The sequence below is a fragment of the Eubalaena glacialis genome, chromosome 9 (assembly GCF_028564815.1).
Source record: "Eubalaena glacialis isolate mEubGla1 chromosome 9, mEubGla1.1.hap2.+ XY, whole genome shotgun sequence".
Taxonomy (NCBI): domain Eukaryota; kingdom Metazoa; phylum Chordata; class Mammalia; order Artiodactyla; family Balaenidae; genus Eubalaena; species Eubalaena glacialis.
In genome coordinates, this window is record NC_083724.1 from 110,275,273 (window position 1) to 110,346,925 (window position 71,653).

The 71,653-nt window shown below is 45.3% G+C and overlaps 2 protein-coding genes across 2 annotated transcripts; both read right to left on the reverse strand.

Annotated features, from left to right (window-relative positions):
• Positions 1–19,792: 19,792 nt before the first annotated feature.
• Positions 19,793–22,194, reverse strand: NKX3-1 (NK3 homeobox 1). The gene is made up of 2 exons (XM_061199416.1): positions 21,815–22,194; positions 19,793–20,597 (listed from the first exon to the last, which is right to left on the reverse strand). Exons 1-2 carry the CDS (start codon positions 22,131–22,133, stop codon positions 20,197–20,199), a joined length of 720 nt encoding a protein of 239 aa, XP_061055399.1. The 5' UTR covers positions 22,134–22,194; the 3' UTR covers positions 19,793–20,196.
• Positions 22,195–44,834: 22,640 nt separating this feature from the next.
• NKX2-6 (NK2 homeobox 6) lies at positions 44,835–48,525 on the reverse strand. The gene is made up of 2 exons (XM_061199417.1): positions 48,252–48,525; positions 44,835–45,469 (listed from the first exon to the last, which is right to left on the reverse strand). The coding sequence occupies exons 1-2, from the start codon at positions 48,523–48,525 to the stop codon at positions 44,835–44,837; spliced, it is 909 nt and encodes a 302-aa protein (XP_061055400.1).
• Positions 48,526–71,653: the final 23,128 nt, after the last annotated feature.

Genomic DNA, 71,653 nt, shown 5'->3' on the forward strand with positions numbered 1-71,653 from the left:
GACAGTCTCTTCTGAAGGTAAGAGGTGACTTAGAAGGCCTATATTAAGTCTTGTGGTTGATTATGTTTCTGAAGTGCTCTCAAGAGAACAGTCGTCTAAAAGAAAAGACAAGCGGGTGGGAACTGTAGGCCTAAGAGGGACCATATTAACTTCTGTAGTCCTTTTCCCACCCAGGTCCAGCCAGCTGGCTGCCCCATCAGGCTGACTTTGCAGTAAGCAGTTGGGAGGATGTTTTGTTAATGGAGTTCAACCTAAAGCCTGACCACAATTTCTCACAAGGGTGAAAGAACTCCAAAGAACACCCATAATTTCCAATAGCCAAGTCCTCAGCAAATTAATGTTGTTTACCTTGGTTGCTTTTCTCACTAAATGTTGCACTATTGTTGTTTTCAAAAGTGCTAACATGAACAATCCTGGCCTCCTTGAACCCGGAAAAGGGATGGTGTTATTGAGAAGACATGATTGTTTAGACAGGGGTCGGCAGACTTTTTCTGGAATGGGCTAGACAGTAAATATTAATATTTTAGGCTTTGTGAGCCATACGGTGTCTTGCAACTAGTCAAATAACTCAACTTGCAGTGAGAAAGCAACGAGTGTGGCTTTGTTCCAGTAAAACCTTATTATTTGAACTTCACATACATTTTATATGTAATTAAATTGTGTTCTTCTTTTGATATTTTTCAGCCACTTAAAACTGGAAAAACCATTCTTAACTCAAAGACCATATACATACAGGTGGTGAGCTGGATTTGCTCTGTGGTCTATGTAGGTTGCCGACTCCTGGTCTAGGGTAATGGAAGTCAATATTTTTGAGTAAGAAAACACTTTAAAAGTCAACTGTATTGAGGTATACTTTGTATACAATAGAAAATACCCATTAAAAATTTTAGTAGACTAATTTTCAGAGCAGTTTTAAGTTCATAGCAAAATTACATGTAGAGTACAGAGATTCCTTATATACCCCTGTCCCCATTCATACACAGCCTTCCCCACTATCAACATCCCCTACCAGAGTGGTGCATTTGTTACAATTGATGAAGCTACACTGACACATCACTATCACCCGAAGTCCATAATTTATATTAGGGTCGACTCTTGGTGTTGGACATTCTATGGGTCTGGGCAAATGTATTAATGACATGTATCTACCATTGCAGCAGCACACAGAGTAATTTCATTGCCCTAAATATCCTCTGTGCTCCACTTATTCGTCCCTCCCTCCCCACTAAATGTACCAATTTAAAATGCACAGTTCAATGAGTATTGATAATTAATACACTCATGTAATCACTGCCATAATCAAGATATAGAACATCTCTATCACCTTATAAAGTTCCCTTGTGCTCCTTCCTAGTCAGTTGGCCCACCACCTCTAGCCTCAGACAAGAAATGGTCTGACTTTTGTCATTTAGTTGATTAGACCTTCTCTTTCCTAGGAGTTGATATAAATAGGATTATATAGCATGTACTCTTTGGTGTCTGGCTTCTTTCGCTCAGCTTGACGTTTTTGAGATTCATCCATGTTGTTACATGAATCAACAGCAATTCTTTCCTTCTTAAGGCTGAATACCCTCCATTGTGTGGCTATACACATTTATTTATCCATATATCTATTGATGGACTTCCGGGTTTTTCCTCTTTTCTTTCTTATTATGAATAAAGCTGCTATGAACTTTCATACACGAGTCTTTGGGTGAACATATGTTTTCATATGTCTTGAGTAAATGTCTAAAAGTGGAATTGCTGCATCATATGATACATGTGTATTTGACTTTATAAGAAGTCGCCAAATTTTCCAAAGTGATTGTACCATTTTACATTCTCACCAACAGTATAAGAGAGTTCTGGTTATTCCACACCCTCACCAACAGCAGTGGGTATGCAGTGGTGTCTTATTGTGGTTTTAATTTGCATTTATCTGATGAATAGTCATGTAGAGAATCTTTTCACGAGTTTATTGACCATTTGCATATCATCTTTGTGAACTGTCTGTTCACATTTTGGCCCATTTTTAGTTGGGTTGTCTTAAGTTATGAACTCTATATATTTTGGATATAAGCCCTTTGTCAGACATATGTACTGCAAATATTATCTCCCAGGGTGTAGCTTGCCTTTTCATTTCTTAAAAGAGTCTTTTGATAAGCAGATGTTTTAAACTTGATAAAGTTCTATTTATCAATTATTTTATGGCTCATAAAGAAAAAAATCCCTTTCAATATTTAAAAACTTCATGGATCCTCATATGATGGTGGGTATATTTTAAGATCTACCAGTTGAGAAAATACATAATACAAAGGCTACTCAAATTTTTCTCTTTTTTAACAGCTTTATTGAGATATTCACATTCTATATAGTTTGCCAATTTAAAGTATAAAATTCAATGGCTTTTAGTATATTCACAGATATGTGTAAACATCACCACAGTCAACTTTAGAACATTTTCATCATCTCAAAAAGAAACCCCATACCTTTTGGCTATAACCCTTTCATCTCTCCATTCTTTTCCCCCAGGCCTGGGCAACCACTAATCTACTTTCTGTCTCTACAGGTTTCCTTATTCTCAACATTTAACATGGATGGAATAATATAATAGATATTTTGTGACTGGTTTCTTTCAATTAGCAGAATGTTTTTAAGGTTCATCCATGTTACAGCATGTATCAGTACTTCTTTTCTTATGGTCGTATAATAATATTACATTGATGGACATTCCACATTTTGTTTTTACATTCATCAGCTGATGGACATTTGGGTTTTTTCCACATTTTGGCTATTATTAATAATGCTGCTCTAAACATTTGTGAACAAGTTTTTGTGTGGGCATATGTTTTCATTTCTCTTGGGTATATACCTAGGAGTGGAATTGTTGGGTCACACAGTAATGTTATGTTTAATCACTTGAGGAACTGTCAGACTGCTATAGAAAGTGTCTGCACCATTTTACTTTCCCACCAGCAGTGAGCGAGGGTTCTGATTTTTCCACATTTTTGCCAACATTTGTTATTATCTGGCTCTGATTTTAGCCAAATGAAGAGGTATCTCACTGTGGTTTTGATTTGTATTTCCCTGATGACTAATGATGTCAAGCATCTCTTTGTGTGCTTATTGGCCATTTGTATGCCTTCCTTGGAAAAATGTCTATTTAGTTCTTTTGCCTATTTAAAAAATTGGGTTTTTGTCTTTTTATTATTGAGTTGTAAGAGTTCTTTAATAGTCTAGATAAAAGTCTCTTATATATGGTTTGCAAATATTTTCTCCCATTATGCAAGTTGTCTTTTCATCTTCTTGATGGTGTCCTTTGAAGCATAAAAGCTTTTATTTTGATGAGGTCCAACATATCTACCTTTTTCTTAATTTCTTGTGCATTTTTGGTGTCATATCTAAGAATTCCATACCAAATTCAAGGTCATGAAGATTTACCCCTATGTTTTCTTTTAAGAATTTTTTAGTTTTAGTTTTTACATAAGTTTTTTGCTCCATTTTGCATTAATTTTGTTTATGATGTGAGGTAAGGGTCTGATTTCATTCTTTTGCACGTGGCTATTCTGTTGCCCCAGCACCAATTGTTGAAAAGACTATTCTTTGCCCATTGAATGGTCTTGGCACCCTTGTCGAAAATCAGTGGAATAGAGAAATATGGTTGATTTCTGGACCCTCAATTCTGTTCCATTGGTCTGTATGTCTATTTTCATGCCAGTACCATACTGTCTTGATTACGTTTCTTTGTAGTGAGTTTTGAAATTGGGAAGTGTTAGTCTTCCTACTTTGTTCTATTTTTCAAGACTGTTTTGGCTATTGACGGTCTCTTGCAATTTGATACGAATTTTAGAATCAGCCTTCCATTTTCTGCCATTTTCTACAAAGAAGTCAGATGGGACTCTGATAGGGATTCCATTAAATCTGTAGATTAACTTGGGAAGCATTGCCATCTTAACAGTGTTAAGTCTTCTGATCTGTGAACATGGGATGTTTCTCCATTTATTTAGATCTTCTTTAATTTCTTTCAAAAATGTTTTATAGTTTTCAGAGTATAAATTTGCACTTCCTTTGTTAAATGTATTCCTCAGTATTTTAATTCTTTTTGATGCTATTGTAATGGAATTGTTTTTGAAATTTTATTTTTGGATTGTTCATTGTAAGTATGTAGAAATATAATTGATTTTTGTACATTGATCTTGTATCCTGCAACATTGTTGAACTTGTTTATTAGTTCTAATAGTTTTTAGTTGATTCTTTAGAGTTTTCTATATATAAGATAATATCATTTGCCAATAGAGATAGTTGTAACTTCTTCTTTCCCAATCTGGATGACTTTGATCTCTTCTTATTACCTAATTGTCCTGTGTGGAACCCCCAATGCAGTATTGAATAGAAGTGGTGAGAACAGGTATCTTTGTCTTGTTCCTGATCTTAGGGGAAAAGCATTCAATCTTTCACCATAAATATGGTTTTAGCTGTGTGGTTTTTTGCTCATGCCTTTTATCAGGTTAAGGAAGTTCCCTTCTGTTCCTAGTTGTTCAGTGTTTTTATCATGAAAAGGTGTTGATTTTTAAAAAATGTCTTTTCTGCATCTATTAAGATGATCATGTGATATTTTTTCACTCAAATTTTTAATAAATTTGTGTTATTAATTACAATGGCATCTACATGCTCAAGAAACATTATTTCCTCAGTGTGCAGACTGGTTGGTTCACAGTGGTGGATTCTTGGTTGGCTTGAAATGGTGCTGTAAATCTCAGGTGTCTGTAAGCACAGGTTCAGAACCATTGGTCTAATAACCAGATGTCTACCTAATAATGTGGAGTGTTCATTGTTTTACTTTGTGCTACATGTCAGTTTACATAGTGTGATAGAGTTCTAGAGTTAGAAGAGACTTCATTGCTTGAGTTGTCTTCTATCCAATGCAGGAATCTCCTCTACTGTATCCCCAACACGTGGTCATCAGCTTGGAATACACTCTTGGGAATGAAAGCAGGCCTTCTAGAAAAGGAGCAGGGGCGTTCTGTCCTAAAGTTTTGGTATCATTTTCACAAAGACACAGGCTGGGTTTTCTGTATGTAGTTATTTACTATACTAAGAATCAGAAACTCAGAATTTCAGTCTTGGCCTCGACCCTGATTGGCTGTGTAAGTCTAGCTGAGTCTCAGCTCCACTAAGCCTCAGTTTCCTTCTCTGTTAAATGGCAATAATGATGATGATGATGATGATAACAGCAATAACATCTTATTAAGTATATAATCCTAGCTTCTTCATAGATATTGGGGAGCTGAAAAAAAATAATTTATATGAAGACAATTAAAAATATAAAATTATCTTATAGATTCTAATTATTAATATCAGACTACCTTGGTGTTATTTGAAACCAAAAGAACAGGAATTAATGTCTTTAAAAGGTAAGCACTCTGTATTAGTTCCTTAAGAATTCAGAAAAGCAGAGCTCAGGGATTTGGTTTCTATTGGTGTAGATGAAAAGTTCCGTAGGTACTTGGGTTGGAGTTGAAAGCTGACTAAGCCAGGTGAACAGGTGTTGGTTGAAGAGCTTAGGCATAAGGGAGTAGTATGGAGCAGAATCCAGCACCCCAAACTCCACTCCAAGACAGAGCTCATCTCTGAAATTCCTAGGATGCCTCCTCCACTCCCAGTATGTGGCAACATCACTACAAAGAAACCATCAACACAAAACATTCACAGTGGCAACATTACTTTGGCTGCTGCATTTCAAGTCTGGAAGGAAGATTATAAATAACAATGACACTAACAGAGAGTGGTTTTGAAGACCAGTTTTGTAGCTAGTTACTTTAGAGATTATTTCTCTCTGTACTGACCTTCCCAAGAAGAAGCTGACAAAGAGTGGAGGAGGCTCCCTCTCCTCTTAGAGCCTGAGGCTTTGTGTTTCTTTTGTTCTCAATCTGAGGACTTCTGTGTTGGCATTTGCTCTGAAGGAAAAGTAAGAGTTCTCGGAATATTTGTATTTCAGCAAACAGACCTTATGCCTCCAAATTTGTTTCTCCAACCTCCCTTTCCTGTCTATACAAAAACAAAACAAGCAAATAAACAAAACCCCTCAAATCCAAGTACACATGGGCTCCTATCCAATTTAGACCTTGGGCATCTGTATGAGGAGCCATGGAAATAGTTGAGCTAAAATTTCTCAGACAGAATCAGCATCATTGCCAGAACTCACTTTGTTTCGCCCCTTTCAGGTACTGTGTTCTGAATGGAATAGCAGAGGAAACCAGATGTGAACCACTGAAAACCACTCTTCTTTCCCAGTGCTCCTAGGAAGTCTCCTGTCCTGGGAAATTACTTCTTTGGGGAGAAGAGGGCAGCAGAGAGCCCTTCCCCTTGACCACCTGCAGCAGTTGCTGGATTGGTCCTCTCAGCTGGAAGCCTTGCTCCCCCAGAGAGCTGAGGTTAGCAGTTGTGTTTGTTACTCTGTTGCTGTCCAGCGAAGCTGGAGAACAGTCCAGCATTATAAGGACCTGCGTGCGTGGGAGCTGAGAGCTCTTGACAGGCACTGCACTCTTTAAAAGAGGGCACAAGTGTATTGAAAGCAGAGCACATCTCTGCCAAGGTGCTTTGCCAGGGATGACAGACTGCATTGTCTGCACTTTGCTATTTCACTCTGATGGGGTGGTTGGCCTCTCTGAGTCAATGGGAGGTGTTGGGGCCTTGTAAATGTAACATTTCCTGGGAGCCCATCGCTCCCACCTTTTTTTTTTTTCTCCCACTTTCTATTTCTGTTTTGTCTTGGTTTAGGGACCAAACTGGAGATGATTGTTTAATTTTCTTTCCCAAACTCTCAGGGTCCCATAAGGACTCTTCTAAGAGTACATATATCCAGAGTATTTCCAGAATCCCCCTGGTTCTGCCTGGTTAGCACAGCTGGTTGGAATCATGCAGTAACAAGGGCAAAGTGTGAGTCCTTTTCCTTGCGGGCCACTTAGCTTTGTGCTGTTTCATGGCCACGGGCTGCACCGCTAACTCCAATCTGGTAAAATATCATGGATAAATGAAAGCAGATTAAATGCCTAACATAGTACACAACCCATAGGAGGTATTTAATCTATGTTTGCTCAATGAGTGAAAGCAAATCCATCAGAGAATCATAGAATGGCAACAATAAAAAATGATTTTAGAGACGTATCTGCTGCATCCCTTTACCATATTATTTATCAGAGAAAAACACAGTTCAGAGTCTCCTTGGATTATTTACAGTTACTATTTAACTTTTCTCAGTCAGAGGGCCAGCCAGGATTGCATCTGATTTGTCTTTTTGTCCTTCCCAGCTCCCAGGCCCAGCCTGGCAGTTAATGGAACTTAAGTTGTAATACTCAGCAACCCTCATGGCTAAGAACGGCCCTTCCCAAATGGTTTCACTGCGCAAACACCACACTGGACACAAAGGCTATTAAGATTACAGGGTATTGCGTAGAGAAGGCTGTAATCTAAGAAAGAATTCACCCAGAGCAGTCCCTCCTCCCCCAGGAATAAAGCCCATAGCAAGCCAAGTGGCAGTATTGGAGCTCAGAGAAAGCCTGGCCTTGGAGCTGCTGCTTGAGAAGGTCCCTGCAGGTGGAGGTCTTAGGGCCTCCAGGGCAACATAAGAGCAGTGACCTTTCCAAGGAGTTAGTGATCAGAGGGCAGAACTGAAGATCAACCTTTCCGACTCTGTCCCATACAGAGGAATCATAATTGATGTGTAGAAGGGCACCACCTTGGGTGGCTTGTGAGGGAAAGGCCACCTGATTTAATGGAAGCATCTACTTTATAGAACAGCACAAACTAGGCAGAGAATTTTTCCAGGTAAAGATGCTTTGGACTGCTCTCATGAATAGGTAGAAACACTTGATGGTCTAACTTGCAGGGCAATGGTCTTTGGTCAATCAGATAAATACCTAGGAGCGTCATTGCTGGGTCATATAGCAAGACTATATTTAGCTTTGTAAGAAACTGTCTTCCAAAGTAACTGTACCATTTTGCATTCCTGCCAGCAATAAATGAGAGTTCATATTGCTTCAAATCCTTGACAGCACTTGGTATTGTCAGGTTTTTTTTTAATTTAGCAATTCTGATAGGTGTGCAATGGTATCCCATTGTTGTTTTAATTTGCAATTTTCTAATGACAAGTGATGTGTACCATCTTTTTATGTGTTTATTTGCCATCTATGTATTGTGTTTCAAACTTCTTTGACTCTGGAGGCCTAGCTCAGAGCCTTAAATAATCATAGGTTCTAAATTAATCATTCGCTGTTTGTCTACCCCAGGGTACAGCTAAAGCCATGTTAAGACTGCTTGAAAAGATTCTTTTTTTTTTTTTAAGTTGCCTTAACTTTTCCTTCTGAAACTTTTTCAACATTATACATTTGTATGTAATGCAAATGGATTATTATTATTACTAGGCACCAGAATTCTTCTTAGAGAAAAAAAGTGCCATTTTTTTGGAAAAATATATGATGGCATGAGACAAGGCAATGAAAGTGGTGACAATGTTCCCTGATTGAAACAAAGAGAGCATTCTCTCTCTGTTCTCAAGGGGGAGGATCCAGAAAGAGGGAAGGAAAGAGAAAGAAAGGAGGAATTAGCAGGTGAAAGGAGGCTGAGGTCCACATTCAATGAAGCAACCAGTAGAAATCCCACAATTTAAGATTAGGGATTTCTGATGTTAAATTTGAAAATCTTCATGTTGCTGTGGTATAACACCCACTTTTGTCCCTCACCACCTCAACACATTTTCAGTAAAGTTGACCACACTTACGAATGCTTTGTGTGAAAGCTTTGTATTGTTTTAGGAATTCAAGAATTTGAGTTTGATTTCTGCAGTGAAGAACAGAGATAGCACCTGTGGAAGCTGAGAATGAAATGAACCCACCTAGGATTTAGCAACCATCTTGCTGAAGGTTAGGATTTTGATGGGGCATGAATGGAGATTTAAGCTAAGCTTATGTGGCTCTCAAGGGGCCAGGAGATCCTAGCTAAGCTAGCATCTGCATTATAGATATTACAGTAAGGACTCCTTTATAATTCTCAAATTACAATAGAATTTTTTTCTTTGACTCCATCAACCATCATATAAAGGAAATCTTTTCTTTAGATTGTGCAAATTTAACTCAACCTACATTGAGCTGGACATTGTGACAAATTACTGAGAATCTGCTTGTATGACATTTTACATTTTATTTTTTTTAATTGACTTTTTATTGTATAAATCAAGATTCATCCACACACACCTCCCCCCCTCCCATAAGTAAATGGAATCAAAGGGTTTAGTGGGTGGAGACACAATCTGAGCTTCTGTAACTTCCTGGGGACCTTCTCTATCCCTTCTTTTTCCACTGTGTATATCCACTTGGGTGCTACGAGGAGACCAGGAATCCCAGGGTCGTGGGGTGCTGGGGAAGGAGGGGGCATCTGGTGGAGGCCCAGCCCAAGGCCTCAACATATTTTGAGAGCTCATTACTTACCATGGGCTGCGCTGGCTGGGTGTATTAATTTAACCCTAGGAAGTAGGTATTCTCATGTGTGTTTGCACCTGGGGAAGTCAAGGCTTAGAGATTTAAATATTGTGCTCAGTTTGTACTGTTAAAAAGTAGAGTATTCAGGATTCAAATTCAAGTGATCTGACCCCAAATCTGTATGACATCTTATATGCAAGCTTAATTTTTACATTTTAATTCATTCAAACATATGGTAATGGGAAGGGTCTGAGAGCTTCAAAACGGAAGAGAAGTCATTGAACATAGATTGATAGAGCTGGAAGAACAGTTAGAGACTACTTTACAGATGAGGAAACGAAGGTAAAGGGAAGTGAATAACTTTCCTTAGGCCACACAACCTTTGAACAGTAGATTTACTGTATCAATTTGAAGAGAAAGTCTTATTTTCCTTGTTAGGGGAATTTCTACAATGGGCCATCTCCCTACAGAACTCAAAGATCTAACTTGGCCATGGAAGAGAACTTGGCCAACTCAAAAATGTCTATGTCTTTAGATCCTTTCCTTTATTTCATAAAATAATACTGGAGAAAAAAATGGTCTACATGATCACAAAACACTGAACTTCAGCTTTTTCAGAAGTACCCGCCCCCCTGCCCTGAGTCCAAATTTTGGAGGACTTCAGTGAATGAGATGCTGGCAGACAGTAGGTGGTTAGGTAGGCTTTTTCCCACTTACTGTGTCTCCCAGGACTGAAGATAGTCAACTGAAAAGCAATCAATATATATTTCACTTTTGTTTTCTGTATAAATAGTTGTCTTATCTGAAATGACATTTTCCAAGAGCTAATAGCCATAAATTTTTGCAACTGGATATGTTTAGAAATGCCTCTTAGCTATTTTTGTTGATTTATTTTCTTTGTCTGTATTTGTGCAATCCAGCTTTGGGCATGGAAGCAAGCAGCCCTGGTCACTAGACCTCCACCTCTAATGATATAAACTCAGGGAACATAGTCTCTCTCCTGTGGGAAAGACCCCATATGGAATCCCACGGAGTTATAGCTCAGCCCAGGAGAAATTACTACATGTTGGAGAATCATCTTCAGTTCCTTTTGTGGTAACTTTAGTCTGCATTTCCTCCTGCCTGTTTTGAAATCTATCTATATCTATCTATCTATCTATCTATCTATCTATCTATCTATCTATCTATCTATCTATCTATTTGCAACTCCAATGTCCAATAATACAGTGGTTATATATTATGGCATTTTAAAAGACCACAAAAATGAGAAGGCAAATACTATTTGCTATGTTGCTTCATGGAAAAGCATATATATGTTAAGTGACCACTGCGTATATTTAATTATAGTATGCAAATTTTATTTATACATTTAGATAAAATTTAGACATTTTCTCTAAAAGAGGAAAGTGAACTGACAATTCTTGATGACCTAATATATGCTGAGTTTATCGCATTTAATGCATAGAATAACCCTGTAAAAAGGCATTATTACCTTCATTTAAAGATGAAGAATCTGAGTCTCAACAAGGTCAAATAACTTGCCAAAGGTCATACAGCTAATATAAAGGTATAACCAGTGTTCCAGTTCATTCCTAAAGCTAGGAGCTATGCTATTTTTACTCTCTCATGTTGCATTTAGAGAAACCTAACAATTAATGATTTAGGTAAAGAGCTTAGAGTTATGACATTTTTTAGTTAAAAATAAAAATAAATATGAAGATATTTTTGTCCTCCATATTCACTGAGTTACTAATTTCTGAGTGAAGGAAGTATGAGTGGTACAATGGAGAGAACTTATCATCCATTTGTCCTTTCACTATTACCTCTTTCTGGACATCCATTTCCCAGGCAACAATATACATGCTCCGAGGTCTAAAGTCAAACGGCTTCTATGAAAAGAATGCAATAGTTTAAGCCCTGAACGTAAGACAGAGAAATAAAGCAATCAGTATGGGCAGGGCTAAACTTAGATGAAATTTAGAAATAGAAATTTATTTTTTTTTCTTTTTAAACCTCCAGCATTCTTTCCCCTCTCTCTTACAGTGACCCATTTTCGGTATCACAAGCTGTCTCTATTGAAATTAATAAACTTATTCAAGACCTCTGTGTGGTTCCCTGGGGACAGTTTGTTTTCTGAAGCTCCTGTAGATCCCTACAGCTGCCCTAATGAGTAAGGGGTGTGCACCATAAGTTTTGTATAATAGGTCGAATATAGGAAGCATGAAGAAGGTTCTGGAGCTAACTTTTGCCTTCTTTAAGTTTGGTTTGGTATGAAATTTGAATTATTAAACAAGCGTAAGTAAAACATTTTTTAAAATAAACATTAATATTGGGTGATAAATGATTCATCAAGTTTAATTCACTTCTTTTCCCAGGACTATTTATATTTTAGCCAGAGATGGGAATCTTATGGTTCAAGAACGGAATTTCAGATATCAATCAGCAGGTATCAATCAATCTATAGGTCTCCATTGCCCCTGAAATCGTAAAATCGTTTGTTTCCCTTATGAGTCAGACATGGGACCTGGAGAGCTGAATAGATTCAGTTCACCACCATAAGGATTAATTTCTCCATTCGACAGAGGAGTAGCTGAAAGTCAGAAGAGTTGTGGAGATTTGCCCTCACCTCACAGTTAGTAGGTGGTAAACAGGTTAGAATCCAATACTTCTCCTTAGAATTGTAGAACTAGAGGGCTGGCAAAGATCTTAAGTTGCAACAGGCATGTCCATCCTCCTTACGACCTCCTCACCAAATAGTTGTCACGTCCCCAGTGACAGGGAACCCACATCAGCCCAGTGATTTCTTAGACATCGCTGATCTGAGCACTGGGTCACCATGATGACTCCACCTATAGGACAACACAGGAAAAGTCTAATGCCTCCCTTCTCTTCTCTGACACTTCTGATTCAAATCCCTGCATCATTCCAATTAAGCTTCTCTGAACTTGCTACAGTTTACCTCAAAATGTGGTTCTCAGAACCAAACCTAGTACTCCAGGTGAGGTCTGGACTTAGTTATTCCTTCCTTCATTCATTCAGCTGAAATATATTTGATCAGTGTCAGACTGCACTCAGCTCAGTGCAGAGTAAGGAGGACGCTCAGTCCTCTTGCTCAGGACAAGATACATTTTTTGTTACGGTGCAAGATCAAATTCGTTCTGGTTTTTAGGGGTTTATGGTCAGCGAGCTCTCTTAAGTTCTTTCCCATGGACTCCTATTGTAGTGTGTGCCTCGAGTTCTACCAAGCTGTTTCTCTGTGTGGGAAGCTTGCCCTATTTGTGCGAAAACCCATCCTGTCACTCTGGGGGGGTGGGGGGAGGAGGGGGGTGCCTACACAGGCTTTTATAAAACCCATTTGGGTTGTAATGAGAACACCTTTCCTCAGATTCCGGTCCAGCTTTTATTTTTACCTGATGCCCAAGTTGACGTGCCCCCAGTTTATCTCTGTAATAAAACCTAATCTCTAGGACAGGGAGCCATCTCTGCACTCAGGGGTCAATCAGGAGCCAAGGAAAGGGTGGTGAGCTCACATGTACATGGAGATGCTTCCGCAGGCTGTGGGAAACTACCTATCCAGTCCCTTCCCCATGGCTTCCCACTGTGTTATCCCTCCTTCCGTGCCTTTGCTCTTCACGTGCACTTGAACTGGCTCCCCGGGGAAAAAGGCAACCACCCAGTAATAGGGCACATGATTTCAGTCAAGGTCTAAACAGCATTTCTGGAGTCGGGATTCTGGAAATAGGAGGCTGTAGAACTTTGACATCTGTACCATCATATCTTGCTGTGTCTTGCCTCACTCATGCCATCCCTCCTCATCCTGTTCTTTTCCCCTTCTCTATTGAGAGAGCTCCTTTCAGTGGAATTTCTTGATGTTATTTACACATTTATGGAGTGTCTTGTCTACCCATTAATAAGATAAGCAAGATTTAAAACCCAGAGAAATCATTTGGGTGAGTCACACTGAGGACCCTGGGACGTTTGTCCTAAGCTTCCATCGTCAATTCACCCTGTCGGTTTGTACATTTCACGAAGGGAGGAGCAGGAGAAAAGTCTGCAGCCTCCATCAGTGTCTCCCTTCTTCAACTCAGAAGCCTCTCATGCTCGTATCTCCGTTTTGTTGGTTCTTGTCACAGGAAGGAGATGTGGTCCTTCTAACTCGAGCTCTGCTAAAGCTAAATCAGCATCTCCTCGCATGCCTTTGCTGTGGCAATCCTCAGTACCCGCTCTGCACTTCACTCTGCAAGGCAAAGAACCTGCACCTCTGATGAGTCAGATCTTCCTTGAAGGGGGGAAAAATCGTCAAGGATCTCAGTATAAACAAGCTCTCAGCACGGAGTGAGGGAGAGAGATTCCAAACTTTTCCATGAGAGAGCGACATCTCCTCCCCATCCTCCAAGTCTGTGTTGTGAATATTCCCCACATTCTTCTCCATAAAAGCTAACTCGTTTCTACCACTCTTGTTTTCACATGTTGTTTAGGTCAAGTTTAAGCTGTTCTAGCTTTGAGCTGGAGTTCTGATGCCAACTCTTTGCAACCAACAAGGACCTACTGTACAGCACAGGGAACTCTGTTCAATATTCTGTAACAACCTAAATGGGAAAAGAATTTGAAATGAATAGATACATGTATATGTTTAACTGAATCACTTTGCTCTACACCTGAAACTAACACAACATGGTTAATCAACTAGACTCCAATATAAAATAAAAAGTTAAAAAAAAAACCTGTGCTGTCACAGGCATATCCCCTCCCTCAGCCCATGAACCACCCTCCACCTTATCCATCTCTGCACAACTTTTTTTAAAAAAAGTTTAGTATTACCAGTTTGGCAGGAGGAAGTGTAAATGTTATGTCGGTGTTAAGACAGGACTTAATCCTGAGAGATGAGTTGTCAGGGAAGCGAGACACTAATTGACACGTGTTAAATGACACCTGCTGTTCCCAATGGTGCACAAACAAGGTAGTTCCAGGACAGGTGAAAACTGCTCCACAGGAGTGGAGGGTGGAATTTTCTTTCCTGTCTTCCAGGGCAGAGTGTACGGTCAGTCTGATGGGCCTGGGTCAGGGATGGGTAATAAGTGAAATGCTTCTGGAGTACCAGGTTAGCCAGACACCCAGGAAATTTGGGTCCTTTCAGTTTTGAGCGAGGGATTAACTGGAATGAGCTGGGCTTTCCCGGATTACAGAGGGCCTTTTGATGATGTCAGAAATTCCAAGAGGAGGAGGCTGGAGAAGAAAGTAAGAAAAGCTGAACATCTGTTCTCTGTAAAAATAATAAGCAAGCAAAACAAAACAAAACGAACAAAACTGACCCAAACCCACCCCTAACTCCTCCCTTCCTGGCAGGCTTCTCCAGGTAGCTCTCTCTTGTCCTGGCATCTGTAAGGCTGAGGAAGCAAACCAGTTGAAAAGGGGCGAAGCAAGTGGTTTGTAGCGTTGGACATTATATTTCAAAAAATACTAATGCCTGAGCCCTTTTCCAGAGATTATAGTGCAACTGATGTTAAGCAGGGCTGGAGCTCCCATGTTTTGGTAAAGTCTCCCAGGATTTTCTAATGTGCAGCCGATGCTGATGACCACGGGACCGAAGAGCATCCTGCAAATGCAATGGAGCCTGTGGGGCCACCTGGTATTTGAGATCAAATGCTGCTGGAGGGACTTCCCTGGCGGTCCAGTGGTTAGGACTCCGCGCTTCCAATGCAGGGGCACGGGTTCGATCCCTGGTCGGGGAACTACGATCCCGCATGCCGCGTGGTGTGGGCAGAAAAGAAATAAAGTTTAATTTTAAAAAATTATTAAAAAACTGCTGCTGGAATTCCACCTTCAAGAGAGCAAAGTCAGCATTTTCTCCCACATACCGCCATGGATTTCTAGGCTTAAAAACAATCTTTGAGTATCCTTCAGTCATTCCAAGGAGAAATGGGACTTTCCTCTGTGTGTCACCCCTTCCTTTCTGCCCCATCGCCTCCCTGTTGAGGGTTGTGCCCATCACTGGATCAGCTGCAAACAGGAGGAGACTGTCCAGTTAGAAGAGGCTGCACAGGGGACCCATCCTAAATTTCCACCCTAGATCTCTCCTAAACCCCATATCAGGCCCAGAGCAAGTTCAGGAAATAAGTCCAGCCATGTCTGGAGCCTTTGTAGAGGTCAGAGGAGGACACACCACGGAGACTGAGGTTCTGCCTTCCCTTGCTGACTTTTGACGTGCTAGTCTGTCTGGGAAAGTTTGCACGAAGGCCAAGTCTATGGCTAAACTCGGAGCGCTTCATGTTCCAGGACTGTCATTCCTGCCCCTTTTCTTGGGCAGTAAATAACTCTTGGCTTTGACAAACAAGCCCTGGTGACACATTGGTGATGGCTGGCTGTGGGCAGAGCAGAGTCTGGGTGTCTCTGCACAGAACCTGGTACCCTAAGCCTAGTCTGACCCTCTTGACTCAGATTTCCTCATTACAAGGAATGGTGGTGACCGTGGCCCTGAGAGTGACCAAGGCCAGGGTCTGATGTCTTTTAGTGAATTCCGTGGTGCTCCACCGAGGCCCCACACCGGGGAGACGCAGCCCCACAGCTGCTGGGAATATTGACGGTAATGACTTATAGCTTGTCCCTCAGTGGCCAGAAAGGAACGCATCATCCAAGGTTACTGCCTCTTTCAGGAGGTGGCCGATGCTGGGATACAAGTACCCATCCTTTCCTCGATCTGGGACACATTGGCTTTGGGGCTTCTTAAAGTATCGGGTGAGGACTCAGTCCCACCTGCCTTAGGGATCAGCCTCTCCCGCTCATCAACCGTGTTGTCTTCACTTCCTCTTTGGTGTATTTCCTGAGCTCACCTCAACAAACCTTCCGTGTGCAACTCTCCCTCACAGGGCACCCAAGCTAAGTGACTTTCTCTTTACAGCCACTGGTCCCTCAGAGGTCAGCTTTAAGACACAGGGTACTAACATCACCCCAGGAAAACGACTTGCTTTGTAGTTAGAAGGAAAACTTTTATCAGGTGTACATCTTTGACATTTATTTCCCCTTCTGGCAGCTATGGCCTTCCTAAGGAGGCCTGGGGAGGACCAGTGAGACCTCCAGTGACAAAGCGACGGTGACTCTAGAAATTTGCACCTGAAGTAACTTGAGAGACAGGTTGAAAAGGAATTCTGAATCCCACAGACTCGCTAAGGTGAGATGCTGGAAGAAGACAGGTATGAGATTAGCAGAGACATTCAAGGAAAGTTGGAAAAGCGACAAGGAAGAGGAGGCAGGGGGCTTTCTTTAGAGATGGGAGATTTTTGTTCAATTTCCTGGATTACTTTTAATCGTTAAAAAAGATAATCCACATCTGTTAATTTACTGCAAGAGCTTTTGTAATTTGAGAGCCTTCCAAGGGAGGGGAGGGTGACTGTAGATTTACGCAAAGAGTTAAATCTCATGATGTGAACATGCAACAAGAGGCCCCACCTGTGTGTACAATGTACTTAAAGGATTAGAGCAAACTTTGAAATTATGATATGTTTTACCTAGAGTAAGCACCTTACCCTTTAAGTTTCTATTTCCTGGAAGGAGGTGGGAGGAAAGAAAACCATCAATCCTCTCAGGTAATCAGGTGCATGAGACACTCTGCTTGTGGGATTTAATGAAGGTTTAAGTGCGGGTGGATGAAGGATGTGTTATTGATATATTTTATTTTAAACCTATTTTCAATACTTGTAATTCCAATTCCAAGGTGTTGCTTGCCAGAGGTCCATGTGCCCTGAATGAAGGTGACATTTTCGGGGAGATGCAGGAGCCAGGGGAGCAGTCGTCGTGTGAGGGGCTACTGGGTGTAGGAAGGGGAATTTTAAAAGAAGTGTTGCTGTGGTCCCCACGTTCCCTTCAGGGTCTTCAAGAAATTTAAGTAAATACCTGACATTCTCTAAACCAAAGGTATCCCTGGGCTAAAGCAGGTGATTATTAAAATGACACAGACATTTCTTTCCCCTCCATGTGATTAACCAGTAACGGAGGCCAGAGCATTTATAAAAGAATGACCATCCTCTGCTATCCACTAAGCTACTGCTTTTGATGATTCAGTCTCCATAGCTTAGTAAGGCAGGCGAAGAGTGGGAGAACAGGGTAATCAGAAACACAGAAACTCAATAGCATTCAGTCTTTAGGAAGCAGAAAATCACACACAGATATGTCTTAAAACGACACAGTACTTTATTTAAAAAATACTCAGGTGTTGCAAAAAATACATAGAAATATAAAGTTTGGTCAGTGTACTTTACTAAACTTCAACTCACAGGTTTGTGTGTTACAGATTGGAGCGGAGTTTGTTATGCACGTGGAGAACCCAAACCGATTTATTAAACAGGATAGAAACAGGTTGTCTGGGTGAAGTGGTCTGGCAGGGTGGGGTACCCTCCAGTTTACCCATCAGATACGGATATACTAGCTCTTCAAAGGTTGTTCTACCAGTTTGGATATGGGTGAGTAACTAGTTCCAATGGGGGAAAAGCAAGATGGATTCACCAAACCAAAGAATTCTAAACAAAGACTTATTTTTTGCTTTCTGCAACACAATATACATCACAGTAAAATGTTTAATACTTGCAGGTTTGGGGGTTGAAAGAATTCAACGCAGAGGGAGGGAGAGGAAGGGTACTGACCAGAGAGCGAGCACTGAACGTTTATCTTAAAAGACGTGTGAGAGGGAGAAAAGCAATTTAGGCTGCACTGCCTTCTGTGCACCCCTTTCTTTGTGGGCAACACGTGGCATTTGACAGTATTTCAATGGGGAGCTCAAACCATAGAAAATGGGATGAAATGAGCCAACTTTCTATCAATTTCGGCAGTTTTGCCACCAACAGTAAATTGGACCTTTTTAATAGGAGGAAATTGAAAGGTTTCTCATTGAACAGAATTAAGTAGTGGGATCAAGAGATTTCCAGGCCTCAGGGTACCTCATTAGCAACTGGCTTTTTTTCATTCCGATGTCTCCCCTCTCCCAGGTCACCTGAGATTATAGGATAAAAACAGAAGGGTGGCCAAATTTCTCCTGTGCCCTCTTCTCATTCTCTCTGAAGTCACCAGGTGACTCATTTGGGGGGACCCTTTTTTTTTTTGATAAGCACTAAACACAGCTCCTGAAGCATTTGGACAGTTTCATTGTTTGGTGATGGAAGCCTCAATAATGTGTTTTGAAAACTGTTTCCTTTTTCTTAGCTCCTTCCTGCAAAGTGCCATCAGCCCGGTCAGCTTGCTTAGGGGATGGGGCTTTCTAAGGTCCAGGCCCCTTTTCTCCACGCTCCACCCCTGAGCCTTCAATTTCCACTAGACAGCTCTACGGGCACCTGACCCTTCACTCTGCGCTGTATTCTTCCTTGAGTGTGAAAGCTCGATACCCCTTACCCCCTCTGCCTGCAGGGATCCTAAACGGTTCTCAGACTTTGAGCTGTAACAACAGAGCCACCAGAAAGTCCTATAAAAGCAGCAGTGACCTTCTGGAGCTGTCAAGTCTTTAAATAGGATTTGGGATTTAATGCTGTATATTTTTAAAGGAAAGACATAAGAATTGCTAGTTTTTTTTTAAAATGCATGTCTTTTAGCCAATTCAGAATCTGCTCCCCCCCTACTTTTTTTAAACCCAGGAGAGATAAAACTTTGGGGGAAAAAAAAAAAAAAAAAAGACCAGATCTCGGGCTAAATAAGGAAGGTGTATGTTAGGTGCAATCAGAGTAAACGAAGAACTGCAGTGGGTGACTTGTGGAAAGGGAACAAAAAAATAAAAGAACGGGGAAAAGAAGGAGCTTAACGAATTATGTGATCTGTCATGGTGTAGTATGAATTACAGCCTGAAAACTCCAGGAAACTTCTCATTCTAAATTCTCAGACCCAGAGCAAAAAGGTCAGAAGAGGCTTTTTTACCTTTTGCTAATTAAAAAAAAAAAAAAAAAATGCAATGCCCCCCAGCAGCATTGCAGAGGCTCCTCCTTAGACCACTGTCTTGGACACGCAGAGATTCTTCTGGCCTGGGCGCACCTCCTGCACTAGAGTTCTGTTTATACAGCTTGTCTTAAGACCACAGTGAGTGCTTCTTCTTCTGCTTGGGCCACCCTGCAAATACTTAAGTGGGCATATTATTTAAAAAGGAATAATAAGAAGCTTCTATTTTCATCTCTTCCTACCCACCTCCATGTCCCGTGCTAACCTGCGCTGAGCACGACAGGCTTCTCTGTGGGATTCTCCATTTCCCTCTCTCTTCCAGGGACAGAGAGAAACCTTGGTCATAGTCCAAAGCCAACGAGAGGCTTTTGACCTTCAGTTTAATTCAGTAGGTGACGTCCTCTTATTAGCCATCCTTCCCCGCCCCCCTCCCCCTTCGGGTGTGCTCTTTCAGAGTGGATGCCCAGTTACACAAGAGGGTGGAGTTGGAGGAAACAGAATCCTCGGAAGTGATGTGGACACCCCCTACAAAATCACCCAAAGTGCTAGAAACAGCACTTGGCTTTATCCCTCTCTACTTCAAGCAGGTCTCTAAAAGCAAAAATGACCTACGTTCTGTGTTGGGGGAACTCTTTGGATATTAAATCATTCCCTGTCCCAGATCTTTCATTGGCCCACCAGTGAGGAATCTGGGATTTCCATGCAAACCTCCAACAGTTTTGGTCTCGTGTCTCTTCCTGCTCAGCCTTCCCTGACCCCGGGCCCTTTTGCCTTCCAGAGGGGCCACCTGGGGAAGGCAGTTCTTGATCCCTCGTTGTTGTCGGAGGCGTTACCAGAAAGCTGGGCTCCAGCCTGCCAAGCAGTAAAGGTAGGGGTAGTAAGGGCAGGTGTTATGCATGGAGATGAGGGAGCCCCGCGAGAAGCCCTCCTCTTTCAGAGCTGGCAAGGAAGGATGCTTCTCCAGGTCTCCCAGGTCTGAGGTGAGCTGCTTCCGCTTGGTCTTATAGCGTCTGTTCTGGAACCATATTTTCACTTGGGTCTCCGTGAGCTTGAGATTCTTGGCCAGGTGAGCCCTTTCGGGAGCTGAAAGATACTTCTGGTGACTGAACTTCCTCTCCAACTCAATGACCTGAGTGTGCGAGAAGGCCGCCCGGGAGCGCTTCTGTGGCTGCTTGGGGGCTGGGGGCAGGCTCGGTAAGGCGTCCAACAGATAAGCCTCAAAGTGCCTATCTGGAAACGAGAGGGGAGAAGCAGGGATGGGAAGGAAAACGTTACATGTTAGCACGGAAGAGTACAGAATTCAATCCACCCTTATCTCTTCTGGTGAGTGAACAAACAGCCCACTGTCGGTTTAAATACATTGCACTTTTTTCACAGGACTAAGGAACTCTCTGAGTGGGCAGGGAGTGCATATGTAGATTATGTGTTAGTTTTCTACTAGTCATCAAGTCCCCAAAGTAGGAGCAGTTAGTGCTGGAACTTCCTGCGTATCATCCAGTAGAATGAAATAGGGATTCTGCCTCTGTCCTGAGGAAAAGCGGGAGCAGGGAGGCAGGAAAAACTCTGAGAAATAAGATACCCGGTAAAGCGGGCCCCAAAGGCACCCGGTGTTAACATCCGGGTGGCAAGAGAGGGCTTGTGTGGTAGGAAAGTTCATTCTCTGGCTTTAATCCCCCCCTTTTTTTCTCAACCAGACGTTAGGATGCCTCATAGGAAGGGTGTCTATTGTATGGTGACGGCTGGTACCTAGACTTATCGTGGTGATCACTTTGTAGTGTGTACAAAGATCAAATTACTGTGTTGTACACCTGAAACTAATATAATCTTATGTACCAATTTTACCTCAGTTAAAAAAAAACTGATGGGAAAGAAAAGCAGTCTACTCTAAGCGTTCCGACGTTATAACTCCTGAAGACCAGAGGGGCTCCTAGACTTCCTGTTTTATTGCCCGTGGGGCTGGGAAGCAAAGGGCATCTTTGCTGGTCAAACCCTGATTTATGAATATTAATACGCTATTATCAATAACTCGTTATATGTTAATTATCGTAACTGCCCAGAAGTAACATGGGGCTGGCGCCGATCAAGGGTCGCACTGTGGCTGGGAGCGATGTCGGGGTTTCCTTCTGGGACACTGGAGCACGGTGGGCGCTTCGTGCGCGCTCGCCTTTTGACCCCGGGGCGCGGAGAACCCTTGCCGGGCGAGTCAAGCCCATGTCTAAATACTGCGCCGCCCTGACGCTGGGGTCATGGTTAATCTCCGAGGCGCGCCCGTGGCGGAGGCCGTGAGGTCCCTTCGCCAGTCGCCGCGGGGCCCCGCATCCCTGCTGCCGGAGCTCCGGAGGTCCACCTAGCACCCGCCCTCACGCCCGTTCGGCCAGCGGACCTGCCCGCCCTTCCGGGAGGACCCACCCAGGCTCAGCCCGGCCTCGCCAGCCTCGCCGGCATACCTGGCTCGGTCTCCGCCGGCTGCTCGGCCTCCCCGCGCGCAGCGCGGGGCCGGGCTCTCGGCTGGTCCTCCGGCGCCCCGGCGCCGCCTCTTCCTCCCTCGGGCTCCGGCTCAGGGTCTCGCCTCCGGTCAGGCTGGCGCGGGGGCTGCGGCGGGGGCTGCGGGCTGCCCGCGTGACCTCCGCGCCGATCAGCGCCTTCCCGCAGGATGTCCTGGATGAGGAAGGAGGTGAGCGGCTTGGACTGGGTGGGCGGCGCGGCCCGGGGGCTGCAGCTAGCTGCCCCCCCCTCCCCAGGCCGCGGCTCGGGAGTCCGAAGCATCCCCGAGGTTCGGCTCCGGCGCCCACGCTCAGGCCCCCGCTGCTGCGCCCAGGCTGAGCTAGCCGCTCCGGCACCACTTTCACTTTCCGCGGCCCCGGGAACTTATAGCCTTAGGGGCGCGCCGCGCCGCCTTCCCATTGGCCGCTCGCCCGAACCGCGCGGCTGATTGGCCGCCCGGCGCTCCAGGTGAGGGAAAAGGGGAGTCCCTCGCACAGTCTGGGTCGTGTATTTCATAGAGGATTTCTTCCGAAGTTCCTTCTTCTCCAGGATCCTGGCTCGCCTCTCTCCTCCCTACGTCGTTTTCCCAGGCTGGTAGAGAAAACCAAAGCGGGTCTCTTCTGCCCCAACCCACAATATGTTTAGCTGCTTCTGGGAAATCATGATGCAGAAGAGAAATACTCCGCTTAGCTCTTAGAGATTGTTAAAGTGCCTTTACTCACAAAGAAATAGCTTGGGCAATTACCAACATCCCGCCTTACAGATGAGAATTCTGGGTGCCCGTTGACAAGGAGACAATGGTAGCAAAGCTGGATCTACTAAACCTAAGGCTGTCAAAGAGACATGACAGGTAAGTGCAGTACCTGACCCCAGGCTGGATTCTGTACTGGACGTTATTGGGCAGTTGATGAAAATGGAATAGGACCAATGGCTAAAAGTATTGAATCCGTGTTACATTTAGTGAAATTGGTAAGAGTATTGTGATTGTATAAAAGAATATTCTTCGGAAATAAACACTAAAGTATGTAGGGGCAAAGGCCCATGATGTATGTAACTTACCCTCAACTGGTTCAGAAACAATGACATGGATAGATAGATTCCATATGATAAAGTTGAATGGGTTAAAATATTAATTGGTGAATCTAGAAAAAGGGTATACCAGTGTTCTTTTGAACTATTTTTATTTAAGCAACTTTCCTGTACATCCTACTCTAAGACACCTTTCATTCGACTGGAAACTTTTCAAAAAGACGGTATGTTGTATGTCTGGGGAGAAGGGAGAGGGGGGTAGGTTATTGCGGATAAAGCAACCGCTAAACAGAACCACCCTGTGTAATATGAAGGTCTTTGGCAAGGATGGTTTTCTTCTCTCATTTTTTTCATTAAAAATTTTTGTAACATTTTCTTTTGAAATAGTTATAAATTCCCAGGAATTTGCAAAAACTGTACCCCTAACTTCCCCCAATGGTGACATATTATGTAACTGCAATATAATATAAAACCCAGGAAATTGACATTGATACACACCATTAATTAGACTACAGACCTTATTTTATTGTCACCATTTAAAAGCCTGCATTCATGTGTGTGTGCACGCGTGTGTGTAGCTCAATGCCATTTTATCACAAGAATAGATTCTTATAAAGCCACAATCAAGATACAGAATTGCTGCATCACCGCAAAAGAACTCCTTGTACTATCTCTTTGTATTTGTGTTCCCAAACCCCTTCCCTCCATCATGGACCCCTGGTAACCACTAATTTGTTCTCTATCTCTATAATTTTACTATCTGGAGAATGTTCTATAAATGGAATCAAACGTGGTACAGTATGCAACCTTGTGGAGTTGGGTTGTTTTTTTTTTTTTTTTTTTGCTGAGTATAATGCTTCTGAGACTACTCAGATTGTTGCATATATTAATAGTGAATACTTTTTAAAATTGCTGAGTAGTATTCTACTGTACAGATCTGCCAGAGTTTGTTAACCGTCCACCCACTGACGGACAATTGATCTGTTTCCAGGGTTTTGTTTGTTTGCTTGTTTTGTTTTACTATTTTGAATGAAAGTGCTGTAGACATTCATGTACAGGTTTTTGTGTGAACATGAGTTTTCATTTCTCTGGGATAAATGTCCAGGAATGCAATCGCTGGGCTGTATGGTAATTGCATGTTTAGTTTTGTAAAAAACTGCCAAGCTATCGTGGTTGTAGCATTTTTAGATTTCCACCAGCAATGTATGAGAGTTCCAGTTTCTCCACATCCTCATCAGCATTTGGTGTTATCATTATTTTTTATTTTAACCATTCTAATAGGTGTGTAGTGATAGCTCATTGTGGTTTTAATTTTAATTTGCATTTCCCAAATGGCTAGTGATATTGAACATCTTTTCAGGTACTTCTTTACCATCCATATCTCCTCTTTGGTGAAATATCTGTTCAACTCTTTTTGCTCATGTTATAATTGGATTTGGGGGAGTTGCTGTTGAGTTTTGATAGTTTTTTTTTAATATAAATATTCTATATATGTCTTTGTTGAATATATGGTTTGCAAATATTTTCTCCTAGTCCGTAGCTTGTCTTTCCATCTTTTTAACAGGATATTTCACAGCAGAAAAGTTTTTAATGTTGGTGCATTTTTATTTCACAGATTTTGTTCTTGGTGTCATGCCTAAGAACTCTTTGCTTATTCTTAAGTACTGAAGATGCTCTCCTGTGTTATCTTCTAAAAGTTTTATATTTTACTTTTAAATCTATGATCCATTTGAATTAATTTTTGTATGTGGTGTGACATTTAGGTTGAGTGACCTCTTTTCATTTTTAGAATTTAGAGCTGGGTGGCATTTCAAATCACAGGGGGGAAATGTGAATTATTTAATAACAAGTACTGCCATTTGGAAAAAATAAAGGTCTAGTCTTATAACAAAATAAATCCCAGATGGCTCAAACATTTAAAACGTAAACAGGCACATGAAAAAAAATAGTTTAACCACACTCATCATTAGAGAAATGCAAATCAAAACCACATTTAGATACCTTCTTTCCACCTATCAGATTGACAGAGGTTAGAAAGATGGATGATGTCTAGTGTTGGTAGGGGTGTGAGGAAAAGTTGCCCCCATACTGTTGGAGAGAGAGTAAGTCAGTTTTGTATATTTGGATGGTAACTTGGCAAAATCTGTCAAATTTAAAACTGGGCATATTCTTTGACACAGATATTCCATGCCTAGAGATTTACTCTAGAAATCTACAGATACACAACATACTGACTTGGGAACATATCCTCAATTTGGTCGGAGAGTAATTCAAGTTGCAAAAAAATAAAATGTTATAAAATGAACTCATTGTATTAAAAAAATAGTCACAGGTTATCTATAGAATATTTTACATTTGAACATTTTAACATATAGAAAAATCTGGAAGGATAGAAATATCTCAATAGAGCATTTACCTCTGGTCGGTGAGATGGAGATAGCAGATTGGGAGAAGAGGAGAGTGGAACAGGGTGCATTTCCTTGCACTAATTATAATTTTTAAAATTAAGAACAGAGCCAGAGCTGAGCTTGGGCTCCCTTCTTCCACAACCTCCTCCTCAGATATCAGGTGTCCCTTCAGCATGGGGACACAGCCCCAGCCCTTTCCCTTATGTCACTTCACATGTTGTTCCTTTGGTACTTAGTATTTTGGATGTTTATGTGGATGGGTCCTCTCCTCGAGCAGGGAGTGTGTCATCCTCATATTTACACTATCCCTAGTACAGTTAGTTTTTGACACACAGAAGTCACTCAATAAATATTTGCTGGTGGATGTCCAGCTTTAGGTATTATGTGGCATCTCACTAGCTGGCAGCGTTATCCATAAGGGACCACAGGGTCCCAAGGCACATATCAGTGTAAAGTCTGTCCTCCCCTCTTTGCCATGTCTATCCAGCTTAAACTGGATGAAAATGATAGGAATAGGAAGACACAAGGGGCTGTTGTAGGCTTTTTTAGATGGACTAGAGTTCTGGAGAAGAATAAACACCCCTCTTCCAAGATGCTCCCCTCCAAATGCCTGGAATGCAACACCTGCAAATGGCAAGGGGGAGTTAAGTTGTAGATGGAATTCAAGTTGCTAACCAGCTGACCTTGAGATGGGAAGATTATTCTGGATTATCCAGGCAGACGCCATGGGCCTTTATAGGTAAAAGAAGGAGGTGAGAAAGTCAGAGTCAGAGAAGGAGAGGTGATACTGTAGTAAGGTTAGAGTGATGGGAGGTGAGAAAAACTCAACTGGCCCTTGCTGGCTTTGAAACGGAAGGCAGGGGGCATGTGAGCCAAGGAATGTGGGCAGCCTCTAGGAGCTAGAAAAGACAAGAAGTGGATTCTCTCCTAGAGCCTCTAGAAGGAACACAGCTCTGCCAACATCTTGATTTTAGCCCAGTGAGACCCATTTCAGACACCTGACCCCTAGAACCTAATACAGGGGCATTTATAAAGGGATGCCAAAATGATGAGAGAAGGATTACCAGCTCTGCCTTCATATGAACTTTGGGTCTCTTAAAAAAATGTTAAATATACTTTTATATCCATAATCCTGTCCCTTCATTTCTTCTTTGTATATTTTCTTCCAGTCTTCAGCCATACACATTTGTTGGATAAGTATAATTTTGTATCTTGTTTTTTCCTTCCAACTTCATATTACATCATAAGCATTTATATATTGTTCCATTATATATTTTAGAAGCCATCTAGACCCAAAGACATTTAGAGATAGAAGGGATCTGGGGATCATCTAATAAAATTTCTTGGTTTTCTCGGAAAGAATTTTTTTTTTTTTTTCCTGCACTGCGAGGCTTGCAGGCTCTTAGTTCCTCGACCAGGGATGGAACCCAGGCCCGGCAGTGAAAGTGCCAAGTCCTAACCACTGGACCACCAGGAAATTCCCAAACCTGAGATTTACAGAGACGAAAGAACTATAGATGGAAACTATACAAGCCTAAACACTTCCACTGCATCACCTTCCATCCTCCCACCCACCCCAACCTGCCTCCAGTACTACCCTACAGTGTGGAAAGTGGGAGCAGAGTTTATAGAATTGTCCTGTATAAATGTGTTTTTAAATGTACTTGGAATTTATTTTAAGCAAGTATGCAACACGTGCAGACACAGAAATGACTGTATTGAAGGAAGAATTGTTTATACTCACAGATCCCCAGAAACGGGAGGCGCAACACACTATACAGGGCCACATGGGGAAGCACCAGGGTTAAGAGGCAAAAAAGACAAGGGGAAAGCATGGGCACAGCCTTTTTTGTGGTTTCCATGGGAAGGAATGGGCAAGGCTGAGCAAACTTAGGATTGGGTAGTTTGAATAAGTTCAGCAGGCTCTGGGCTATAGGGGTGGTCCCTAGTTGTCCAGTACTTGGCCCTGGCGTGACTTTGGGCAGGGGAAATATGGGCTTGGTGTGTGAGAGTTAGATAAAGGAGATGGTTGGGGGGTATGAACTCCACTGGTTGATTTGCATATCAAAGGTGTGTTCACAGGCAAGTTGTTTGCTGTCTCTAGGAATTAACTAACTCTGACAGTCCCTCCCTGGGTTCAGCAAGGTCTCAGATATCCAAGCATCATAAAATACAGAAAATAAAAAACGTGATTAATGTAAAATGCATCATTGTCACAGCACACATTTTTCTTTTAAAATACATTTCAAAGCCTTCTGGGGTAACCACACCAAGTTTATACTTACCGAAACACATCATGCTGTGTGTCTTCCAAGGAGGCACTTGTGTTGGCTCTGCTAATTCAGAAAGACAAAAAGAAAGAAAAAAAGAGAAGTCAATTCCAGCCATCACCACAACAGAAAGGACAAAAGCCTTCCACCAGACAACAAGTTTTATAAGATTTCCGAGAAGGTAGCGGTTGGAGGTGGGAGAGGTTGAGGTCTAATCTCAAGGTCTAACCCAGTTGATGGCAGAGCTGCAAGGGTAAATGTTCAGGTGCAGTGTTCCTTCCCTAAAGGCTACCTGCTCAGGGTGTAGGGAGCCTTCTTCCTGTTATTCCTCTTCCCTTTTATACCCCCCCAGCCCCAGCCCCTGTTCCAATTCCCAGTCCTAACTGGGTCTAGATGGGCCTCAGTGAGAGAGGACTCCCTGACTTTCTCACAGTAGAGACTCCTACTATCCTCAGTATAAAACAGACCTCCTTGGTCCAGTGCCAGCCCTTCTTGAATCTGCTTTCCTGGTGGTAGGGATGGAGGGGTGTGAGAAGATTTTCCCCATTGTTCTTGCAAATTCAGTGATGTTGGAATTCAGACTTGTCCCTTCATTATCTTTCCAGGTTGGATTGGAACATTAAACTGTTTTTCATTTTCTATTTTCTGTATCTTACTAGAAAGGGTCCTGTGTGTTTCCCTACCCTCATGTCCTCCCTGCAATAAAACTGAAGACATTTTAGCCCATATGGAGAAAGAATTGTTTGGAAGCAGCTTCAGGGAGTTCAGTGTGTCTTAGAACCCTAGACCAGTTGGGGGGTGAGAGGCAGAATTGCTTTTTTTGGAAGGAGGACAGTGGCTAATAGAGTAGCTCTGGCTGTGGGACCTTGGGCAATTTACCTAACCTTTCTGAGCATGCCTCAGTTTCCTCATGCAAAATGGGTGCAAAAGCAACATCGCCTCAAGGATTATTGAAAGGAATGATGAGGCTTTTCACAATAAAGGACCTCAGCGTCTGGCATGCAGAGGGTGTCCAGGAATGGGTTGTTTCTATTAGTAGGGTTAGGTTCTAGACCCACCTGCAGAGTAAACAAAATTTGCTTTTCCCAGGCACACTGCACACTTCCCAAACGAATAGGAGCTCTGAATCTAGGGTCCCTAATAAAACTGGGGAGGGGAGGGGAGGGAAAGGAGAGTGCAATGAATGAATGAACATGCTTGAGATATCTACATCGTAAAAACCCAATATCTCAACTGTTCATCTCGGTTTTCCAAGGCCTCCCACACAGAGGCGTCAGCTTCCCTGCCCTCCTTCCCTCTCTTCCTTCCTCCCCGACATGGTCCCCTGCCTTTACTGATTGTTCTGTCATGGTTCCCACTCGTGTCCTGCCCAGTCCTATCTCAGGCCTCTGTGCCTGCTGTGTGTGCATTTACAGTCTTTTGTTCATCTTCAGCAGTTCAATTTCTACCCAAAGGCTTTGGAGACCTCTCCAGCCTCCATCACTGGCTCTGTTGCTCATTTGAGCATCTGATCCTCTAGTGCCTTGGAGTATTTCATCATTTTCTGCTTCTCAGTTGTGTTGTTGGCTTCATCAAAGGTCAGGGCTGTGTCTTAGCTCTCCTCGTCCTACTCCCCACCAGGAGAGGGGAGAGAACTGACATGTATTGAGTGCCCACTCTGGACTGGATCACTATGGACATTACATTTGCACTACAACCCACTCTGGATCTTTTTTGACAGATAAGAAGATAGAAACTCAGAGATGGAAAGTAACATGCCCAGGTTCTCACAGCTAACCCGGGTTGTTCTGGCTCCAAACCCAGGGTCTTCCCCGCCATGCCATGCACTAGGCACATAGCAGCTGCTCCGTAGACACCCATCCTCAGGTGGCAGTGGAGTGTCCCATGGCCTCTTACAGAGTCCCTGGCTCGGTCTACCCTATTTCCTTGCTTCTCTCTCTCTCTCCTCCCGTGGAAGCACAATAGGCAGAGCCACTGAAAAGAGGGACAAGAGGAAACCACCTCCCACAAGGTTAACCTATCAGAGGCACTGCCCCTGGAGTGGTTCAAAGGCATTGCCTCCCCGTGGATATGGCTCAGTGCCCTACATTTCTCCCCTGTGGCATTTGGGTTAAGATGATTTTCATGTGTTAATGTGAAAATGCTATGTGTGTTTGGTGACACATTAAGCTATCCTCAATTACACAATGGCATGAATTAGTCAGACTTTTATTTTCCAACTGGTGATTGGCAGGGTGCACACCCGCAGGATGTGAGGGATGAGGCCTGAGAGTGAAGGGCAAGGAGACCAGCCCAGAGCCCAGGAAAACTAGGCTGGGAGGCCATGCGGGGAGGGGATAGTACGTTGAATGGCCAGATCGGTGCTTCTCAGACTTTGAGGTGCATAAAAGTTACCCGGGGATCTTATTACAATGCAGATTCTGCCTCAGTAGGTCTGGGTGGACCCTCAGAGTCTGATTTCCTTTTTTTTCTTTTTTAAAGAATTTTTTTTGGTGGGGACCATTTTTAAAGTCTTTATTGAATTTGTTACAATATTGCTTCTATTTTATGTTTTGTTTTTTTGGCGGCAAGGCATACCAACCAGGGAACGAACCCGCGCCCCCTGCATTGGAAGGCGAAGGGTTAACCACTGGACCACCAGGGAAGTCCCAAGAGTCTGATTTCTAACAAGCTCCAAGGTGATACCACTGCTGCTGGTCCAAGGACCCTCCCCCCTGCCCACCACCACCAGTAGTGAGGAGCTGAGGGCCCTGGGCGGTGCCGGGGCGGGGGGAGAGTGGAGGCCACTGTGAGGAAGGCATGGAGGCCACTGCAGTCCCACGTGATCTACTCCATCTCTTCTTCAGGGACTTCTGACCTGACACGTGCCTATGCCCTGTCTGTCACTCTGAAACCCATTCATGTTTCAAATGCCATACTGGCCAAAAGACCTCTCTCTCCCTCCATCCCAAGACCCTATAAAAAGGTCTGTTCCTCCAACTCTGTACCTATTGATGCCAGTTTTGCCTGCAGACTTTTCTGTGTGGCAAAATGGATTTTTGGGAAAGTGGGAAAGTTCAGTAGCAGAGAGTGACTCAGCCTCCCTGTGCGTCCATCAATGCTGATTGCCTAAGAAAAGCCATTAGGGAGGATTTATTGGGCAACAGGAACCCAAGAGTATTTTGCTAACGGTGCCCCCGGTCACCCGCTCTCTGCCCCCTCCTCGGCTGCCTGTTTCTGGGGAGCTCAAGGCTGTGGGAGCATGTGCAGAAATTTCCACGTGCTCTAACTGGGTGGCCGCTGTGCCTTCGCGCTTGGTCTGTTCAACAGCTTAACAGGGGCCCTCACGGGGAGGCACACTGGGGACTGTTTGTCTAGGGAAGGAGGCTCTGACCTTCTCACAGCACTCCGGCTGCCAGAAGCAATTTGAGACCGACTCTCTCCCAGCTCTCAGCAGCCCCCCTCCTCATAAAACTGGTCAGACCATCATAGACGGTGCCCTGAAACGATAGTATCCGGGGTGGATGATCATCTGAGAAGGGGCAGAGTCAATTTCTGGGGATGGAGTGGGTGCACATCCGCCAGGAGTGAGGGGCTGAGGGCTAAGACTGTGCTTGGCTCTCCAGAGGGTTCCACCGATCCCCTTGACTAGACAGGGAATGGGGACGTGAGAGGCTATTCCGCAAAGAAAACTGCCTTCTTCCAGAACTACTGACTGGGGCTTCTCTGACAGACACTTTTCTGAAAATCATTTAGGACGACATAGCCACTGACCACTGAGAAAGTCACTCAGCCAGGGGTTCATATTTGGCCTGAGGCAAGTCCTGCCCAATGCAGTCAAGACCATCCTGCTGTTTTCACAGTTTGTAAGGGAAATGACCACCCAGGCATGGGCAGAAGGATGGGGAGGTGCTTAGAGACCACCCTGCAGCACCTGAGATGCTTTGGGCATCGGCAAAGGCTTTCATCCCATTCATATATTTACCCAGGTTCTCATCCCCTCTGAAGGGGCTTGGGGAAGGGAAAGAGGGGAGATAGAGAATGACCTGGAAGGCATGGAGACAGGGCATGCTAGAGGGGGAAATGTTCAGGACTGGGAGGCATGTGGCATTCCTATTTAAAATTCACATAGGGACTTCCCTCTATGCTCCCACTGCAAGGGGCACGGGTTCGATCCCTGGGCGGGGAACTAAGATCCCACAGGCTGAGAGCGGTGCAGCCAAAAGATAAAAAAATAAATACAATTCACAGAATTGGGTGTTGAGAGACCCGAGGTGTCATTTTAGAAGTAGGGAAACTGAAGTTCGAAGAACGGAAATGACTCATCCAAAATCACTTGTTAGTGACCAAGTGAGAAATTTAACCCATGTCTCTCAATCTCTAGGTCAGTTTTATTTCTATCTCTTAACACATGTGATTTCTACTATAAAATGTTTTAAATGATAAAAAAATGCAGAGATCATTGCTATCACTTAATTGATGGCATGTATTTTTTTTTAAAGAAGTAAAATGTTACAGGCACAGCCAACGTCCCCTTGCCAGTGTTTTATTTCTATGACATGCCAACGGACATGGTAAGGCCTTTAAAAAAAAAAAAAAAAAAAAACCTCTTTATGAATCCTCTTGGCAGAGCCAGTAGGTAGCTGATTGATAAGTAGAAAAACTGATGGGTCAAATCAAGCATGACACTGCTTCTCCCCCGAGACCTCCTCCGGCTAGAAGAGGCAGGGGGAGGGCAGAGGTGGGGGGAGTGAGGTGGCAGGAGGAATCCGGCCTAACCAGGTGGTCTAAGAGATGAGGCCGGAGGGGGGGAGGGCTGGCCTCTCATTGCTGAGCTTGGCTCAAGGGCCCCGAGAAACTAACTCCTGTGGGTATGGAGGGCCCAGCACATCCCTGGTGCCTGTCTCCCTCAAACAGGGATAGAAGCCACTGGTGCCATCTGAGTTCTGAGGAGAAAAAGTGTGGAGAAAGTGGCCAGGGATGGGGAAGAAGGCCAGGTGAGAAACTCATCTTGATAGACAGACTTACCCACCTCCTCCAGTGAGGGCTCAGCTCTGGGAGGGGAAGCTGGGCCATTTGATGTCCAGCCATTTTAGGGTGACCCAGCATTTCATGGGGATGGCATGAAATAGGTCTTTCTAAACCAGTGAGATTCAATGACACAGAGATCCTTGGCCTGGCACTAAAACAATAGTAGCTAAAACTTACCTGACATTTTATTTTTTTTAATTAATTTATTTATTGGCCTCTCCTGGCCTAAGTTACCTCCTCTGATAAGTGATAACAGCTGGCTCGGGGACAGAAATGTCCTGTCCTGTGGATCCAGTGGGGTCTTGTATGTGAAGTTCTTAAGTCAACGTCCAGACCAAGGAGAGCTCCAGCCCACGTGATCCCTGACCCCCCAGTGGGTCATGTCAGTTTCCCCATCAGGACGGAGGGAGGGGGCAGGAGGCCAGACCTTCCACCAGCTCAGCCCAGAAAAGCTTGTCAACAACCATCACCCGACCTCGAAGCTGAGAGTGCTTGAGGAACAAGAAGAAATGTGAAAAAAAAAAAAGGAATGTGCGCAAAGCCGTTTTCTGCCTGGATGTTGGGTCAGTGCTGGAGATACTACCTCTGGATACAGTCCTGAAGATTGGGACTCTGCTCCTTAGTTTTGGGGGCTCATAGTTGAGGGGAACTGCTGAGGGGGTAGAGAAGCAGGCATCCAGGAGTAGAGCCTTCTGTGGGTGGTGGAGGGCAGAAGCAAGTCCTGGTCTGTGTGCTCCCTCTGTACAAACTAAAGGCGAGGGCAGTCGGCAGAGGACGGCTGCAGACCTGGAGGCTGGTGTGGATGCATCAGGGTGTGTCCGGCCGCCCTGGGCACAGTGGGTGTGCGCACAAGCCGTAGCTGGTAGTTATGGGCTGGGGTTTGTGCACATCAACCGCTGACAATTTTGATCCTCCTGGGGGGAGCCATGTTCTGGTCCTCTCGCGGCCCCTCTACATCACTGCCCTATTGCTACTGTTTGCAGCCTGGGAGCAAGCCTACAGCCGCATCCGTCACAGCCTGGCCCACTGGAAGCCTTGGCCCTGCCCCGTCGGTAAGGCTATTTTGAGGTCAGGAGGAGATTACTCTATTAGGTAGGAGAATACAAAGGCCCAAGAGTTGTATTGCCTCATTTCTTCACCGCTCGGATAAGAGATGCTGCTATTAAAGGGCCACGATGAATGGGATGCCATGAGAGGATGGCAGGTTACGAGGTCCATGGTCTGCGAGGATGCTGATAAGAGACGAAATCCACTTCTGCAAGAGAGGTCGCAGAAGACGAAGGTAGCATTAGTGCTGAGCCTTCTGCCATGAGGGTGCCTCTCCTGCTCCCGTGTTCCATTTGTTGCCTCAGGGATGATAATGTGACCCTCAGAGACAAAGTGAAATGATGCAAAGTGATAGCCATCTCGGAGGGATCAGCCTGGGTCACTCTCTAGATTTATGGAGGATTAGACGCACGGAGGCACCTCCTTACACCATGGCTGAGGCCCAGGAAGAGAAGGCGTCAACACAACACAACACATTGCACTGCCACTCATCCCCTCCCCTGTAAGACCTGCTCTCACAAGGAACTATCAAGATGACGCAAGTTAATTGCCCTGGGGCAGGATAACCCTCAAGAAGAAGGGATTCTGCAGCTGAGGTTGACCTTCCATAGCCCTTCCAGACTTGTTATGTTGCCTGATACTCACTACACCCCGTGATGAAGAGGAGCTGGGTTTTTCAACCTGGAGTTGGAAGGAAAATGCCATTTCGTCTCTGACTGTGCAGCTGTAAGGATGTGATTCTGAGCTGCCAGTGGCTGTGTACTTGGCCATGGTTTCCACCAGCCCAAGATAATGAAGCTGACCAGGTAGAGAGAAATGGAAATGAGAGGTGGATGGGGAGAAACTGAATGAGCCCGAGCCCCTGCTTTTAGCCAGCTTCACCATAAGCCTTCCTGCCACTCAGCTCTGAGGGTCAAGAAATTGCCTCGAATGTTTTGCTCATGCTGGTGTGAGTTAGGTTCCTGTCACGTACAACCTAGAGAGTCACAGATAACCACTGGTTTAAGTAACTCCATTTCACCCAAGACGAAGTTGAAGCCAGCAGAGATCAAGTAACTTGTCCTCCGTGGCTGAGCTGGTCAGTGGCAGAGCTAAGCCAGAATCCAGTCAATTTAACTACATCGATGCTCAAAGCAGTCTTCAACTCAGGAACAGTTTGGGAAGCTCTGCTGTGAGTCAAGAACAGTTCAATGTGAAGGGCCAATCAGATTAGTTTCCCTTCAGGATGTTTGAACAAGAGTCCGGAGAGAAAGTGAAAAGGAAGGCAGCGTTGCAAGCTAATCTAGGGATATTTGCTTTACCAGCCCTTTAGAGTTAGTATTCCACACCCAGACAGCTGTATTTTAGATACCCAAGTTCACTGCACAGTTGTAAACAGAATCAGTGGGTTTATATTCAAACTCTAACTTACGAGTTCTGTGACCTTGGGTAATTCCCTCACTTTCCCTGGTTTCCTCTGTGTTAGAATAATACTTCCGCATATGACTAATAAATGAGCCAGTGTATATGGAGGACATCTATGCCCTGGAAAGCACCCCACAGATCTTGTAGCCACAAGCATCACAATGTTATCATTATGCTATGAATGTTTGTCACACTGAAACCATGGCCAACAGCTGGTGTCTACGGAGCCCTTAATCCTTTGATTCACTGTCTCCTTCTGTCCACTCCCAACTGTCAACATCCAAACCGGTAGATAAAGGGGTTGACCTGAAAAAGAAATCTGAAGCACTGCTGGAAGCAAAGGTTTTGGGTGGAAGGCCCAAGGAATTTGGAGAATTCCCTTTTTCCCCACAGTGGGAAACTGGAGGCAAGGGTGTCCCCTGGTGGGCAGTTTAAGTGCTGCAATCAGAGGCGGAGGGTTACTCCATTGGTGCTGTTGTCTCCAACACAAATGTTCTTGGGTTACATGTCATATTTTATGTAATGTGTTGATTACATACAGGACTGATTCTGGATGCAGATGTCCCTCACAGAGGGCAGGGCCCCGTGGGAATATCTGTGATCTCTTCCATCCCAAACATCTGAATGGGCTCCTCAGGCCAGACCTTTTCCCTCCGATGACTCTCTCTGAGGTTGGGATGGAAATGTCGGGATCAGAAAGAAGTACAGCCAGTCAGAGAGCACGTGTTGGATACTCCATCACTAGCAAATATAGCTGTAGGTTTAGGTATTTAAATAACAGTAAGAAGCAGCAGCCTGTAATGTGTATGAAACGGCAGCAGAACATAATGGAAAGTAAATGAACTTTGGAGGCTCAATTTTTACCTCTATCTTTAGTGATGGTGATTTTGGATAAGTTTCTTAAACACTCCCAGCCTCAGTTTCCTAATTTGGGAGCTTGTTGGATTCCTTGGACCCTAGACTTTAGAGAGTGATTATGGCAATTACGTGATATAATGCCAAACACTGAGCACTTAGTTGGGGCTTAATAAGCATTTGTTATTTTTCTCTGCACACTGACTAGGCACATCTTCAAACCTGTCTCCCACTGACCCTCCAGTGCTTCCACGCAACTACCCCATTATTCAGATATTCACGGAGCACTCCTTACCTGCCCGCGTTGCTGTGTCTCGGCAAGAAAGTGGAGGAAGGGAAAGGTAAAAGGAAAACTGACAAGAAGTATGGAGGAGTTGGAGCAACTAGAACTTTTAAACACTCCCAGTGGAAACGTAAGTTCATACAAGTACTCTGGATAAACAGTAGAATCTACCAAACCTGGCCACATGCATACCTCATGACCCAGAATTTCCACATCTAGCAAATACTCAGCAGAAATGTGCTCATGTATTCACCAAAAGACATGCATAGAACGTTCATGACAGCACTAAGTATAATAACCCCAAACTGGAAACAGCCCAAATGCCCATCCACAGTAGAACAGATAAATCCATTGTGGTGTAATCATACCATGGAAAACTCAACCAGCAATAGCCATGAACAAACTGCAATTACCCACAAAAACATGAAGGCATCTCATAAACATAATCTTGAGTGAAGGAAACCAGACAAAAGAGTATACACCATGTGATTCCATTTCAGTAAAAGTCAAAAACAGGCAAAATTAGTCAATGGTGTTTGAAGTCAAGCTAGCAGTTTCCTTTGGGGTAAGTGACGGTAAGGGGGTGTATAAAAGAGCTTTGGGGGACGTTAATGTTTTATTTCATGATCTGGGTGCTGATTATATGGGAAATTCACTTTGCGAACTAGGCGTACGTGTAGTATTCCTGCACTTTTCCCTATATATGTTATGTCTCAATATGTCTGGTTAAAGAATGTGGTCGTGTTTTGAAAGTGTCTTCATCAAGGAGTAGACAAGCTTTCTTAAAAAATCCTATAGCAGCATGAGAAATGGCCTGGAGAGAAGAGTGTGGAGGCAGGGAGACCAGTTAGAAGGCAATTGCACATGATGAAGCGAGAGATGATGACTTGAGCTTAGATAGTAGTGGTGGAAACACAAAATAGGCAGGTAGGGGGAGAGGAGAGAGTGAAATAGGACAATGGAGTGTCATCCTGGGTCACAAGAGAGGGAATATGGAAAGTGGAGCAGGTTGGCAAGAGGAAGGTGGAGAGAGGTGGGTTTGGTTTTCATTGAGGTGTCTGGGAAACATTTAAATGGAGATGTCCAGGGAACAATGGGCAGTTTGGAGCTGGAATTCAGGATGGAGGGTGGAGCTGGAACTGTAGGTGTGGGATTTGGGAGTTACTTGCATAGAAATGGTAGTTAAGCCTTTGGAGTAGATGATACCAGCTGGGGAGAGGGCGGACGAGTTGAACGCCATGACCATGGACATGTCCAGACTATTGCCTTCAATGTTGCCTCAGAGAGTCCTTGGCTCCCATGCATTTTATGATCCGTAGTCCTCTCCACATCCCTCCGTGTAGATTCCCCATCGTTCCCCTCCAGGTATCCAAATTTATTCATCCTTCTGAGGGGCTTGTCTCAAGCTCTTTCTCTTTGATTGTCCCTTCCTAGATTACCTTGGCTTGATTTATTTCTCCTCTAAACATTTACTGTATTTGTATCAGCCAAACTTCTAATTACCTGCTTGTGTCCTCTATGAGTTAAGATATGCATTCAGCTGTTATAACAAAGGTCAAAATAACAGTGACTTAAATGAGACAAGTGTCTCTTTTTCTCTCATATACTAGATGGAGTGTAAGCAGACCCAAGCTGATAAGGTGATTTCATAGTGCTGGGGACCTAGGCTTCTTCCATCTTGTTGCTCTGTCAAAATCTAAGATAGCTGCTACTGCTCCCACCATTTCATCTGTATTCCAGCCAGGAGCAGGAAGAGAAAGGAAGTGGAGGGAAGGTCCCTTCCATTGAAGGCTGTGTCCCGGAAATTGCACACATCACTTCTGCTTATATCCCTTTAGCCAGAACTTAGTTACTTGGCCACCCTTAGCTGCAAAGGACTCTGGGAAATATACCCTTAGCTGGAAGGTTGTGTGCTTAACGCTGGGGTTCTATTATTAAAGAAGAAAGCAGGAGGGACTTCCCTGGTGGTGCAGTGGTTAAGAATCCGCCTGCCAATGCAGGGGACATGGGCTCATTTCCTGGTCCGGGAAGATCCCACATGCCGTGGAGCAACTAAACCTGTGCGCCACAACTACTGAACATGCGCTCTAGAGCCTGCACTCTAGAGCCCGCGAGCCACACACAGCTGCTGAGCCCGCGTGCCGCAACTACTGAAGCCCACGCACCTAGAGCCCATGCTCCGCAACAAGAGAAGCCATCGCAATGAGAAGCCCGCGCACAGCAACGAAGAGTAGCCCCCGCTAGTCGCAACTAGAGAAAGCCCACGTACAGCAACGAAGACCCAACGCAGCCAAAAATAAATAAATAAATTTAAAAAAAAAAAGAATCTTTAAGAAAAAAAAAAAGAAGAAGAAAGGGAGAAACAGATATTGGATGATATCCAGAAGCCTATACAGCATATTCAATGAACTGAAGGATTTATATGTTTATGATGCACATTTCCTGGTTTTTCCTATAGATATTTGGCTGTATAGGTACTTGTCTTACCCACAGTTTTATAATCTTGAAGATAAGGACTCTGTCCTATGCATCCTTGAGTCCCTTTGATCTCGTATATATTTTTAAAAAATGATACTAGTTTTATGTTCCCCCACAGTGTTCAACCTAATGTTCCTTAATACTTGCTAATTAAAGTTAAGTTGACCTACAGGAGAATGGCTGAAGCCGGAATTCTTGTCACCATGGTCATAACGCCTGGCTGACAGAAATTCTTAGGGCCCCTGGTGTCAGGGCTTAGATGACCCCTGCCAGGAGCTAGATCCCTATCCACATACAGGAGGACTTTCTTCCAGAGGGTTCTGACTACCAAGGAGCCAGGTCAGAGCCCAGGTCTTCCATGCAGACTTTGTGAGGCCATACAGGAAAGCCAGAGAGCCACCATTCACTCATTTGTTCAATCAACAAACGGTATTGAGCCCCTTCTCCACGACAGGCGCAAGGTGTGTTGGAAACACATCGGGGTCTGAGGCAGACATGAGGCTGATTGTTTAGATGGGACAACAGACATGGAGAGTAAATGCATTATGATGGGGAGGTTTAAGATGCTCCGGGAGCAGGTCCTGGGAGACCTGACCCACAGGGAAGGTCCAGGGGAGGCACCAGAGGGCCCAGAGAAGGACGGGAATCAGGAACCATCCAAAGAAAGGTTCACCTTTGGCTCACTGAAGTCGTAACTTCGGATTCCAATTTCCCGGGCCCTCGGGTTTCAGGCAATTAAGCTGGGCTGGTGAGAGGAGGAAGCAGGAGCCGTTGAAGCATGGATGGGAAGGAAGCAGGTATGACTGAGACCAGCCTATGAGGACAGCCCTATAGGGACTAAGTCAGAAAGCACTCTGAGGTCTGTGGCCGGGCTGCTGGCATATCTGCTTTTCCTACAGTGGAATCTGGACTGTGTCACTAAGACCACATCCTTCTCTCAGGTTGAGGGTAGGGGGACTTACCGGAGTCTAAACAGAGCAAAAGGAAGGCAGAGGGACTTCCCACGAAGCTCTCTCCCCAAGTTGGGGGAGGTGGAACTGAGGAGGAACAGCTCAGTGCTGAATTCTCTCCAGTTCAGGAGCTGGCCACTGAAAGCATGAATCAACATCTCCGGGGGCACAAAGTCAGAGGAAAATGTAGACAAAAATGGGCAGTGGGGTGCAAAAGCCAGAGCACTGAAATACTCTGTTTGCTCATAAGTGCCTGAAAATGCAGTTATATCTCTCCAACCACCTCCACCCTCTCTGGCCTCTTGCTTCATATTTATCCCCTCTGGATGCTTTCCAAAAGGCTCCCATCCCTCATGCACTTTTCCCTCAGGAAATGAAGAAAACAGTATCACTCAACAGTCACCTGATTTGTGTAAGGACTTGGACTCTTTGTTGAGTATTCAGTGGAAGTAACCCAGGACTAAGGGGCAGAGGGTCTGGGGTCTAGTCCCAATTCTGTCACTAACTTACAGTGTGGTTGTCACCTTTCTGGCCCTTGGACTCTTCCTCTGCAAATGGGAACAGTAATATTCTCTGCCTCAGATGTAGGTTGTGAGTACACAATGAAATCATACCAAAGTTAAAAGGCTGTTGTTATATAAATAGAAATCTGTCAGAGGATGGATCCTTCCTCTGCAACGCAGAACAGCTCCTAGAAGCCGGGACAGACTCCAGCTAGAGAATACAGCAGCCGCAGCCGTACCTGTGAGAAAAGGTACCACTAGCAGCATTCTGTGTTATGGCACCCAGCTGGCTGCATTTTCGGTAAATACGTACATTGAGGTACATGCATTCAGTGCGATACAATGTAGCAATGAGAATGAGCAAACTTAAGCTCCACCCAACCTCATGGATAAATCTCACAAACATAAAGTTGAAAAAAAGAAGCAAGTCACTAAAGAATGCATGCACTATGATTCTATTTATGCAACATCTATAATCAGACAAAATTAAGCCACACTGTTGAAGGAGGTGTCCATATGGGTAAATCCACAAAGAGAAACCTATGAATTATTATCACAGAAGTCAGAATAGCTGGTATCTCCTTTGGGGAAGGAGGGAAGGGGTTTACGTATTTGGAGGGGTTGGGGAGAAGGGCTGCTGGGGAGCTGGCACTCCCTGTTTCTTGCCTTGAGAGGGGTTACATCTGTGTTCATTTTACAGTTATTAAATTGTGCCGGTTGTTAAACATATACGTTTTACGTAGTCTTCTGGATATATAATCTATCTTAGAATTGAAAAATCATAAAGGCATCTGAAATCAACAGGGAGCCACCCCAAATTAGAATAATAGCCTCAGAGATGCACTTCCTCAATTTTATAAATAAAGAGGCTGAAGCCCAGAGAGGTTGCAAGTCTTGCTGAAGGTCACATAGTGTGTCACTAGTGGAACTGGCCTAGAATGAAGGCCAACAACTCCTAACTCAGGTCCTCCACCACCTTCCATCTCTCCGAAGAGGCCTCTTTGTGGAATGGTGCAGGTTGAGGGCACAGCTGTTATGCCTGGGAGTTCCCTTGTTTTGTGAAAAAGGAAAAAAGCAAGTTATTGGGCTGATATAATGAAGAGCTGATATAAACCCTGAAGACTGTAAACACTTTTCAAATGGAATTTTTAAAATATGTCCCTTCAACGTTCTATCTTGATAATGACAAAATTACGGAAAATAAATGCCAGAAATCTCTGGCCACCCTGAGATCTATGGTTTGACTCGTGCCCCATCTGATTTGCAGATAGTATGGGACGAAGCTGGCTTGAAGGGACGGGGTGGGGGAGGACGGCGGACAGGGGAGCCAGGAAGTCTGCAATTTTATTGACTTATCCACCTGGCCTAGGTGAGACCCTAGCCCTGGGACAGCCAGGAAAGGAACCTCTGCTATCTCTCTGAGAGCTTTTTTGTTTTGTTTAGAGGTCAATTACTTCCCATTTGGGAAACTTGTGAACATTAAGAGGTGACCGGAGTGACGGGACTGAACGAGGCAGATAAGAGGCTGATTGCTTACAGAGCGGCTCCCTGGTGAAAGCCCTGCCTTGGATAAGCTGTGGTTGGTAAGACACACAAAAAGGGACAGCTTTCAGTGCGAAGGAGAGATTACAGGACGGAAGATGGGCAGCTGGGGGTGGGCTTGATGATCTGGGAGAGGGATGTGTTTTAAAGTGATCCTGACAGGATCACTTAAAGTGGGGAGTTGGGAGAAGAGAGTTTTCCTTTACTCTCCTTTCCTTTTGGAAAGAAATCTCCTTGGTGTCCTGGGAATCTCAAACCTCCACGTGCTCATTTGAAGAAGAAGCCACATGGGTTGCACACGGACAAGGTTTTGTTATAGGTTTTGCTTGTTTGTTTAGGTCAGCAAATATGGATGCTACAGCAATCTGGACAGCAAAACAGAAAATGTCCCAGGTCAATGGAACATCTTGGGTATACGTGAAAGCAACACCCACTCCTGCCTTCCGAAGCCCCTCAGCCAATTGATTGCAGTTTACAAAGTTCCAGAAGCTAGCCTTGAACTGTATCTCAAATTACTAGAAAATATGACTCTAGCTTTGGCATGTGCCCATTTACTCTTCTCCTTTCCTAAGTCCTAGACCTTGCCCGGACCCTCTCCCAGTAAGTAGTGTCATTCCCACCCTAATCACCAGGCTTAATCCACCTCCTCTAAGCACCTTCTCTAAGCATCCCAGCTCACAGTGGCTTTTCATTCTTTTTAGGGAGCTTATTGTGTGTCTGACTTGACATGCAGCATATACCACCTTGTATTTTCAGATACCTTTCTCATGCTAGTCTCTGGTATCCAATTAGATAATAAATTCCTTCAGGGCACCAGCCAAATCTTATTTTCTCTTGTGTTCCATGTTCAGCGATGACTGAGATATTGATGATTGAACTAAGCCCCTGTCCCCTTCACTCCCAGGCTTGACCACAGTCATCGCTCTCCCTCCTGGGCTTTTCCATGTGGCAAAAAGCATGGAGGGAGCTCAGGAGGCAAGACCTATTCAGAACAACACTGCTGCACACCTGAAAGTAACACAGTATTGTAAATCAACTATACTCCAAAAAAAACCCACAAAAAACAAAAAACAAAACACGTGTCTGGTAACCACTCCTTGGGTTGCAAGAGGGTGGGAGGGTGAAGAGAATAGCATTTATTAATTTTCTACTCTGCGCCGAGTATCAATACTTTGCTAGATCCATACAATGATGACCTACATTTCTAGGTAAGACCTTTGCCCAAAGGAGAACAAAAGATTTTTAAAAAATTAACCTATAGTAGTTTAGAATCTGATCTTGGGAAAATTTAATACAACTCACTGAACAACTGAGGGCCAGACAGATGGTTAGGCAGTGTCAGCATTAAACTTAAACTCAACTGTCATGAATCTAAGGCCAGTGTCCACAGGTAACTTTTTCTTTTGTAAGGAATACCCACCCCCCCCCCCCGCAAAGTGAAAGAAGTATGATATCACCATGTGACAATTTTCTCATGATGGAGATTTTAACTGTAATCTCTATTTTTTTTTGTCTTAGCTTAATTGACCAAGGAATATTTATTGAGATTTCTTAATTTAAAATATACAGACATTTCTTAATTTAAAATATACATTTTAATCCCAGGGATGCAAGACTAACTATAATTGAAAAACACTTCAGGGCGTTTCTAAATACACTTTTATTAACAGATATTTATGGAGAAATAAAAGAGAAAAGGGATGAAACCAAAAAAGAGAGAAAATATAAGGAAATGGTAGTAAGGAGAAATGTGAATACTTACCCTTGTTTTTAACTTAAACTTTAAGAGATGTAAGCTGTCAATTGTCAGGCATCGTTTACATAGGACCAAGCAGTCCCTGTTTCCCACGTTGGCAAAAAACAACCAGGGCAGATGTAGAAATGAGAAAATGCAGGGCCAGTACAATTTAATTAAAATTAGAATTTATTAAATAATAGAATTGAACTTTTGACAAGTTAGTGGTCCAGGGGATGAAGAAGAAGAGCTTTTCATTGTCTAAAAAATGATATCCAAGGAAAAAGAAAAAAGCCTGATTTTTCTACTAGTATCTGCCAAAGACAACTTTCTTATTTGATTCCCATGTTCCCATTAATAAAATGAGTTTGTTCTCAGTCTTCAGTTTGCATGATTTCAGACATATTTGCGCCTGGGGGAATTGTAACTTTCCCTAAAGTTCAGGCTTCCTACCTATCCTGTTAGGACTTATGGACAAGTGGGAGCCTCCTTTTCTGATGTGGAATTTAGAAACTTACTACCTTCTGAAAGAAAACCTACTGGGGCTGGTTGGGAAGGAGCTGGAGAGAGGTAACCTCTCCAGAGCTGAATCCAAGTTTTGTTTCTCTAGGGAATTCTCTATGTACTGAAGACTTAGAACTTCTGAGTTTCATTTTTACTTTAATTTGAAGTCGTTTAGCAGAAACCGAGAGGTGGATAGATTCTAATGGCCTACACACAAGGCAAACACACACTGATATATTTAGTCTATTTACTCAAGAGGCTGAGCTGTATACAGGAGATAAAATGCACTTACAGTGAGGGAAGAACTAGAGTGTGGTGGATATCTTCTGGAAAACAATTGTGCCTCCAGAAAAAAGCGCTCCACTGGCTACTGAGTCCCAGGGAGCGCAGCCCGTGGAAGGGGTGGGGGGCGCAGATTAACCCCTGTAGGAGGACCGGCTCGCACAAGTCTTCCTGACCTCCTGGTCTTCCTCCTCTTCCAGGCTCTTCATCCCCCTCCCCTGGCTCATCTCTTTTTCTCCTTCTTTCCCCACCTGTTGCCTTTAATCGGGGGATCGAGGCCCTCCAGAGCACCCCCATCACCTCCCCATTCCCTGGGGCTGCTGCACACAAATTAAGGAGCCTCTCAGCCCCTGTATTTGAGGCCTGAAAAGTCACCTGCCTCAGAACTACTACTCTGACGCCCGAAACTGCCAGCCACCCTTGGCTTTCCTCCCTCCCAGTGCTGCTTCGTGGGCGGCTGGCGGAGGCCCCGCGTTGCGTCTCTTGGGAGAAGAACGCCCCCAGGGCCTTCAGCTGGATGGCTAGTCGAAGGCAATTCCTAGTCCCAGGGATCGCTCGGGAGAGAAGTGCCATCGGGTCGCCTGTTTCCTCCACAGCGGCGCTCCCTCATCCCGGCCGCGATCGGTTAGCGGAGAGGCGGGACCGAGCATCTGTTCAGGGTGGCGCATCCGAACCAAGACGCCTCACCAGGCCCTGACCCCCTGAAGCGTGGCGGGCAGATGGCCCTGCGGGTTGGCGCTCGGTCCCGCCCCGCTGAAGCCAGAGCTGGCCTGGGGTGCGGGGGGTGCGGGGGGCGCGGGGCCCGGGGGCGCGCCGGCGTAGCCGCCGCCGTAGGGAGCGCTGTAGGCAGCGCCCGCGTAGCCGCCGAAACAGGAATAGGGCTCCGCGGCCGCGCCATAGGGGCCGGGGAAGGCGGGCGTGCGGGGGCCCAGGCAGGGCTTGCCATCCCGCACCAGCACGGGCACCGCCACCCGGCGCGGCGCTAGCGGGTGGCCCACCAGTTCCAGGGACTTGTCCTGGCGCTGCCTCTTGCACTTATAGCGCCGGTTCTGGAACCAGATCTTGACCTGCGTCGACGTGAGCTGCAACGCGCTGGCCAGGTGCTCGCGTTCCGGCGCCGACAGGTACCGCTGCTGCTTGAAGCGCCGCTCCAGAGCCAGCACCTGCGCCTGCGAGAAGAGCACGCGCGGCTTCCGCCGGGGCCGCCCTTTGGGATGCTCCGAGCCATCCCCGCGCGCGCCGCCGCCGCTGTCACCCACGTCGCGCTCCTGCACCCGGGTCCCGTCGCAGGGGGGCGAGGCTGCGCTGAGGCCGGACTCTAAAAGCACGGGAAGGAACACCGTCAGCGCCAGCCTAAGGCTCACCCGAGAGATTCTTACACTGTTTTCAAGGGACGCCCCTCCCCTCCTAGTAGCCTTCACTTCGGTTCCCCGTCTCTCCCTTCTGCTGACCCCTCACCCCGTCCCAGAGCTTGTTCCTTTCCCCCAAGCTCTGTCGCTTTTGCAGCTGCTGGAACATAATACAAATTGTGACACTCAGTGGTACCCAGTGTACAGTCGTTTCCGCAAAGGTAGACTCTTGATCCAGAGTCTAAGCTTCATTTTCTTCTTAGAATGTCTGTATCTGGGCTGTTCTCTGTGATTGCAATTCTAAAGTGTGGGCGAGTTTGGGGAAACTTTTGCTGCGAGCCTATTAGATAGAGACTGACTTTAGATTGCTCTTGGTGGGGAAAGAGAGAGACAGAGGCAGAGAGAGAGAGAACCAAAATTCGGTGACATGCTTGCCCGGAGGCTCCCGTCTGCCGGGCTATCCGTTGTGGCCCGGCGCGCACCGCAGGGTACTTGGTTTCTAGCCCAGGTGCCAGGGTCTCCAGTGCCTCCCACCTTCACCCCATCTTTGCTCATATCCTTGTCTCTTTGGTCATCAGATGCTCCACTGGCACCAGGAACCCTTCCCATCTTTCTTGGACGCGATGCTCTGTAATCCAAATTAACAACATAAAATAAAACAAAAAATATTTTCTGGCTGCTGATTCTTGGCTCGGAAACTGAGGTTCTCTTTGCGGGGTATGTAAAGTTGAGATTCACATTTGGCTTTTTAAGAAGCGTCCTCTTCCTCCTTTGGGGTCTCCGGGGAGAGCGGGTGGCGTTGGCTTCTCCCTGACTTCCTCTTCGGATCGGGCAGCGCCCTCGAAGATAACCCCTGGGCGACTGTGCCCGGGGGCCCTCCAAGACGCAGACTTTCCTTCCCTTCTTCCCACATCTCCTGATTTGGCAAAGCTCTGTTTTTTATCCAAGGGTAGGTAGGAAGGAAATGCTGAGTTTTCATGGAAATTCACACCAGGAGAAAACCGGGAACGTGAAAGGATGCATGCTTTTGGCGAGGCGGAGCAGGAGGCGCCTAATTAGAGCCGGTGGTGCTTGGAATACGACTCCAAATCCACAACCGCGCTGACGCAGTCTCCTGGGGCAAGGGGCTATTTGGTATTTCAGATTGAGGAAATAAAACTTTCCTTCAGAGGAGCCTGTGCTCAGACAAACTTAGGACGTCTCTCCCCGCAAAGGGGAAAGATATTGACGAGGGTTTGTTTTCTTAGCAAATCAGAAAGTAACAGCTGGCCTTCAGTGACTCTGTGGAACAAGCAGGACCCCGTTTGGGAGTCGCGGACCACGCAGGCAGGCAGAGGGGCTGCAGGCCACTCCGTGCCTTCCCGGTCACAGTTCGGAGCCCCTCTCACCCTGCGTCCCTGAAAGCAAGTTGAGGACGGAGGAGGCGCACAGAATCCCCCAGGGAAGATCCCTTCCACGCTCGATCGGTGGCTGCCGTGGCCCCTGGGCTTAGTTCCTGGAGCCGGACGCCGGCCCCTTCTCGGCGTCAACCGCAGCCGCAGAACAGCGAGCTGCCCCGGGCGCGCCAGCGGAGGCGGAAAGCCCTGCGGCTGTCTTCAGCTGCCAGGTGACAGCAATGGTCAGAGGAACGTGACCCCTTTTTCGGCAAAGCCGAAGTGAACGGCGAGCTGGCTGAGCAGCGCTGGGAGAGTTTAAGGTTTAGAGTCCGCTGCAGAAAATTCACAGGTTTCTTTGGGAACACAGCAAAGTGTACTGTTCTCCAGGCTCCTGGAGTAGGTGAATAACCAGCCTGCAAGTCGACGAATAACTCTGAACCAGCATCTTAATTGTCTTCATGTGGTTAGTTTGAGGCTCTAATGGAGTGTCTGTGGCACAGCCTGGCCGAGGAGGCCTGACCTGCGAGGCGCCTCTCGGGAGCCCCCAGACCGGCATGGAGGCTGTGGACCAAGACGCAGAGGTTTGGCAAGAGGATGAGTAGCCTTTTCATCCCCCGGGATGTCGAGCCTCTCCCGCCAAAACTTCCCGGGTGGCAAGAGACAACCCATCACAACCCCCCGTCCACCTCTTCCCTTCCTGCCGCTGGACGCAGATGCCTTGGCCTCTCCGCCAGCACACAAGTTTGCGCCTTCGGAGACCAGGCGCTGAGACTCCGCTGGAGTCGTTCGTCTCCCAGAACAGCTAAAACGCGAGCTGCCCTTACCGTGCTCCAGGCAGAGGAACGACTGGACTGGCCAGGCCACTCGGCAAGCCCCAAGAAAAGGCTGGGCTGGGATTGACCCCAGAGCCTACGGAGTTTCCACTCCCAAAGGGCCGGCTGCTTTGATGGCTACACTTTCGGCAGACGGTTTAGGGTATAGAGGGTGGGAGATGGCTGGGAAAGCTGGTGGTGATGGAGCACAGCTAAGACACTGTAGAGGGCTTTGCTGTAAGAAAGAGAAGCTGGAGTTTCTGGGAACTGTGGCTGTGGGTCGGGGGTGGGGGGATCTGTCTGTGGGAATCAGAGGACTGGCTATGGAAATAGTGAACCCCCAAGATTCAGGACCTCATTTTCGTTAGGATGTCTGGAGGAGATGGTAGAGGGGGCTGACAGTCCTGTCTTTCGGACTCTTTATGTGAAGGAAAACGGGGCTAGCCCTCGGAGCCGGGAAGACCAGGAGATGCGTGTCCCCCCGCCCCCCACGAGACGATTGGTAATGATCCACCCCACCCCTTGGTCTCCCTGTAGGAGCCAAGACCCGAGCGCGTACTCACGTGGCTCGCCCACCGGTTCAGCGTCCATCTCTGTGACTGTCTCACAGGGACCTTCAGGAGGCTCTGACCTTTCCTGCCTTCTGTCGCCGTCGCCGCTACCGGTGCTGGGAACCTCCGACCCTCGCTGTTCTGGGACCGGTAGCAGGTACTGAGAGCTTTCCGGGCTCCTCCGTGCACCCCGGAGTTGCAAGGCCTCCGGGCCGATCTGCTCACGCTCCAGCCTCAGGATGTCATTGACCGAAAAGGGAGTGGAGGTGACAGGGTTCAGTAACATCCTGAAGGAGGAGGGGGCGGGGCTGGGGAGTCCCCGGTCCCCGGTCCCCGGTCCCCGGTCCCCGGTCCCCGGTCCCCACAGAGCGCAGCGCGCTGAGCTTTCCGTTTTGTCGCTGCAGACTCCGCAGACCCAAGGTCTACGACAGACACCCAGCGTCCGGACTGCGCCTTCCTCTGGGCCATCCCTGCCAGCCGATTGACCGGGGCCGGGTGACGAAACCCCGGACCCCCATTGGTTCCCGCAGAACCCACGTGTTAACTCAGCATCTCCCCCCGCGCCAGTCCTTTCTTCTCTCGCCCTTCTAATTCCTCTCCAACCCCCAGCCACCTTCCGAAAGGTTTGGGTTCTCGAAAGCAAGGAAAACGGGAGAGAGCGTGCGCACGGCTCGTATCTCGGTGAATACAGTACAAATGGGAGCTTCCGAGGTCAACCCTGGGTCCCTCGGGACTCTGCTAGAGGGTGTGCGGGGATGGGCGTGGAACCCTTGCTCTGCAACCCTAGTTGGCCCCTCCGGCCTAGCCTTAGCTCAACTGTCCAACGCCTGGCAGAGGAAAACTCAGGTGGAGACCGCTGGGCACCCGCGGGATTGGAGCTGCACGCGTGAGTGTAAGTGCGCGCACGGCAAGGGCCAGGAGGCTGAGAGCTCCTTCCAGGGAGCAGAGGCTGGACCGCAGAGGAGCGAGTCTGGACCCTCCACGGCCTAGACTGAGGTGGAAATGTCTCACTGAGAGCCGAGTCCGCATGTAGGGAGCCGAGATCCACCACTTCCCAGGAGGGACATCTCAGCCCTGGAGTGAAGAAAGGACTTGGGGGCTATATTGGGGGAGCCCCTGACCTCTTTATAGGCTCCGTGAGTGGGTAAGGAGGAGAAAGGTAATAGTCCCCGCCGGGGTGTAGGGGCCAGACAGGGGCTCACCTTGCCCTTCACGACCCCAGGGTCCTTCTTTTCCTCCCCTTTATCCTCCCTAAAGTTGATTGTCTTCAGCGTGTGTGCATGTGTGTACGAACGCGGCGCCCCACGAAGGGGTGGGAAGTTTTGACGAGCATCAGATCTTCGGGAAAGCTCCTTGGGCACAGCCGGACCGAGTAAAGGGAGGCAGTGTGTGCAGTGGTTATGCAGGTGGAATCCACAGGTCCAGCCCTCGCTCTGGAGCATATCAACTGTGGGCTTTGGGCCAAGTATTTACCCTCCCAATCTTAAGTAAAAAAAAAAAAAAAAAAAAAAAAGGAGATAAGAATAAGCCCATCACAGGATGATTGTGAGAATTAAATGAGATAACGTGTATGAAAATGTCAGCGATTGTTAACTACTCATGCTACATGGTTCAGTCAAACATGATTCCGGGTCAGCAGTCATAGCACAGAATCTAAGAAGTTAAAAAATTATTTTTAAATCCAAATGAGGTCTCATTAGAATTCTTTTTGGAATTTCAGATACAATGTTTCTTAAATAAACCTTCTTAGGAGAATTCAATATTATAAGAACTAACTGGGCATTATTATTTCCTGAAACCCAGATAAACTGTACACATCTCCCCAGGCTAGTGGGCACAAAATTTCTTGCAAAAATTCATGCAAATTTTTGGCAAATTTGATGGTTCAGCAAATAAATAATTTCTTATATATCGTATCATTTAATCTTTACATTGAAGATATACCCTGAGTGTTTCCAGCTTTTCTTTTCTTAGTGAAAAGTCGAAATCAGAGAGGTTAAGCGACTCCAGAGGTGGCCCAGCTCGTCAATGGCAAGGTGCACCAGGACTCCTGTTTTGCCAAAAGAGAACTCCTCCCTCCTTCCCACCCCCCCCAAAGAGACATCTCTTTGCCCTCAGAGACATCGAAATCTTTCAATGACTCATACATTTATTTAAATTTTGTTACTTTTTTTTCCTGATTATAAAAGTCATGCACACTTTGGAAAAAATTAGGAAAATTTGAAAAGAAAAACAAGATCCATCCGGAGATGATATTTTAAACATATCACTTCCTTCTTTATATGTTTTTGCATGTATGAGCTCATAGGGGATATGCGAGCTTGTATATTTTAAATTTACGTCATGAGCATGTCTAGCTTCTCTAAAGTGTTTTTACAGATATATTTTAAAATGGCAATATAATAGTCCATGTTATGGATGAACCATAATAGACTGTTTATACTTCTACATTATAGCTATTTTTTTTTCTGTCGCTGTGAACAAGGCTTCAGAGAACATCTGTGCGCCTTCATCCTTGTCAACATTTTGGATTATTTCCTCAGCGTAAATATGTAGAATAAACAATGAATCAAATATTTTAACACTTCTAAAACATATTCCACGACTTCCTAGAAAAACAGTATTATGGTATCCTCCTCCCTCCAGAGGTGCAAGCGATTGTCTGGTTAGGCCTGTATTTACAACCAGCCGGGCACCCAAAAGACGGCGAATTTAGAACCTTTCCATTCAGAACACGCCGGGTAGGCGCTCTTCCCACTCCTCTCTGGGAGCCGGCAGAGTCCTCGTCTTCCAAGCTCGGCTGGGAGGGGACCCCGATTAAAAACTTTAAGCCGCAAACCTTCCAGCACGTTATTCTGGAGTGGAATTCTCTCGGCGGACTGCCGCGCTCTAGGAAGTCGTGGAAGAAAGGGCACCTTGGAAGAAATTGGCATCAGCAGCCCTGAGTTCAAATCCTGCTCTCAGATCCCCAGCCTTGCCTTTCTTCCCTGGTTTGCTGCCAGGATCAAATGAGATTTTGGACGTGGAAAGGATTGCTAACCCCTCTCAAGCGGCGCAAACACGAATCTTCTTTACCGAAAGAACTCAGGCTCCCCAGGCAAACCTGGAGAGCCGGGCCCACATCGCCCTCGCCCACCGAGGCCGGGAGAGCAGCGGGCCGGGAACCTGCACCTCGGCGCTCGCGTCTCAGCTCCCGGCGCTTTCCGCTCGCCCGGGCCTCGCGCCCCCGGAGTCGCCTGCCGCGGTTCGGGACCCCCAGGCGTTGGGACATCGCGGTAAATGAGCCGGGCCTCCGCGTCCCACTTTTTCCTCCCCCTCCAGCGCCAGGGCGCATTGAGCTGTGCGCTTCGGGGACTGGAGCCGCTGCGCTGATCTCGCCCCTTCCGGGTCAATGGATGGCAGCCGCGTTAGGGACCGCCTCGCGGCGGGAGGACGGTGCGAGCACCCGGCAGCTAGCTGGAGCGCGGGCGTCGGGGAGGGGAGGGGAGGGGAGTAATCTGGCCTGGTGGCGTGAGCAGAAAGGCCAGGAGTCCTGGGGTTCTCAGGCGCATCCGCGGACCCGGCGCAGCCCGGACAAGGAGGTGCGGTGTGTGTGTCCCTTGGACATGAGTGGAGAAGTCATCATCTCTGTTCTTAAGATGGAACAGGCTGTGCGGGGGAGATGGGGGGGGGGCGGTGTGTCAGCTGAGCGGATTTGCTTTACTCCACCTGGCTCACAACATAAAACGCTCAAACAATACTAGGTTCACGAATGTGTTTTGAGCGCCTGCTGTGGGCTAGTTCCGCCCAAACTCTGAACATACTGGGGAAATGAGGGGCCTCAGAGCTCTAATTTTATCCCATCCTTTTCTAAAAAAAACCTTAAATTAATTTTTATTGAGGTATAGTTGCTTTACAATATTGTGTTAGTTTCTACCGTACAGCAAAGTGAATCAGCTATACGTATACATATATCCCCTCTTTTTTGGATTTCCTTCCCATTTAGGTCACCACAGAGCATTGAGTAGAGTTCCCTGAGCTATACAGTGGGTTCTCATTAGTTATCTATTTTATACATAGTATCAATAGTGTATATATGTCAATCCCAATCTCCCAATTCATCTCCTCCCCCCTCCCCCAATTTTATCTCATTCTTGCACAGGAGACAGACTCAAATCATTCCCATGATACCTGGCACAATCATATGGAATTGGTGCACAATATTTATTGAAACTCTTCCCATCCACGGTTAACAAGTGTCCTTTTCTCCCCTATTTCAGACTTTGCCAAAACAAAGGGATTCCTTCTTTAAAATTCGATATACAACAGGCAAATTCCAGTAAAGTCTGGCGCTGGGGCCTGTGCGCTTGCAGGAAATCAACTGTCTCCAAAGTCTTTGACGGGAGCTCAGGATCCCCATTAGATTGGACTCGGGCTCTGGGTCTGTTGTCACAGCTGTACCCCCAGGGCCTAGGCTAGCAACCAGCACATAGTAGCTCTCCAATCAACATTTGTTGGATAAAGGAATCTGCCTTGTTTGCCTGGAGATAGTCCTTCCGATACCCTGGGGACTGGTTCAGTGGAGTCTGGCCCTCCAGGAGTGGGGAGACTGACTTGCCACGGTTTCTTTTGCTGGGATTCTTTTAAAGATATTATAATAGCTTGTTTATATTTTGAGTATGTGAAACATTAACATAATTCTAAAAGTCAAAATTATGCAAAAAGAAGTGGCCACACACCTTTATCCTTTCTATTTCCATTCCTCTTTCTTTCCTGGTTCCTATACACTCCCAATCTCATGGTTTTTTCCTCTTTCTCTCTCTCTCTGTATGTTTTGCACAAATGAACAGCTACATGTATATATTTCCTATTTTTCTGTCTTCCTTAGCTGACAAGGTAGCATAATATGGGGACTCTTTCTTGTGGTTATAAAGCAGTGACATTTATTAAGATTTTTGTGCTGGTATTATTGCTTCTGATTGCCACCTGTGGATGGCTCTGCTTTATAACACAGGATGTCACAGCTGCAACAATGATGTCTATGCATTTTCTATCAATACCTACATCTCCTTGGCTCAAAATAAGCTAATCCATGTGTACTGTATACTCAGGATACCGAGACTCTCCCACTATTCATGACTGCATAGATCTCCGTAGCCTTATTTTCATAGAATGCCTAATTGCAGTTCTAAAGTAAATCCTTTCAAAACAACTCATTGAGTTTTCTCTTTTTTTTTTCTCTAAAATGATGGTGTCTTTTGAATGATGATTTCTCATGTTTTCTTTTAGCTTAATTAGCTCTATTTTACAGATAAAGAACACAGATGATACCAAACTACACAACTACCAGAAGAAAATCAGACTCCAGGTTTTCTCACTACTGATGCTGGTTTTCTTTCCACCATATTCCTGTGTTACAAACACAAAGACATCACCCATTACCTCTGCTGTCCCACTTTAATTCCCTCAAGAGTAGAAAGGAAGATTAAAAAAAAAAAAACTGGGAACAATTTGGCAAAAAGAACTGGACTATTTTATACATAGTTTTCTTTTTGATTTTTTAATCCATATTTACATCGCAACTCATGGATTCTCTGTGAGAGAATAGTAATAACTCTGTGAGGTGAATAATAAATAACTCTGTGAGGTGTGTAAAGCAGTTATTATTTCTAGTTTACAAAGAAAGAAACTAGTTTTCTAGTTTACAAAGAAAGATTAAGAAACCTGTTTTGAGTCACAGGTCTCCTCATTTTCAGGACGGAGCACTTCCTTTTAGAGCTCACAGACTAAGATGAATGCAGTTGCTTAGTCATCATCTTTTCTTACGTTTCTTCCTAGTTCTTTGCTCAGTACTTCTTAGAACACTGGTTTCTAAGGAAAATTCACTACATATTTTAAAATTTCACTGACACTATTACTCCAATATTTTCCAAATTATTCCAGTCGACTCAGTAGAATTTTCCTAGTGCCCATTACATATGGGGAAGGTAATCACATAATCTATCATCTAAAGCAGGACTCTTAAAAAAGAAAGGGAGCACTCACTGGGTGGGATGTCAGGCATAAACCACAGCTGTTCCAGGGAAACCAGGACATATGCTCACCATATATATATATATATATATATATATATATATATATATATATAGTACTTTGCAAATACTCAGGACACAGGGATAAATAGCACATATTCCAGAATCCTCCAGGAGTATCCAGTCCAGTAAGAGAGAAGACAAGTGAACTTTTATTATGGGATGATGGGATGTCATCAGCACACCTTTATCTGGTACACTGGCATTAATGTGTCTAATTTCACCTGATTGATGAGGGAAAACATCTTTATTTATAATGATATTTTCATCATCAACATCTATGATGTAGATCTGATTACCATATTTAACAGAGTGGTTGATCACTAGTGCACGATTTTTTACGCTGCCACAGGCAGGCACACCTACAGTCACATGCTTAAGGCTCCCCTGCTAGCACAGGACCGTCCCCTGAATAAGGGCTGCTCCCAGTACCCATTCCTTCTAATAGCTACTCTTTCACAATTTGCTTTTTTCACTTAACAATATATCATATTGATTCAAAGAGCCCTTCTTTATTCTTTTTTACAGTTGCTTAGTACTTCACTGTGTGAATGTACCATAGTTTATCCAACTACTTGCCATTGAACAAGTATTTAGGTTTTCACTGTGTTTTGCAATTACAAACAGTGTTGTAATGAGTGACATTGTTGCTATGTGGTTTTGTACTAGTAGAGGTATATCTGCAGGGCATATTCCTAGAAGTGGGATTGTGGGTCAGAAGCAAATGCATGTATCATTCATGTTGGCTTGCCAAGTTCCCCTCCAGAATGGTTGTACAGGCTTGCATTCCACCAGCAATGTACGAAAGTGGCTGCCTCCTCTGTAGTATCCTGGTCAAAAGAATGTATTATACCTTTTAATTTTTACCAATCTGATGGGTGAGAAATGGTATCTCAGTGTTGTTCTAATTTTCATTTCTCTAATTATTAGTGAGATGGAACATCTTTTTATGGGATATATACATATGTGTATGTGTGTATGCATATACATATATAATATACATACAAATTATAAAAACACATAAGTATATAGACATAAATACACATACATTTAAGTTGTATCTTTCCCCCATTTTCTATCAATTTTTAAGAATTTTCTCTCTCTCATATATATATATATATATATATATATATATATATATATATGTATATAGTGATTTTGGCTATCTGTGCTATATGTTACAAATATTCTCTCCTGTTTGTCAGTTGTCTTTGAACTCCTTTCATAGTGCATTCTGTCATGCATTTTAAAATGTAGTCACATATATTCATCTTTTCTTTCCTTGTCTCTAGATTTGAGTCGTCGTGAGAAAAACTTTTCCTGCACCCAGGTTAATCACCCATATTTTCTTCTAGTATTTGTATAGTTTTGTTGTTTACTTTTAAATTTATTTGGAGTGCATTCCAGTGTACGGTGTCAATTGAAGCTCTAATATTATCTTTTCCCAAATGGCTATTTGGGGACCATTTAACGATTTGCCTGAGGTGACTTTCAGAGGCGCTCTCTTCGAACCCCTGAAAAATCTGTGCAAAAATCTCAGGGTTAGAGGAGGAATATGGGTGAAGAGCGGAACGGGGTAAGAGATTTATTAATTGTTTAAAAAACAACCAGCTTTTCAATTTCTCCCCGTCATCTCTCCACAGCCTCATTTTGGCGGCGGACACAGTTTAGTCCTGCTGCCAGACCGCGGGGGCTGGACCACCTCCAGTTCGGCGCTCGGGTGCGGCGCTCGTGGGACCCTGAGCCTCCTCCCGAGCGCCAGCCACACCTTCAGAGCATAAAAGACTGTCATCGGTGGCCCGGGGGACGCCAGGACTCCTCTGTGAGAGGCTAGCCCTGTTCCGGGAGGCGCGGGCGGGAATTCGGGAGCCACAGGCGGGGGCCAGGCCCGGGTGATGCTGGAGACTCTTATCTGCGCAGCGCTCCCAGCTCCATTTCAATTAACATTCCAGCGCCCGGCCGCCCCGCCGCCTGATAGCGCCGGCCACCAAGCCGCGGGAGCGAGTCCCCACCCCTGGAAAAATAAACTCGGCCCCAGCGGCTGTGTGTGTGTGTGTGTGTGTGTGTGTGTGTGTTTGTGTGTGTGTGTGTGTAGGATCTGCAGAGACCCAGGTCAAATAAACAGCGCTGCCAGAGCTAGCAGTGCCGAGGCTTCGCTGCTGTGCCGTGGGGTGGCGAGCTTGGTCGCGGTCGCCGTGGGCTCGGGTCCGGGTAACGTGATACCTGGTAGCCGAGGAGCAGCATTTGCGCCCCAGACGTGCGCCCGGCTGCCGCGCGGTCCCTCCACACTGCGAGACCGCAGCTGCTCTTTTAATAAACTGGCAGTTGGCGGTCTTGCTGAGCCTTCCTGATACCCCCAAAGCCTGGGAAATGATCAAGTGCATCGCTGTGTCCCCAGAGCCTGTGAAAGGAGTTTCACACAGACTGCCTGACCTTGGGGGTCAGGCAGATCCTTTGCCATTTTAGTATCTGGTGTCTTGCTCAGCTCGGGCATCCATGATGTCATTGATGTCCCTTTGAGATAAGTAGGACAGACGTCAGCATCTCAATCCCAGGGATGGGGTATTGAGGAGCAGAGGTCCAGTAATTGTTTACAGCAATTTGCCTCCTGAGGGGACAATGACAGATCTGGCACGCAGAGCTTTGGGGTCTGCGGCTCCAAGTGGCACCTTCCTTAAAAGGTCACCACCAACTTGCAAGTTGCTATAAATGATATTCTACTATCATTATTGTTATACCCTGCAAATGTAAAAGATGTCAACACCTCAGCACACAGGGCCACCTCTTAACTGAGTGTATGCATGTGGGGTGTCCTAAGTGGAAAACATTCTACATGGAATCTTTCTACCCAAAATTCACCCTAACAAGACATCAAAAACTTCTTTATTTCTTTAATATCATTGCAAGTTGTTCAATTATTTTTCCAGGCAATTTAAGCACATCCTTTAGGAAAACTAGAAACCTGCTAAGGTGTGGTGGGTGAGGACTAGACTAGAAGGAAATAATTGTGAAGTGAACTTGTAGTTAAATACCATCCATCCCAGATTGCCTGCCTGAAGGAAAGTATGAATGGGGTACCACATCATCATTCAGAATGTTTAGCCTCTATACAGAATCATTGAGTCGTCAGGCTTTCATAATCTGCTTATGTTCCCCTGAGGCAATAACCTTGTCTGTCGCCCTCTGGGGGGCCACCCATTCCTGGTGGGTGCCTTACATATAAGGAATTTAATTTGTAATGTAATCTCGGGTTTCCATGTCTGCTTATCCTGGATGGATACTAAAGAAAGTGGAAACTCTTCTGAGATCTCTCCCCCAGGAACTGGTGGATACTTCCCCCAAAACTCAGGGAGAAGGGCACATGGGCCCCTGTGCTGGGGGAGAGCCCAGGGCCTAGGGAGCTGTGGGAACAGGTCCATTACCCTTTCCCCAGTGGGCACTCTCCATATGTAAGTGGTAGCTGAGGGACAGCCTCCTGGACAAAGATAGAGCACACAGGCACAGCCAGCATGTTGATATTTGGTGCCACGTAGATAAATTAGCCCGATAACCAAGTGCGTTTTCCCTTTCCACCTCTTCCCCAGACAGTCTGACGCTGAGTAGATGCATTAGAGAGTAGTGTGGCTCATTTAAAAGCTGACCTAGGGAAGGTCTGGTGTTTTGAGCAGGACCACTTTACACAGGAGAATATGCCCAGAAAGCTCTCCCTGTGCCAGAAAGCCCTTCATCCAGCTCCCTTAGGCAGGGCTCCTTCTGGCCTCTGCTGTCATTTGGGTTCCCTCCAGGGCCTGGATGCTGTAGGCTGCCCTGCCTGCTTGGAGCAGGGTTGGAGTGGCTCTGTAGCCACAGAGTCCTGGGCTTGTTTGGGGTAGAGTGGAGGATGTGTGGGAAACAACTGTACCCCAAGAGAAGGTGGTGATACATTCTTCTTTCTCAAGTCCTGATAATTTGGAGAGACTGGAGAACAGGGGATTATAAAAAAGAGATATAAAGTGTTTGATCCATCAGGAAGACTGTTTTTTTTTTTAAAGTTTTATTATTGATTGTGTATTTTTTAAAATAAATTTATTTATTTATTTATATTTATTTTTGGCTGTGTTGGGTCTTCGTTTCTGTGCTAGGGCTTTCTGTAGTTGCGGCGAGCAGGGGCCACTCTTCAACGTGGTGCGCGGGCCTCTCACTGTCGCGGCCTCTCCTGTTGCGGAGCACAGGCTCCAGACGCGCAGGCTCAGTAGTTGTGGCTCACGGGCTTAGTCGCTCCGCGGCATGTGGGCTCTCCCCAGACGAGGGCTCGAACCTGTGTCACCTGCATTGGCAGGCAGATTCTTAACCACTGCGCCCCCAGGGAAGCCCAGGAAGGCTGTTAAATATCCAAATCTTCAAAGTTTTACTTTGCATTTCCTTTTGACCTCTCTGGGGGTCTGGGAACAGAGACATGGCAGGCATGGCAAAATTGTGCTTGTTATAAGACACAGGGTTTGTTTTTTTTTTTTAATTAAAAAATTTTTTTTGTCATTAGCTCAATGACTTTTTCTTTTTTTAAATTTTATTTTATTTATTTATTTTTGGCTGCGTTGGGTCTTCATTGCTGCGCGAGGGCTTTTCTCTAGTTGCGGCCAGCGGGGGCTACTCTTCGTTGCAGTGCGTAGGCTTCTCATTGCGGTGGCTTCTCTTGTTGCAGAGCACAGGCTCTAGGCACGTGGGCTTCAGTAGTTGTGGCTCACGGGCTCAGTAGTTGTGGCTCATGGGCTCTAGAGCGCAGGCTCAGTAGTTGTGGCGCACGGGCTTAGTTGCTCCGCGGCATGTGGAATCTTCCCGGACCAGGGCTCGAACCCGTGTCCCCTGCATTGGCAGGCGGATTCTTAACCACTGCGCCACCAGGGAAGCCCCAAGACATGGGTTTGATATTTGTCAAACCACATTAATGCAGAGAATGAAGTGCCAGTCCAAAGAATAATTATTTGCTGTCTAATTCCCAGGAGGGTCCCTCCATCCAAAGCTAATATTTGAGTACTAATTTACCAAACTCCATGCATTATTTTTATCACCCACCTCCCTCATTTTTACAGACAGGCCCAGAGAACCTGAATAATGTGGCTGAGAGCACATCCTTAGCAGCAAAGGAGCAGGGCTTCTGCTCAGCCTGAGAGAGCCAGACTCCTGGAACCACCAGGCATGATTAGGTATCTACAGGGTGTTCTCCTTTGACATTTATCTTTTTATCCAGTGCTTCTCTGCCAAGTAGCCTTTAATAAAGATAGATGGTTTAATTTAAAAAATTCATTAAAATTCTCAGCATTACTTTTCCACCTTGAGCGAAGGGGTGGGCTGAATATTATAATAGCCAACACTCACTCTGTGCTTAGCAGGTACTGTAGTTTACACGGAGTTTTCTGATGTATTTATACAATTTATTACCCACCACTTGTCCTCTTCTTCCAGATGCCTTCATGGCTTCTTCGGGTCTTCGCTCAGGTCATCTCAGGTCACCTTGATTCCTGCCCTCAGTGAGATAATATCTGGGGAGGGGTGGAGAAAATACACACAAATATAGCACGTAAGTAAATTGTATAGCATGTTAGAAGGTGATCTATGATACAGAGAAAATAGATGTGAAGAAAGCAAATAAGTTAGAGGGTCAGAAGTGTGATTTGTGTGTGCCCGTGCATAGGTGGGCAATTGTGATTTTAAGGGGGGTCAGAATAGGCCTCTTTGAGATGATGACATTTGAGCAAGGACCCAAGGGAGGTGAGGGAGTGAGTCGCGTGGATCTGGAGGGAGTGTGAACAGCTAGTGCAAAGGCCCTACGATGGGATCACGCTTGGTGTGTTTGAAATCGGTATCTTGAGAGTAGATGGAGTGGAGTGAGGGAGGGTGGGAAGGAGAGGAGTAGCAGGAGAGGAGGTCAGAGAGGTAAGGGGCCTTGGTGGGCTAGTGAAGGACTTTGGCTTTTACTTTTGAGGGAAACTGAGAACTTTGGAAGGTTTCGAGTAGAGGAGCAATATAATGTGACTTGACTTTGCAGAGGACCTCCCTGGTGTCTGTGTTCAGAATAGGTTGTAGCAGAGCAGAGATGGAAGGAGGGAGACTTGTTAGGAGGTAACTGCAGTAATCTAGACAACGGATGATGATGATGGACCCAGGGTGGAAGCAGAGGAGGAAGTGAAAAGTGGTCAGATTCTGAGCATGTGCTGAAGGCTGAGCAAACAGGATTTCCAGACAATTGGATGTGGAGTGTGAGACACAGTCAGGAGTCAAGGATGATTCTAAGGTTTTTGGCTTGGCCAAATGGAAAGGCGGAGTTGCCGTCAACTGAAAAGGGAAGCACTACAGGCAGAGGATGCTTTGGGAAGAAGACCAGGAGTTCAGTTACAAAATTTGAGATGTCTAGGAGACCTCCAGGAAGCAGTTGGAGTCAGGAGTCTAGGAGACCGGCCTAGGCTGAGAATATATATTTGAGAGTTGTTGGCATATATATGCCATTTAAAGCCACAATCCTGGATGAGAGCACCAAGCACATGAGTGTGAATAGAGAAGAAAAGAAGTCCGAGACCAAATTCTCATGCAGCCCCAAAGTTATGATTTTCAGTACAGGAAACATTCACAAACCAACTGGTCTGAATGCTGCAAAAAAGTCAATGTCATTAAAAAAAAACATGCTAGGTTGTTCTACATAAAAGAGAAAAGAGACTTTACCACCAAACACATTTTGAGAACTTGGGTTGAATGCTGGATAAAAAAGAAGCTACAAAAAAACATTTTGGGAGCAAATGAAGAAATTTAAATTAAAAAATATGTCCCAGTTTTATTGAGAGATAATTGACATACAGCACTGTGTGAGTTTAAGGTAAACAGCATAATGATTTGACTTGCATATATTGTAATAAGTTTAGTTAACATCCATCATATAGATACTCCCCCCAAAAATAAAAAATGTTTTTTACCTTGTGATAAGAACACAAGATTTACTCACTTAACTTTCAAATATACCATACGGCAGTGTTAACTACTGTCATAACTATTGTCAGTGTTGTACATTACATCCCTAGTACTTATTTATCTTGTAAGTGGAAGTTTGTACTTTCTGACTGCCTTCATCCAATTCTCCCACCTTCACCTCTGGTAGCTTTTCCTACGAGTTTATTTTTTGTTTGTTTGTTTGTTTTAGATTCCACATATAGGTAAGATCATACAGTATTTGTCTCTTTCTGTCTGACTTATTTCACTTAGCATAATACCCTTTAGGTCCATCCATGTTGTCTCGAATGGTAGGATTTCCGTCCCTTTCATGGCCGAGTAATATTCCATTGTATATACATACCAAGTCTTCTTTATCCATTCATCTGTCTGTGGACACTTAGGTTGTTTCCTTGTCTTAGCTACTCTGAATAATGCTGCTATTAACATGAGGGTGCAGATATCTCTTCAGCATGGTGTTTTTGTCTACTTCAGATATATTGCCGGAAGTAGAATTTCTAGATCATACGGTTAGTTCCTTTTTTAATTTTTTGAGGATCCTCCATACTGTTTTCCATAGTGGCTGCACCAATTTACATTCCTACCAACAGTGCAGAGGGATCTGGCTTCTCTATACCTTCGCCAGCATTTATCACTTTTTGATGATGGCCATTCTAACAGGTGTGAGGTGATATCTTATGGTGGTGTTTTTTTTTTTTTCTTTTCTATTATGGTTTATTACAGGATATTGAATGTATTTCCCTGTGCTACACAGTAAGACCTTGTTGTTTATCCATTCTATACATAATAGTTTGCATCTGCTAATCCCAAACTCCCACTCCATCCCTCCCCACACCACCTCTCCCTTGGCAACCACAAGTCTGTTCTCTATGTCTGTGAGTCTGTTTCTCTTTTGTGACTAAGTTCATTTGTGTTATATTTTAGATTCCACATATAGGTAATATGATATGGTATCTGTCTTTCTCAGAAACTTGAATTTGAATAGGTACTAGATGATATGATGGAATTAATGTTAATTCTCCTAGTTGTGATCATAGTAGAATGGTTTTGTTGGAAGTGTTTGGGATGAAGAGTCATGATGTATGAATTTTCAAATGGTTCAGTAAAATATATATGGAGGGAGAAAAAATGTGGCAAAATGGTAGTAGCTGGTGAATGGTTAGTTAAATAGAAGAAGGCCATGTGGTTATTTATCATACTAACCTTTCAATTTTTCTATAAGTTTGAATTTTTTCAAAATAAAAAAGTCAGAGAATAAAAAATTGGAGTAAGAGAAGGAACCATAAAGGAGACTTTGGAGAGGAGCAGAAAAACCAAAGAGGGTGATAACCTGGAAACCAAGTGAAGGAAGTAGGTAAGAAGGGAACACTAACGATGTAAAGTACTCTTGGAAGGTCAAGTAGGATGACAGAAATGATTCTTGGATATAAAACCGTTATCAATGGTGACCTTGGCAGGGCAATTGGGTACAGTGGTGGGGTGACAACCACCTTGCTGGCTAAGCCCAAAGGATGGACCTGCTGACTCAGAGACTGGGCTTCCAGAAGCCAGGAGTGTGTGTGTGTGTGTGTGTGTGTGTGTGTGTGTGGTCGCGGGGACCAGTTGTGGTGAGTGAACTGGGCTACCGCACTCAGGGCAGGAGGGCAACAGGGAAGAGTCCTGGGAGGGAACCACGGGGGTGAGGAGTCCCCGCTCTCCAGTTTAGGAGCACTGATTGGCGTTTTCCTCTGGAAGAGTGCAGTGCCCATCAAACAACCTATGAGTACAGTAAATACTGGCGTTGGCTTTTATTGCGCAGGGAGTAGATTTATGCGGATGGAGAAGGATGAACCGGGAAAACAAAATAACTAGAATAAGAAGTGTACTTATTTTATTTTTTTGGGGGGGTGGGGAGTTCAAATTCACGTGTATTTAATAGCAAAGACAATAATATCTGTCATTAACTAGCTTCTTGTGTACCAGACACTAGAAGTACATTTACTTTATTCCTTCAATTTGAATGCTTTCAGGGAGCACTGATCAAATACGGGTTAAGAATGATAGCATTGTATTGATATTTGGATAATTAGGATTAGAAAAGCAAATTCCTATCTTTTTGAAACAGTAAGCAAAGGGTTGTTTTGTTTTGTTTTTTGTTTTTGTTTGTTTGTTTTTAATCTGCTGCTTAAATTACCCCAGTAGTTGCCTCAACTCAGTTTTCTAGGGATGAAGCCTTTGCCCTCGAGTTGATGATATAGGACCAGCCTAGATGAGGGATCCATCCTCACCCCAAGTCACAGCAGTTTTGGAAACCTCTTGACTCTCTTGCTCTCTCCTTCCTTTCTTCAAAAGTAACCAGATTCCTAAAGTAGCATACACATGGAAAACAAAGAAAAATAAAGAAAAACACAAATAAAATGAAAATTTTCTAATCCTATGACTCAGAGAAAACTTTTTGATATTATCCATTTATTTATATATATATGTATGATTACTTCCTTTTAAAGAGATAGGAACTGGATATACTGTTTTCTTAACTGCTTTTTTTCCCTTAACATTGTATCATGAAAAATGTTTCATGTCATCAAACATTCTTCTATAAAGTGATTTTGAGTAACTGTATAATATTTTTATCTAGGGATACACAGGACTTTTTAAAATAAATTTATTTATTTTATTTATTTATTGTTTTTGGCTGCATTGGGTCTTTGTTGCTGCGCATGGGCTTTTCTCTGATTGTGGAGAGCGGGGGCTACTCTTCGTTGTGGTGCGCGGTCTTCTCATTGCAGTGGCTTCTCTTGTTGCGGAGCATGGGCTTTAGGCATGTGGGCTTCAGTGGTTGTGGCATGTGGGCTCAGTAGTTGTGGCTCGCGGGCTCTAGAGCACAGGCTCAGTAGTTGTGGTGCAGGGGCTTAGTTGCTCCGTGGCATGTGGGATCTTCCCGGACCAAGGCTCGAACCGGTGTCCCTGCACTGGCAGGCAGATTCTTAACCACTGCACCACCAGGGAAACCCCATACATAGGACTTTTTTTTTTTTTTTAAAGGAAAGCTGGGGCACATCAGCGTGAGAGGGACCTTGTATGCCATTCTAAGTAAAGACTTTGGCCACTGATGGTTTTTTTTTTTTTTTTTAAACCCCACATTTGTTTATTTATTTATTTTTTGGCTGTGTTGGGTCTTCGTTTCTGTGCGAGGGCTTTCTCTAGTTGTGGCGAGCGGGGGCCACTGTTCATCACGGTGCGCGGGCCTCTCACTATCGCGGCCTCTCTTGTTGCGGAGCACAGGCTCCAGACGCGCAGGCTCAGTAGTTGTGGCTCACGGGCCTAGTTGCTCTGCGGCATGTGGGATCTTCCCAGACCAGGGCTCGAACCCGTGTCCCCTGCATTAGCAGGCAGATTCTCAACCACTGGGCCACCAGGGAAGCCCCCATATAGGACTTTTAAAGCTAGGTTTCTTTGTAGGATATTGAAGTTTCTTCCAAAATTTCCCTTTAAGTACTATTACTATAAACATTTCCGTAATGAATATCTTGCATGCCTCCCAGATTGTTTCCTTGGTATAAAGTGTGTTGAGGGGAAGAGAGGAGAGGAAGGCATTAGTTCTTCCAGAAAGGTGGCACGTAGTGGCAGAATCTGCTAGAAAAATGGAAATCAATCGGAGATTCCCCTGTAGATGCCTCTTAGCTTCGTCTGCGCCCTACCACACCCAGGCACTAGAGGAGGGGGCTTGTCCCAAGGAGTCTGATGCTGGGCAGGTGCCTTGCGGGACCGTTCACAACGGGGCTCCTTCTCTGTAGGGGCTCTTCCGGATGCTTCCCCTCCTCCTAGGCAGGAAGTGATGGTGGAGGGTGGGTTTTGGGTGGGCTACCTTCCTGGTCCCAAAGAGTTCAAAGAATGGCAGCTGGAGGCTGGAGGCTGGAGGCTGGAGGGAGGAGCACGCACTTCAGGGATGGTCCTGTGCAGCCTGCAGCTGGGGCGGCCACCGCCCTACATGCCCCATGGAGGTGGGAGTCGTGGGATTTCCCGACCTTTTGCAAATTGTCCTGGGGACCAGGGGCGAAAAGGGAGCTTGTTCCTCTGCCTCATTTGACATTGAGAACAGGATTCGGCCTGGTTACACAGAGGCAGCTCGCAAAATGAATTGTCCTCGGCCACCTGTGCTTTCCACACTCTGGGCTCTCTGGAGCCCAGAAAAATCCAATGTATACAGCGGCCACAACCGAAATCCTGAGGGTATTTGTCTTGTGTCGCCTAAGAACATCTGGCAGGTAAAGTTTTAAAGCTCAAACCTCACTGAAATTCCTAAATATGAAAAGCAAAATATTAAAACTTTAAAAAATGACATAGCAGAACATTTTCACATCCTTGGGGTAGGGAGGTGTTCTTGCAATAGGCACAATCTATAGAGGAAAAGATTGGTACATTGGACTACATCTTGATCATCAAAAGCCAACTGTAATCTATTGCCAAGGCCAGCCAGAGTGGGAGATTTTTACAGTACATCATGGTATGTACAGCTGAAATACAGAACAAACTCTGCCAAATCAACAATAAGGATAGAAAAATGAACACATGACTTTCTTTTCACAAAGAAGAAATCAAAATGGCCAATAAGCATAAGAAAAGGTGCTCATCCTCGACAGGTTGGATTGGCTGAAATTTAAAAGTCCAATGACACCAGGTGTCGGCTAGGATGTGGAGCAAGGGGAATGTCTATACATGGCTAGCAGGAGTGGAAATTGGAAATCTGTATATGGCAATATCTAACAAAGCTGGAGGCCCAACTACTCTGTGACCATGATTCCACTTTTACAAATAAAATCTTCTGAAGTGTTTGCACATATGCACCAACAGACCGTATGTACATCATGCCCATAGCAGCATTATTTGTAATAGCTCCAAAGTGGAAACAATCCAAAGGTCCACTAATAGTAAAACAAATTGTGTTAGAGCCATAGAATGGAACGATATAGAAGAACATATATGGAATACTATAAGTATGGAATAATAAGTATGGAATACTAAACAACAATGAAAATAAATGAACCACAGATACAACAACAGCAGCAATGAATCTTAAAGACATAATATTGAGCCAAAGAGGCCAGGTACAACAGAACGCATACCAGATGATGTCAGTTGCACGAAGTTTTAAAAACAGGCAACATTAAATTTACTATATATCATTTAGAGATGCATCCTTATGTAATACAAGTATAGGTTACTTCTAGGAGAGAGGGAGAGATTTATGATCCAGAAATGGCTGGTCAGAGTTCCTGAGAGAGAGTCTTCACCTGGGTGGCTGTTATCCTAGTGTTTGTTTTACAACAATTCATCAGCTTTGGCACTTTATTTTTTTTCAGAGACATCAATGGTTTAATGGAAGGAGGAACTTACACGTCTGAAGCAAAGTCCTGGAGCAACACCCCACCGTGTGCAGCAGATGGCAGCAGGACACGGTGGCAGTCTTCACTCCTGGGGGGTGCCAGGGGGGCGGGGGGAAGGGGAGATGGCCAGTTATATGGGGGGGAGATTGATGTCAGGGGGGTTCATTAGTTACCAGGGAAACCAGTAGAGGGGCACACCCCTCACCACCCCTTTGATAAGAACAATCACTAGCTGGGGCGGAGGCAAGTACGCAGGAAGGTCAGTCCTGTGAGTAGGGTGTAGGTGAAGCAGGCACCGGTCGGGCAGCGGATGGACAGAGAGCGAGAGAGCAGCCATCTTGAGCGGCCTGACCGTACACTCCGCCCCTGCAGACCCTGCACGACCCTACAGTCTTGGTGCACTCCTCTTCCGTGATCTCCCTCGGGTCAGGTATGTAGGGGGCACTGCAATCAGATGCCACAAATACAATACAGACGGCAGCAGCCAAAGAGGATCAAGGGTAGGATACCTAGTATGCTCAGAAGAGTCATTTGCCAGGATGTGGGCAAATTTTGGAGCCCAGCACTTACTGGGTCCATGGAAAGGGAGTCAACAGCAGCAGTGTCCTGCCCAGCTACAAGGAAGGCAAGGCCACCCCTGGTTTTCACAAACCCAGAGCCACCTCCATGGGAAGAGGAAGGCCAAGCTTTAAAAGAAACGTTCTGGTAGCCTAGCCAGGGGTCAGCAGTCACAGTATAGATCTGTCACCCCATGCTATGTTGAGTGCCATTAGGGGTGGACCCATTAGGTCTTTCCAAACAAAAACCAGTTAATGCCACTAGTTGGCTTTGTGTGTCCAGAAGGCAGCCTATTCCGCTCCACACAGCATAGCCCAGGGGGGCTCGTGAGCGGTCCGTTGTACAGTAACGTTTACCAACGGGGGGTCCTTCTGATGTATTGGCAGGTGGGACGGGAAGATGGCGAGAGTCTTTTCCCCCCATTGTCAGTAGTCCCCACACAGTCACAGTAGCCAGATCAATTTTTCATGGAAGCCCAGAGGAGGACAACAGCAGCAATTATTAGACTCATTTTGCAGTGATGCCAGTGTCGCTGCCCAGCGCTCAAACAGATTTCCTGCCTCAGACTAGGGATGAACTGTAACACATCTAACAGGCACAACACAGGGGAGATCATGACAGTTAAGCAAAATACAAGCAGTAACCACATTCTGAGATAATACCACACCCGCCTGTGGTTTTTGTCCTAGTCTGCAATACAGTTCAGAAAACTCAACTTTTGAATAACACCAAAACGTGTCTAAGATCACGTATACAATGGCCACCTAGTTTTGTCTTGGTTGTCTGAACCACAGCCAGTCCATTTTGACTTTCAAATCCATCCCCTTCCTCAATGGCCAAAGCAGATGTACAACACACGTCTGAAAGACCACAAATCAGGCTGCTTTGGTCAGTAAACTTTAAGTTAAGCCAAAATGACTTCACTATACCTCAATACGTGCAGATTTTCCCATCATTTCCCCTTTTGATTGCAAATCTTTCAATAGAAAGCATTGATGATCAAAATATCCATCCCTCGATGCTGGGGTGCTGGCTCCTACCCCAGGTTTAGATCATGTCCCTCGATGCTAGGCCTCCTTTATATTCACCTAGACATTCACACTGAGGGAAAACTAATCAGATCTCATGAACAGGCTCAGAGGTATGTTAATGGGGAAACACTTTATAGGCCATACGTTTTATCACTTATACCCAATTGTCACACAAACATTGTACATGTACTTTTAGTAGCAGACTTAAAGCACGCAGTGTCACACTTCTTGAGTAATTATACTCTGTAACAATTTCACTAGATAATTTTCTTTCCATCCAGAACATCAGGGCAAAAGTATGGCTAACACAATAACTTTCATAAATACAGACCTCAGTTAACAGAACTAGAATTTAATATCTACTAAAACATAGTCTTCTTTCTTCTTGAAATTACCCTCATCACCAAACAGAGCCAAATCAAAACTAATTTGTTTGCAAAAAACAGTGTGGTCAGTTGACCACCTAGGCTCCTCCAAACTGGCTGTGGTGGAATTCCTCAGAAGGAGTGTCAGACTGAATTCCCAAAAGGCCTCTCAAGGCCAGGAAAGCCATGCAAAAGCCTGCCATCAGATTCTGCTTTGGTGGATTTTTCTCTTCTGGAAGTCCCCAATATATTGAGATTCCTGCACATGCCAGGAGAGGGTTTTTTCCATTTCCCTGATAAGGCTGCTCAGAACCCAAGAGTTCCCAGTTTCTGGAGGGACCAGACAGAGAGAAAAGAAAAAAGTCTCAACTCTACACACAGGTTTGTTTACCCAATTGCTGTAAGTCATAACTAACTTGAAGGGAAGGGCTTCTCTCTATCTGGAAAACATAGATATAAACCAGTAGCATTCCAGACAAAACCCATAAAAATTATAACTATATTCACCAGTTCACTCTGTAACCAATTCTTTTGTTAATTTTTTTCTGAAGCCATCAGGTTTTCCATTAGGATTATTCAATTTCTTACCATGTTCAGCAGTATAATCTGAAATTTATCAGAGACCTGTTACTGTCAAAAGGTCCTTTCTATGAATCTTCTTGAAGATGAAGCACTTTTGCAAAAGCATCAGAGTACAACAATAACTGTCTATAAATGACAAAACACTTAAAAAGTCACGGTAAACACCTGATCACAATGTAATTGATAAAGAAACTCGGTTACAAGGATTATGACTGATTATAATCTTAACCCCTGAAAACCTTAATCTCTGGCAAACACCAAGAAGCCAGTAATTGTGCATTTTCTGACTAGAAAACGTATTCTTTAGTCTTCCTCTCCTAAGAAGGCAAGGGTAGGTAAACTTAGACCCACCCAGCAATGAATGTTCCAATATTTTATCCTATTTGAAATGACCCAGATAGTCAATGAATTCTCTTCATTTAACTTAGTTTAGTTTCAAGTTACCAAAATCTGGAGAGACTATTTTAGATAGACATTCCCCAAACATAATTATTTCATTAGAGTTGACCTAAAAGCTCTTTTTTCACCTTGGCTTTTAGTGATCACATAAGTTAAAGTTCCAGAGAGCCCAGGTAGATCATCTACATCTCAAAGGCACAAGAGAAATACCAATTCCTTCTGGAGAGCTAGTTTAACCAATTACAAAAGGCTTGCTTTGATACAACAGCGGAGCCATTGGACGCCATTGTCCTCCAGATCTATTGGCAGCCCCCGTTCAGCAAGGACGGCCACACCGAGATCACCTCCGCAACTGTCCATTCCCTGTCTTGTATTTCCTCGCATGTTGGCACTCACGGGAGTTTCCTCCGCCTCCTGGCTGCTCCCCCATTTGCTGTGCTGCACCCCACAAGCCTATGTGCTTGCCCAGCTTCATGACGGAAGAGCGAGCCCGGAGTCAGCAACAGAGACATCAGTGGTTTAATGCATGGGGGAGCTTACACATCCGAGGCAAGGTCCCGAGCGACACCCCACCGTGTACGGCACACGGCGGGCAGGACGTGGTGGCAGTCTTCCCTGGCGGGGTGGGGGGGGGAAGGGGCTTGGCGCTTACGCTTTATACATGTTTTGTACGGGTGGCCCGGGTCTCGGCCTTAGACCTGCGGAGGGCCGGGTGCCAGCCGCGCGGTGGCGAAGCTCCGGCGACACCGCAAACAAGGACCCAGTCAGGAGTGATACTGGAAACAAACTGAGGGATGGCTTTGAAATCTTGGCCACCTCGCTAGTGTTTCTTCGAAGGGTGAGACCGTGGAGCCCGCGTTGCCTTTTGGATCCACTTACCTTGGGACCCACTCTCCCCAGCGGGGTTGCGGTGGGGTCCCCGCGCCGCGCCTCCCCCATCCCCCGTCCCGCTGCACTTCCCGAAGCGCCGTGGTGGGCGGGGGAATTGTTTTCCTCTGACTTGGGGCCGTCCCTGTCACTCCAACGGCCTCCTGGGGTGGCCCCTACCCCGGCCGTAACTCGACACCGCGATCGTTTGACGACGCGCGGCGCAGGCAGCCCGGACCCAGCCGTTTGGGTGTCACCTCTCGGAGGGGAGACTTAGAACCATAAAACCACCGGGTGCCCTATCCTGTCCAGATGCAAGGAGACCGGCTGGCATTTATTGCGCGCCCTCGCGGGGCACTTAGCCGCGTTTGCCAAGCTCTCTTGTCCCCGACCCTGTTCCCTTTTCCTGCCCGTCTCTGATGTCCCTTGGTACTGTAATTTACTTAATAGTTTGTTAATTGGACCCACTTTTAGAAAACGTAAATATTTATTTTAACCTGAGTCTAGATCATAGTATTCACTAAAGCACAGGTTTGGAGAGATATATATATATGTGCCAATACACACTGCATTGTAACCATAACTTGAAACAAATGTCCGTCTTTCACACCATCTGCGATTTGGACAACATGCTCTAGAAGAGACTGCTTTATTCTACTTTAACCCCCCTCCCAAAATGAAAACCAGCCCCGTTTTATAAATGAGATATATAGGAGGTACCTTTTCTTGGGATAGAAACGCACACCTGCCCCACATGGGCTGCACCTGCTCTTCTGCCCCGTGACTCCGAGGCTGGAGAAGAAGGTCTACATCCGCGTCCTAGTCTAGGGGCCCTGACCGAGCATCAACCGCTCCACCAGCCTGGGAAGGGATAGGAGATGAAGGAGACCACCTACTTGCCATTTGCTCGGACACAAAAGACCGTATCCAGTGTTTTGTAGACACATTTAGGAAGCAATTCCTTGCCTGTTTACCGTCTTGCCTCTTGTTCTAAGGTGGTGCCTCACTCCCACCCCAGGGCAAGCCTGGTGCCATTCACAAGCTTCCCCACCCTCCCTTGTGTCCCTCAGAACCGCCCTGCTGGGGTGGACCCTTGCCCAGCCTCACTTGCCCAGAGTCTCTGTTTAATCGTGCCGCGAGATGCCCCTTCCAAAAACAACGCAACAAGCCAATTTGATGGCATTGGTTGGCTGGCTC

What these genes read in the sequence shown, in the direction of transcription:
- NKX3-1 (XM_061199416.1), bottom strand. Translation starts at nt 22,133, where the DNA reads ATGCTTCGGACTCCCGAGCCGCGGCCTGGGGAGGGGGGGGCAGCTAGC. An exon ending in GCCGGCGGAGACCGAGCCAG is followed by an intron (nt 20,598 to 21,814) that starts GTATGCCGGCGA and finishes TCTCGTTTCCAG; the next exon opens with ATAGGCACTTTGAGGCTTAT.
- NKX2-6 (XM_061199417.1), bottom strand. Translation starts at nt 48,525, where the DNA reads ATGTTACTGAACCCTGTCACCTCCACTCCCTTTTCGGTCAATGACATC. An exon ending in TGAACCGGTGGGCGAGCCAC is followed by an intron (nt 45,470 to 48,251) that starts GTGAGTACGCGC and finishes CCGTGCTTTTAG; the next exon opens with AGTCCGGCCTCAGCGCAGCC.